The 72,089-nt window shown below is 37.8% G+C and overlaps 2 protein-coding genes across 3 annotated transcripts in view; both read right to left on the bottom strand.

The window, feature by feature from the left end:
* Positions 1-27,272, bottom strand: part of LOC131694989 (carbohydrate sulfotransferase 5-like) — a 113,907-nt gene extending 86,635 nt beyond the window's left edge. The window contains exon 1 of the mRNA XM_058983528.1: positions 26,411-27,272. Coding sequence (XP_058839511.1) covers positions 26,411-26,610 — 200 coding nt within the window. The 5' untranslated portion in view covers positions 26,611-27,272. The remainder of the gene's footprint in view (positions 1-26,410) is intronic.
* A 12,129-nt stretch (positions 27,273-39,401) lies between these two features.
* LOC131694981 (uncharacterized) lies at positions 39,402-71,781 on the bottom strand. Of its 2 annotated transcripts, none has more exons than XM_058983518.1 (8): positions 71,495-71,781; positions 70,518-70,697; positions 55,526-55,723; positions 55,367-55,462; positions 44,133-44,231; positions 43,942-44,073; positions 43,587-43,878; positions 39,402-43,513 (listed from the first exon to the last, which is right to left on the bottom strand). In XM_058983518.1, the coding sequence occupies exons 2-8, from the start codon at positions 70,638-70,640 to the stop codon at positions 43,323-43,325; spliced, it is 1,131 nt and encodes a 376-aa protein (XP_058839501.1). In that variant the 5' UTR covers positions 70,641-70,697; positions 71,495-71,781; the 3' UTR covers positions 39,402-43,322. The 2 variants fall into 2 exon arrangements, with proteins under 2 accessions (XP_058839501.1, XP_058839502.1); XM_058983519.1 differs by lacking the exon at positions 71,495-71,781 and adding an exon at positions 71,225-71,451.
* Positions 71,782-72,089: the final 308 nt, after the last annotated feature.

The raw sequence follows: 72,089 nt of genomic DNA, 5'->3' as shown, positions 1-72,089 counted from the left end.
CTTGTTAATGGTACAACACTGAATGAATAGGGAATCGCATCTCGCGGGTTTATATAATGGCTCGTTCACTGCTCTAGCCAATCAGCGCACGCCACTATGACGCGTTGCTCGATCGTGCTGGAAGCGTCCATCGCGTACAGAAGGCATGCACCTGGTCTGCTGATATCAAGGATAGAAACATCCGGAAGTGACCGATTCATGATCGTGCGAGTGTGGGAGTTTTTAGATTCACGATTGAGACCGCGTTTGAAAATTTATAGGAGCTGAGACATTCACTTTATCACCGAGATATTATCATGTTTACGAGATCACGGGTGTAGGTGCCGGGGATGGTCGCGAAGGGCTCAAGCATTTGTATATTAACGTGATTGTCACGTGTTTGTGACTTCGCGTGTATAATTTTGATTTTATAATGATGTAGCGTGTATTCTTGTTTGATCGCGCGCGGACCGTGAATCTGATGCTTAATTTTTAGTGTATGGTACAGATGGTAGTCCGTTTCCCTATGGGGAAACTTGAGTTCCAGGTCATGTCACCATGGAACGTGTTGTTTAGTGAATATGAGCGTCACTTTTTTGATTGGTTCAAATGAAGGCATTAGTCCAGACTGATAAACTGAGGTGTAGGTTAATGTTTGAGACCGCGTTTGGAAGTTTAAAGATGCCACGTTTACTTAACTACCGGCGTGTTTTCATGTAGGCGAAATCGCGGGCGCAAGTATATGTGGATTACTGCAACTGCATGGTCGCGCCCGTGGCCAGGCCTGTGTTATCGCGAAGGCCACGAGCGTTTGTACATATATGAGTATAGATAGCGTATAGTAGAGATATACTAATAAACGGAATCATAGCATGCTGAATAAAGAAAAAAAAGATGCAAAGAGCTTGACTAGAAGTGTATAAATTGAACAATACTATTTTGGTATACATAAATAATGGAAAAGCAAACTAATAGATGCACAAAAGAAACAGACCAATGAAATAGAATAGAAAAACACATGTAACAAGCAATCAAACTCGTCTAAATGCAGCAAATGGTGTATATTTATCATTACCAACAATTGCATGCTATTAGACTTTCATCATGCTATATGCTGGCCGGGAATGGATGACTCACGTGCGTCGGTAAATTTATTTTACCCTAATTTATCCAGCCCGACTTTCCCCAATGAATAGAACCAAATGCTCAGATTGATCACCAGAAGTATTAGCCACTATTCTATCATATACGTCAGTTCTGCATCCATTCCCTGACCCAACTGTCACAAACACTCAGACGAATACATACATAGATACACATACGACTAGCACATAATAGTTGTACACTAGTACGAAAAACTACGATTATCACAAAGCTACAACTAATAGGTTTCTACTTATTCTACTTTATTAAATTAATTTAATTATTAAATTAATTTAATTAGTATATACACGATGACGAAGTCGACCGATAAATGGACACACAATGACTCCCTCCGTGAGCCCCGTCCACGAATACCAGAACAATATTTGCAAACATGGCACAGCAAAAGTCAATCTTCGTCGATCCGCCAGTCGGCCACGTCACCGCCCATAGACCAGTGGTTTAGCGTTGGTATGCGCTGGTGCGGAGTATGAAAAGACATATAACATAAAAAAGGCGCATAAGCCCTCTCGGTCTCCTCGATGCACCACTATCGAGGCGTAATGCAATACCCATCTTAAAGCAATTGATGCTTGATGATGTTTGCAATACCGTCAAACCCCTAAACCTTGGGGAGGGAACATGATACTTTCACTATTCATGAATTTATTCCATTTGAAATCTGGTTTGACTCATAGGAGTATCTAACGCTTTTGTTATATTTTATTTTGTATAGGGTAAAGTGGGGCAAATCCGACCGTTGGGTAAACCCGACCCCCCTCTGTTACCGAAAATCAGAAGCACTACGCGAACTAATATCAATGCTGTCGTGTAGAGCATCGAAAATAATCATAATGGTGGTATGACAGCATTTCATCAGTCTACATTGAGATGCTCAAACGACAAAAGGTGTGTTTTTAGAACTTTTGATTTGACTTTTGTGCATCATTGACTACAGGATATTTCTGATTGTTAAAGTGATTGCATAATAAATTTAAGTGAATTTAAATTCTTTGATTAAAGTCCTACAAAGTGCATAGAAGGAATTAGTTCAACCTTTTTCATATTTTTTTTAATTGCATCGTAATGAAAAATGACGCGGTGGGGCAAATCCGACCACTAAATAGTGGGGTAAATCTGACCGCTTTTTTGCTAAGAAAAATTTGATTTTTCAGATTGGAATATATTTTTATTGTTATTATTTATTATTTTTATGCATAATGGTTCATAATTACAAACGAAAGACACAAAAACATGATGATTATAGTATTCGTCGAGCAATTGCTCCGATGCAAATAGGAATATCATTACGTGCTACTGCTCGTGATTTTAGCATTCCAAGATTGACATTGAACTGCATTTTCTTCATGTTACAATTCAACAACACAACATTCATTGATTTATCATTGAAAAACCACAAAATTTGGATAATAGTTGCACTAAATCAACCAAAGACATAGGGGGTCGGGTTTACCCCACCATTTTTGAAAACAGCAAAAATGATTATTTTTGTGAAACGCTTGTATCACAAGATATTCCCAAAATCCAAATAAAATGCTATATATAGAAAGTTGCCCAGGAGATTAACCTTTAATTTGATATATAAAACGACTTGATCCGATGTTAAATGAGCATTTTACAGCCAAAACCATTTACTAGGTCGGATTTGCCCCACCTTACCCTATGATTATGTTTTTGACATTAAAAATGTCTTACTCCACTATCTGGGGCTAGGTGTCATTCTAAAATCTAAACTATCTCCCATGTAACGAAACTATGTAAGGTTTGCACGCTTATAACTCCGATATTACTAGATGGATTTTAATCATTCATACACCAACCGATTCAGAAACACCTAACTTAAATATTGGTAATAATTTAATATCTCCCCAATAAAAGTAGACTTTTGGAAATTGGTAAAATTAAAAAGTTCACAAAAAACGGGAAAAATACCATTCGTGAGGCAGATTTCTCAGACACAGCCGTCAAAAGAGGGCAGCTTAGTTGCTCAATGAAACACGAAAAGTCATAAATAGAAGCAACGCATGTCCGTTTAAATCAGTTGTTGCTCTTATCCCACACGAGCAACGTCGTCTCCGGGCGATGCAATAAGCGCTATCGATTTTCGGTAACGTTGGCATTTGCACACACTCGCACCTAAGTGACTAAACCATATACGGTTAGTTTATAAATAGAGGTGACGCGTACCCGTTTGAATCAGTTTTTGTTCTTATGTCGAACGGGTAAGATTATGGCTGCAGCGTCTGGGCACTACACTAAGCGGTAGACGCTATGCATTTTCGGCAGCGGTGGCCGTGTGCGGATTTTTCGGGTACCAGCACGGTGTCACAGAATGATTTGCAAAGTGGGTGGGTGGGGTGGTTTGGATTTAATTCAATACGGTGTGTGCTGCTTAAGAGTGTTGCGTTTGAAAAAAATATATTTATTTTTATGCATGCGTGTGCGTTGTAACTTGTTAATCCATGTTTACGGCGCTTTGTAGCTGCGTAGGGTAAAGAGCCTATTGGTTTTCATGTTTCATATTTCGGTTATATGTTTTTTATCAGTAAGGCATCTGACAACGTGCTTCTGTAGTTATTGCACTGTTCAGCAGCGTAGTATTTTATATAGGAGAGTACACTCAGGTTTTTTACGCGGATTTTGAAATTTACGCGGTTTTCATTAACGCGTTTTTTTTTTTAATTCACGCGGTTTTCATTTACACGGCCTGTATCCCCTGCGTGAAAAATCTGAGTGTAATTGCATCGGAAACAATCACATTCCCAGCAGAACTTTTTGTTTTCTAATTTCAAACACTTTTGTTTCGTACTGCACACAACGGAAAATTTTAAAACAGAACTTACCGTCCCAGCAGCAGTTGAAGCGGGTGTTCTTTTTCGATTCAAATTCAAGCCATGTCTTAAGCGTTACTGGACTTAAAATTGTTTTCCCAGTTTATCCAGTCAGAATATCTGTCCTACCCTATGTATTTAAAACACAGTTCTAATTGCGTTTTAAAGTATACAACAAATAGAACCGTTGGGCATACTAATTTAAATTTTAAAATAAATCTGTTTTAAATTATGAAACAAACCGCTGTACTGAAGATATAATTATGTCAGTCCTATTACCACATAAAACACCTATATAACATAAAACGCTGCAGAATTGGTTTAATAATACAATGTTTACACTACAGAGTTATAACTCGTTTTAATAATTAGCAACAAGAAAAATGTCACCAAGATAGCATAAAAACCCGTTTTAACTGGTAATGCGAACGTTGCATAACAATGTAATTTATCAAATAATTTCATTTTTCCACCACTAATCGATCAAGAAATACTTACACTTAAGATTGTTTACTTAAGTTCATTAGTACATTATTGAAAATTTAAATGGAAAATGAAATTTCATATTTTATGGAGAATCTGTATATTTCCGTTGGCGGGCGTGGGTTTCCTCATCACAGCTCTCAATATGGAACTTTTCTTTTGAATATATTTTCTGGACAGACCAGCCTATTTTTACTAGATGGATCAGCCAAATAATGCCAATCACCTAGTGAGATACTTGATTAATTAATAGATTACCGTTAAAAGACCTTCAATAAATTATGTTTTAATGGGGAGGGTATATAGCAAATTGTAACATATGAAAACAGGCGAGTGAACAAGAACGTGTGTCGATATGTGTGATAGATAAAAAAGCTATATTTTTAATGTCACCGTGGTCGTGTCCTGTACACAACCCTTTAATTTTTTTAATTTATCTTACATTTCCAATTCAATATGTTGTATGTTGAGCCACAAGTAACGTATGTGGAATAAAATTTGGACAAAATTCAAAAGGCAATTTTTTGTAGAAAAATCTTTCTTGATTGTTCTCTCTATATGAAAACATTTGCTAATTTATTATATTAATGTACAAAAAAATTTGAGCCCATTCGAAAAGCTTTATGACAGTTTGCATGAAATTTTTGCAAAGCAGATGAAAAAGTTAGTGTTGACAATTTCTTAATTTTGATAATTAGATGTTTGATAGTTTTAGCACAGACTAACAGACATAACACTCAAAAACAAAACTTCGTCCGCTTTAACGGTCATTTCAAATGTATTTGTAGTTGGGACCGCTGACACATTTGAAATTATGGCGCCACTGACACATGAACAAGCATATGGGGGATAGACCACTAGTGAAAACTTGTTCCCAAACCTGAGGGGTAACCCACCAGTAAATGAGTGTTTGGGATCGTGAATAAAAGGTGGAGCTAGTGTTCTGGGAAAATTGTCGGATCGATGTTTTTTGAGGGAATTTCCTCATAGTGTTATGTCTGTTAGTCTGTGGTTTTAGGTCTAAAATTATTGGCATATACTCTCCGCTTCATAATAGCCCACGAATTCTCAATTGGACGCAGCTGTGGTACATTTTTTGGGTTATCAACTTTTTGTACAAAAGGTATGCCATAACCCTCGATTGCGTCCATTTTTTCGCATAATAGCTAGGTGCCAGATTGGGCGTTTGCTCCCATTTTGTTTATATGGTACCTCCTAGCGGGTCGATAACAACGCTGGATGTTTAAAATATGTGTGCCTAGATTATGACGTTTAGTATGGTGTCTGCGTTTTTTCAATGCTGGAAGGGTTGTCCAAATTTCATTCCGCTCACGTAAATGATTTTTCATCCGTATTGATTACTAAATTTGCTATTAAGATATAATAGGGGAACACGGGCTGTTAAGACTGACCCCCAGATTTTTCAGAAAATCGGATGGAGATACGTGTTTCATTTTTTGCCATTCACAAAACAAAAACCATAATCATGGCAAAATCGCGATTAAAGTAACAAATTAAAATGAAAAAATAACAGCTTAGATGTTTGGTTGAAAACACAGATATTTTTAAGACACTTTTGCGCGAAATGAGCGCCTATTCCATCAACCACCGTTCAGCAGCTTGCGTCTTCGCATGGAGAAAACCCACTAGTTCGTATTTTTGCTGCGTGGTGGCACTGTATACATTGTATTATCACTGTAAGTAAAAATAAGAAAAATAATTTTTTTGACCACAGCTTTGCCGAAGACAGCTAATAAATATAGTTCGTGGGAATAGAGTACTGATACACAACCATGCACTGAACAGTGGAAGAAATCCGACCAAAAATGCAATTAATTAAAAGCTGCTGAAAAAGTATGACAATATATATACCAACAGTTGCGGAATTTTTTAGGAAATTAAGCGCAATCAAATTTGTTCACCGCACGCACTTGTGTCCGGAGATATGGGGCGTTGAAGATCCGGAACATTACCGGTTTTCATCAAATCAGAGACCTAATTCAGAATCCGCTGAAAAAGTACAAAGAATTATACCCTTAAAGTTGCGAAAAACTTTAGCAATTAAGATGCAATCAAATTTGTTCACCGCACGCAGCTGTTGCCGAAGTTATAGGGGTTTAAATATCCGGAACAGAACCGGGTTTTCATCAAATCAGGCGCCCAATCAGAAGCCATAGCAAAAATACTAAAAATTATACATCGAAAGTTTTGAAAAACTCCAGCAATCAAAACGCATTCATGTTTATCTGCACGAAATGCCTCCAAAACAAAAAAACAGATACACTTCATTATGGATGTACACTCAATACTATATTCACCATGGCAACTGCTCAATGACGTGAATAATCATATTGAAATGCAAGTTGTGTAGTATACAAAATGATTACGAACAAAGTTTTGTCCGAAAAATTTATAAATTTCAACCAAAATGAAAGCAAGCTTGAAGAGTGGATTCGAGTCGAAAACGTATACATAAATATGAGAACCTATACAAAACAGTTTAAGACAAGGTGGGATTGACAGCAATCAACGTCAAGGTTTTACGAACGAAATCGTTGCTGGCTTGAATCTGAGGTGGTACTATAATATATTATAATCTATAATATATTATAATCTATATCAATTAAAGAATTTAAATTCATGCTCGTTTTCAAATTCATTATTGAACAGATTCAATGGTTAATTAGAAATAACAATATTTTAAATAGCTTGATTCCAGATGCAATTCAACCACAAAAAAGTTAGTGAAGATGAATCAACTCCAAATATAAAAAGGACGACTAAGGTGGGCCGAAAGCGAAAACCATTTTTCGCATTGAGGCATCGTGTAAAACGTCTGCATGCTCGTAAGCTTCTCGCAAACGAAGAAGGAAACTTGGAAAAACTTTTAATGGCGGCCGAAAAACAAGCGATATTGGAGAGTTCCGAAAACATATCCCACATTTTAAAGAAATTGAGAATGGGCGGAGAGCAATACGCGAAACAGCTACTCATAAACAAAATAGAACCGGCTTCAGTGGAGAGTAGTTTGATGCTGAAGAGCGAGCTGGCGTTAAGTAGAAGAAAATACAATACGATCGCAATGTTTTTCAAAAAAGAACTTGGGATGGTTATTTTAAGATCATAGGACTTGGTAAGTTTACTGCATGAGAATTAAGTTATTTCTTTTTTCATAGATTATTGAATTTCGGAACAAAATAATTCCCCGTTTAGAAAAACCGAACTGGGATTGGGGCTTTCGTTCAGTGGAGGTCCCATTCCGATATTTACTTGAGGCACACCTCAACCGGCTTTTCGAGTGCTACCCTAGCATAATTGAGTCGATAAAGGGACGCAATTCCGGTGAAGTAAGTTGTGTGTTGCGCATTGCTGGTGGATTCGACTCTGCCACAGCCTTCAGCCATTATAATCAAGAAGGAATAACGGGCCAAGACGGCTCGCTTGTGGTGGCCAATGCTATGTTGCTGTCAGTTGAAATTGAAGGTGGTCAAATGTTGTGGATAAATCCCGCCCCACAATCGAACGTAATGGTGCGACCTACCTTCATGGGATGGGCTAAAGAGTCGACCGAACTAACGTTGAAAATTTATCAAAAAAATTTCGACGATACAGACGATTTGAACAAACACGCAATTATAAAACACATCGAAGACATGCGAATAAAATTTAACATCGAAGCCGTTTATACATTAATCGACGGTAAAGTAGCGAACGCTATTATTGGTAATGGCAACACCCACAAGTGCCCCTTGTACTTATCGAAAAACTATTATGAAGGACAAAATTAAAACTATATCAGGAGAATTGGAGAGAGAGTTCTCTGCCAGAGTGAACAGAGCACAACCAGGAGGATCAGAAAACTCGAATACTGGTAATTTGTTTTTTATCCCTCTACTACTTTCCGTCGAGAAATCTTGCAACATGTTGAGTTTCCTTTCAGTTTCAATCCGATATCCAATTTTAGTGCAGTAGAGCATTAATTATATTTTAAAAATTTAACTTCATTGCTGTATCAGGTAATATGTCAGGACGATTATTAGCCGAACCATCTAAATTCGCAAAATGATTAAAAATTAAGGATGGCGAAAGAAATTATAAAGGGGATACGATTGCTTAGCTTCCTTAGTAGCTCGTCCCAGATTCTGGATGGCGAAAAAGTAGAAGTATTATACAATCATACCATAAAAATACCTTTAGCATATTATTCTGAAGAGGCGGGAGAATTGGCGCATCGTAGGCACAAGATGAACCGGCTATATGGATCACGAAAAGTTAGCTTACAATGTCAAGACAATTGCTTTATTGATCTAATAATATCTAATCGTGATAGGTATCTCTTGAAGCAAACATTCAGGATATGTTGGTGGCTGCACTTTCTTGGAGCGATCCATTTATAGCGGCGAATATAATTAAAAAATCTAAAAAACCAAAACGAGATTCCGAGTTCGAGGAGGTCATTTGGGGTTACATGAAATCCGCCAATATAATTCAATGTAGCACAAACGAGTAGTCAGACATGTCTGACGAAGAATTGGATGCTGAATCAGAGTTTGATTCAGAGTAAAATTTATTTTTATTTATTTATTTTTTTGATATTTTTACGACCATATTCCTTTGTTTTATGTCCAATTGATTAGAAATAAGTTCATATGAATTAATATTGTTATATAATTTTTGCGATTAGTTCCTTTATTTTAAACTCCTGTGAAACATTGTAAACTGATTTGAAAAAATTGCTCGCATATTTTCCAAAATCTCATTTTATTCTCATTTCAGAATCTTTCTCTTTTGATACTGGTTAGGTTCGTTTTTTACCATATACAAGAATTACTCGAACGTGCCGTAGTATTACCAGTTTAACAGACGCATTTTGTTTAGATACCAGTAGCACTTTCTTTCAAAACTATGCAATAAGAGTTTGCCATGCGTTAAAAACTGCGTTTTGATCGTTAAAATTTCCAAAGTGAATTAACAGCAAAATACACTTCAAACGCTTACAGTAAAATGTACTCCAGCTTCGAATGCTTATTGCACTTTGATTGCTGGAGTTTTTCGCAACCTTCCTTCGATATTTAGATTTAGGTCATTTTGCTGCGGCTTCTGATTGGGAGCCTGATTTGATGAAAACCCGGTTCTGTTCCGGATATTTAAACCCCTATAACTTCGGCCACAGCTGCGCGTGGTGAATAACTTTGATTGCATCTTAATTGCTAAGATTTTTCGCAACTTTAAAGGTATAATTCTTTGTACTTTTTCATCGGATTCCGAATTAGGCCTCTAATTTGATGAAAACCAGTAATGTTCCGTATCTTCTAAGCCCCATATCTCCGGTCACAAGTGCGTGCGGTGAACAAATTTGATTGCATCTTGATCGCTAAAGTTTTTCGCAACTTTAAGGGTATAATTCTTTGTACTTTTTCAGCGGATTTTGAATTAGCCCTCTGATTTGATGAAAACCGGTAATGTTCCGTGTGGTGTATAGAAATATATCAAGTAGGCTAAGAAACCGATTGTGAATAAACTGATCATTCAGAGCCGTTCTTTCAGTAGTAACTGACGTCTTTAGTCTGGGCTATTACATTGGCGACGAGTGGGATCTCGAAGAATACGCGAAGATCTCAAGAATTTTCTCACAGTCCAGTTTTCATTACAAGTTGTGAAGAAAAACACTTTGACAGGATGTCCCGTGTAAGTAGAGTGCATATCATGATAAAATATTAGAAATTCAGAGCAATTTATTCCATGTGTTAATCCGAATTTAGAACCATGTGTTCGTTCGTTTACCTTCTTAACGATGGGACTCAAGTCCATTGGTAATCAGAACGATCCGTTCGTTTGATTGAACTGACCAAGATGGGACTCAGGTCCATCGGTAATCAGAACGATCCGTTCGATTGATTAGATTTTTCACGCTTAAGAAAAAAAAAAGATTCGAAAAAAAAAATTCCTGACAACCGTTGCTAAGAAACATAAACACAATTATGTGATGGTTACTGGGATGCGTAACCTAATTAGAAGCTATAAAAGGAATAAATTGAAACTGAATTTTCTTCAAATAAAAAGAACAGTGGAAAACTAACTCAATTTATTTCACAATATTCAGCTGGATTTCAATATAGAAAATGGTGATGGTCAAACAAATTCTAGGTGGGAAGCATGGAAAGACCAATTTATGGCATATTTAGCCCTCAAGTCAGTTGAAAATCACGATGAAAAGTATAAAGCTCTCATGTGTTTCGGTGGACCAGATGTTAAGAAAATCGCACAAACCGCAAATTTTGAGGAATCTCATGTGTTAGATAATCCTTTTCATGCGGCAATGGAAGTTTTGGATGATTATTTCTCGCCGAAAATGTCTCTACGCTATGAGAGGTTTAGATTTCGCCAAATTAAATTTAACCCTCAGGTGAAATTGGACCATTTTGTTGTGCGTCTACGATCACAAGCTGTTAACTGTGATTTTGGTGATCAATTGGATCATATGATTATGGATCATATAGTGTTCGCTACAGAATCAGATGATAAACTTAGAGCCAAGTATTTCGAATGTGATAGACCTTTGGACGACATGATGAAGGTTGGTCGTACACATGAGTCCGTTAAAGCTCAGGTATATAAATGTAATACAAATAATAAGATGTTTGACGACTGGTTACGGAATATTCACTGATATTTACGGCTTTCTCAGTCTATTATACTTAAGCAAACGTTATATTTATAGATTGCCCGACGTTTCGGCCGTTTTTGATGGCCTTTTTCAAGGGAAAACTGGAAAATTTATTCATGTCATAGTGAGTAAAAGGAAAACAGAAAGGTACAAAAAGGGGGGACATTGACATTGTGAACTTACTCTAATTTACGCGTTTTTGTCGAATTCGCTGATTGCCAACGATGGGAGGTTTGGGAATTTTGCACGAATTTTTCTGGTCGGAAATATGGGGATTTTTCGCAATAAAAGTCATCTGGGTGCACTATTGGTCACGGAGCTCGATATGCAATTCGGACCAAACTTTATCCACTCAATGGTACGCAAAACCGATAGCATCAGGCAGGCTACTAAATTACCATTCATTCCACCCACTTTCCATGAAGATGAACGTAGCCAAAAACTTTATCGAAAGAGTAACTCGACTCACTACGGATAATACCACCAACATACAGCATACAATTTTCCAGCATCTCCGCCGTAATAATTACCCCGCCACACTCATAAACAGGCTCATACAACGGTCTAAAAACACCACGCACGAAGATGCCTCCAACATTGCACCATTAACCATAAGAAACCACAGTCAAAGCATATCAACATGCAATCACAGTCCAACAGACCCACCGAACGAACAGATATATAGATCCCTGCCGCACGTGCCAACACTCAGTACATCCATAGCGAAAATGCTCAAACCAGACTATCCCAATGTAAAAATAGCTACAAAGCCTATCAACACAGTATCAAAACTACTGCCAAACACAAAAGACTCGGTTGACCCATTGCTGCAGTCTAATATCATTTACAGCCTGTCATGCGATAATTGCACAATGAGTTATTTGGGCATGACACGCAACCAGCTTAGAACCAGGCTATATGGCCATAAAAGCAATATTAACCAGTACCACAAACTGATAGCTGATGGTACGACCAACAGCAACGAACAGCTGATCAGTCTCGGAGAGAAGACTGCGCTCATCGAACACATGATACAACACAACCATACCTTCGATCTTACCAAAGCCAAAATTATTGACAGAACCTATCGACCGACGGCTCTCCCGATACTAGAAATGTGCCACATCACGAACACACTCAACACCGTAAATCATCGCACCGATGTGGACGGGCTCAACACAACTTACGCAGGCATTCTACATACACTCAGAACTACCAATACTCGCCGCAATAAAGCTTCCGAACCAGACACAAGTAATAGAACACTTTTGGCCCATGATAGATAGTTACCGTTTCGGGTCACCATCTTTAAATCATACGTTGTAAACCGGTGGATGTGCATATCGAGCTCCGTGACCAATAGTGCACCCAGATGACTTTTATTGCGAAAAATCCCCATATTTCCGACCAGAAAAATTCGTGCAAAATTCCCAAACCTCCCATCGTTGGCAATCAGCGAATTCGACAAAAACGCGTAAATTAGAGTAAGTTCACAATGTCAATGTCCCCCCTTTTTGTACCTTTCTGTTTTCCTTTTACTCACTATGACATGAATAAATTTTCCAGTTTTCCCTTGAAAAAGGCCATCAAAAACGGCCGAAACGTCGGGCAATCTATAAATATAACGTTTGCTTAAGTATAATAGACTGAGAAAGCCGTAAATATCAGTGAGTAATACAAATATTATGGTTTATATTTATTAATTGATGATTGACACTGATGTAACAGGTTCAAGAGTTTCGAAACAAACCAGCATCTAATTCGGCAGATATATGTCAAATCAATGAAAAAAGGTCAAGTGTAGCAGATGCTCCGGAAACCATTTGGGGAATGATCCAAAATGTCCAGCACGTTCTGAGGTATGCCGGTTATATGGAAAGCTCGGACATTTCGCGAGATGCTGTAAGACCGATCGGAAAAGTTTCCATAAGATGGCTCGTAAGAATGTACCCGGAGTTAAACCGTACAGTAAACAGAATCAAAACCATCAACAAACCAGGAAACAGAAGTTTATTCCTTAAAACACCGGGACGACTTTGTTGCATATTTTTGGTTATATCTTTTGATCCAGTGAATCAATTTTCAATATAAAAAACGGTTATATTTAGGGGAATAGTTGAACTATCAAGTGAATATGAGGAGATAGGGATGCAGTTGGCCAATCCGGAAAGATTACCGGAAATGTACTGTACACCTCGAAATTTCAAAACGAATCCTTATCTGATTTTGATGTTTAGTAATGAAAACGTGTGAAATCTGAATTTATTTCTTTTGTGACCATACAGGAATGCTTTCTGTGCTACAAAAGTCATTGTCGATTACCTTGCTGGATGTCATGTGACCGAAAACACCGGTGTCCGGTTCTGGAGAACCAATTCGGATTTAGAGGTAATTACCATCATGCGACACATCAAATAACACTTTCTCGACGAAATAAGACTGTTGAAAGAGCCAAAATGACATTTTTGACGCATATGGCCATTTTCACTTCAGTCCCGGAACTCCGGTGTCCGGTTCCGGAGAACCAATTCGGATTCAGAGGTCATTACCATCATGCGACACATTGAATCACACTTTCTTGACGAAATAAGTCAAGTGGAAACAGCAAAGATGCCATTTTGGACACAGATGGTCATTGCAGTATCTGTTACCGAGATCTTGTGTTCGATTTCGGAGGAGTTGTCCACATTTAGAAGACATTTATGTCAAGTAATATTTTCTCTTCTTCTTCTTCTTCGCTTCTGTTTGGCTTGTTTGTGAAACAAAGCCCAAAATGGCACAGCGTATAAAGCTATATTGCCAGTTAATTTTCGTTTATAGTCCAATGGACTACTTTTTGTGACTAACCGACGATAAACTCGCAGCGCCACAAAATTGGTCCACCACAGCACGAGTAATTCGCCCAATCAAGGTGAAAAAAGCGAATTATCTAGCACTCGGTGAAAACCAACATGTCGACACGTTGAAATTTTCACCGGAAGTGTAATATTTTCTCGATAATCGGAAGGTCAAAGAGGACTAGTGTAGATTTAGGGGTAATTCCGACTAATCTTTTTTGTTTCTTTTAGCCATCAATACAATGGCCATTCTTGGCTGATATATTTTCACTAATTTGAATGCACAGACTGTCTAAACCTGTACTGAATTTTGATAAATTTTCATTTCCTTGTGCGGTACATGAAAACTTTTTCATTTCATTACAATAACAGTCGAAAAATTAATCGGAGGAAATAATAGAGACAGAGATGAAAAATGGGCAAACTCTGCATTTTACGAATTTGAAGTTCAACTAAACGGTTTGTGAAAACTAGCAGGCCATCTTTTTCTGCGTGTACCAAAAATTCACGTACCAAAGACTTTTACTAGAGAGACTTTCGGTACCTTGACATATATAAACCGAAAGCAAAACAAACATTCTGGGGGGGTGGAGATAGCGTAGTTGGTAAATCAATTGCCTTGTACGCAGATCACCTGGGTTCAAATCCCAACCCCGCACATAGGGTTAGAGATTTTTCTAAAGAGATTTCTCTAACCCGACAAAGAGGCGAATGACCCAAAGGTTAAAACCTCTATAATTTAAAAAAAAACAAACATTCTCCAAGGTGGAAACATTAGGAAGACCAGCGACAATCCTAACCTAGTGTTCTGTATCTACTGTTTCGAACATTTAGAACTGGATCTCCTGAACTCACTCGTCGTGACACGTGCTATTGAAAGGTTATTATTTTTGTGGCTTTATTTGCACAGGACAAATTCCTCTACTTTTATATGTTTTGTACATGACACTTTTGACATAAATCCTTTCTCCTTGTTGCTTCTTCTTCTACGTGCTGCTCAATGAAATGTGCTATGTCATTTGCTAAATCCATTGGTATATGTCCAAAGAAAAGCCGTACGCGCAAGTATGAAATTTCCAGTTGTTCTGAAAGTATACTCAAATATTCTGAACGATTTCCTCAACCGGTGAAATGTTCTGTATAAGTGATATAGCTATTCAGAGTTGCAATATCTATCATTTCCATCACGATTTCGGGAATTACACCCACATTGATGATGGTTCTGTTTATTTTCTAGTAACCGAAAGTCGTCTATTTGGATTTTAAAATGGTGTTTATCATACATTTCCGATGTGTTCTAATCACCGCCTTTCAAGTGACACCGCATAGGGAATAAAAAGGATGCACATCAGCTGATTTACATGATGCGAAGTATATTTCAATGCACCAACTCAGAATTGTAATGTTTACCTTTATTTATTTTGAATTCTGGGTAAAACTCCAATGTTGGGTTGATGCATTGTGCATACATTATGATTATTTTCGTTTTAGCATGTACATCAGCTGTTGCGCATCGTTTATATCGTTGGGAGTTATTTTATATTTCAAATTTGAATCGAAATATTTCGACAAGCTTTTCGTAAACAAAAAATGAGTGACAACGACACCAGTAGTGATGTGAGTTTTGATCTTTCGTCTGAAGATGACGACTGCACAAGTGACCATACGATTTCTGACATCGAATCTGATATCGATTTAGAATGCGGAGCAGGGTGAGCGCTGTAATATTCTTCAACTTCTCTGTATTAGTTATTCGATATGCGTTTCTAGACCTTCGACAGTGAAACCTTCGATAAAATCCTACTATGGAAAAGATGGTACTGTCTGGAATTCTGCAGATACATCAACTCGAATAGCATTTGGTAAATTTCAACAAAATTACGGGGTTTCAAAGCAGTGCCGAAATATAACAACACCTTGTGAAGCTTTTTCGTGTTTTTTTACCAATGAAATTTTCGAACTGATGGTTCAGTGCACGAACATCTACGGCTACACTTATTCGGAAAAAAGAATAAAAAATGGAAGCCTGTCACCGTATCCGAATTGCGGAGCTTCATAGCAGTTCTTATTGCTGCTGGAAGAAATAAGCAAAACCACTTGAACATCAATGAAATGTGGACATCTTATAAAATGGCGTGTTGACTTTTATCGGATTGCAATGTCCAGGAATAGATTTCACAACATATATGTATGCTGGCGATTTGACGACATCAGAACTCGTTCAGAGAGAATGTCTGTTTCAGGCGATAAACTGGAGCCTGTGCGATGTCTACTTGACATATTTTCAGAACGATGCCGGAAAAATTACATTCCTTCAGTTTCGCTAACTGTTGACGAACGATTTTGCCTTTTCAGAGGTATGATCCAAATTACTTTATATTGTTTTTATTGAATTTGATATTTACATATCCATGTCGATGTCCCTTTAAAATTTATTTCAAAGCTAAACCTGGCCGATATGGAATTAAAATATGGGTTTGCGCAACGCTCTCGGGATATGTTTCGAACTTTCAGGTCTATTCTGGAAAAATCAACAAAACACCCGAGAGAGGACAGGCTTATGCGTGTAGTTCTGGAGCTTGCGGGACCGTTTACAGGACAGTGGAGAGAAATTACAGCTGACAATCTTTTCACTAATATACAACTAGTAAAGCAACTGCTAGACCTACATACCAGATATGTAGGAACTGTAAGATCCAACAAGCCGTGGATCCCTCAAGATTTCCTGTCTGTCAAAGATCGTGAACCCGGCTCTTTTTTAGAGGAATGGAATGAGGGAAGTAGACTAGTTTCTTACCATCAGAAAAAAAGGTAAGACGCCAGTAGTACTACTGACCTCCAAACAATTTCCGGAACCAGCTGCTTCAACAGAAAAAACGCTTGTAGTGAAGCACTACAATAAAACAAAAACGGGAGTAGATTTAGGAGACCAGCTTACTCGAAAGTACACAGTACAAAGGAGAAGTAGAGTTTGGAGTAAAAAAATTGTAATGGAAATGGTAGATATTGCAACTCTGAACAGCTACCTCATGTTTACTGAACTTTTCACTGGTTGGGGGAATCGTTCAGAATACTTGAGGATACTTGCAGAACAACTCGCAATTCCATACATGCGTGAACGGCTTTCCTTTGGACATATACCAATGGATTTAGTAAATGACGTAGAACATTTCATTGAGCATCATGTAGAAGAAGAAGCAACAAGGAGAAAGGAATTATGCCGAACTACACAGAAGTGCTGCGCCTGTGGGGAGTTGACATGTAAAATTTTAACTTTGATCTCGTGTGAATTGATGTGTTGCTTGAAACGAATTACCCCTAAATTTTCGCTGGTCCTGGTTGACCTTCCTATTAGCGAGAAAATGTTACTTGACATAAATGTCTTCTAAATCTGGACATCTCCGGAATCAAACACAAGAGCTCGGGAACAGATGCTGCGATGAACATCTGTGTCCAAAATGGCATCTTTGCTGTTTCCACTTGACTTATTTCGTCGAGAAAGTCATTCAATGTATCGCATGACCTCAAAATCCGAATTGGTTCTTGGAACCGGACACCGGAGTTCCGGGACTGAAGTGAAAATGGCCATATGCGTCCAAAATGTCATCTTTGCTCTTTCATCAGTCTTATTTCGTCGAGAAAGTGTGATTTGATGTGTCGCATGATGGTAATGACCTCTAAATCCGAATTGGTTCTCCGGAACCGGACACCAGTGTTTTCGGTCACATGACATCCAGCAAGGTAATCGACAATGACTTTTGTAGCACAGAAAGTATTCCTGTATGGTCACAAAAGAAAAAAAAATCAGATTTCACACGTTTTCATTTCTAAACATCAAAATCAGATAAGGATTCGTTTTGAAATTACGAGGTGTATAGTACATTTCCGGTAATCTCTCCGGATTGGCCAACTGCATCCCTATCCCTTCATATTCATTTGATAGTGCAACTATTCCCCTAAATATAACCGTTTTTATATTGAAAATTGATTCACTGGATCAAAAGATATAACCAAAAATTTGCAACAAAGTCGTCCCGGTGTTTTAAGGGTTATTCGAGAAGTTGACGATGTTACCGAAAAGGTTTAAATTCTCGATCTGTTCCATCTAGAGGGAAAACGATCAATTGAGGTTGATGTAGGTGGAGTTTCGGTAAAGTTTATCGTGGATACAGGCGCAGATGAAGATGTATTGAGTTTGGCTGATTGGAAGTAGACCTGTGCGCCGCCGCGCCACGCCGCCGCCGCCGGTAATTTTTAACGTACGCCGACGCCGAACGGTAGATCGGCGGCGCGCCGCCGATGCATTTTTCCCGCGCTGACAATTCGTGAACTCTAAAATTGTTGAGTCATAATTTTATCCACAAATCTATGAACCGAATATACGACGTTAACTAATTCATGATTTATCACATATTGATCATTATTTGGTATTAGTGGTCGTCAATTGGATTACAAAATTAAATTAATCTTGATATTTTCTCGAAAACCACGACACTTGTTATATAATTCAAAGATCCATTCTTGCTTCGTCAACTGGTTATGATTGTGAGCATATAATATATTGTGAATGGTCCACAAATAAAAAAAAAACTTCCACTTTGAAGATATATGTGCCTGAAATTTACGATTATGTGCCTGATTCTAATCTTTGCACGTAATCAATTTCACTGGAACGCAGTGTATTATTCATTGATTTTTTAACCGATTCTTAATTCCTAATATGCTACACACGATTCACCAGTCGAGCTCGTGAAACTGTTCATTATGTAATTCATGAAGTAATTAATTTTCCACATAATCTTATTATACTTACGTAAACAATTACAAGGAACTCAGACTATTATTCATGGATTATTCGCTCTGCTTTTTGGCTTTGAAATTTCTATGTGAGCTATTGTGTACAACTACTAGCAACCAGTCTCATAGGCACGAGCATTAGATACAAAGACAGTACTAGGACCTGTAACCCTGTTATTCCTTTGTTAAAATTCAGAGAAATGTTCGGAATTAAATGAAACTGCGCTGAGCAAAATACATTACCTAGCCGTCCGTGAAATAATTTAGAAAACTATAAGACACGTGACTCTGTGTAAAAAATCCAACGGTAAGCTCAAGACTAAAATATCACGATAACACGAAGAGAATTTACGAAAATCGTTGCACGTCGTTCAATTTTTGACTGTTTTAGTCAATAAAGTTAATACAAATCAATGTTTCATCGAGTTATGAATTAGAATCATAAAAAGATTAAACATATTCAGACACAACCACCTACTAAACATTTGAATATAATGTCATCTTTTTTTGCGTGAACTAGTTTTGTGAAAACACCAAAATTATTTTCAATACGAGGTTTATTTATATTTGATTGAATCGTGACCTATTTTAAAAAAATTTTCTCGAAGAATAGTTGAGCAAAGTGATCTTGACTTTTCGCGACGCTGGTGCACAGATGTGGCGATGCAGAGGGTAAGATTTCTAGTCTCATAAATTATCATCTTGTGATCTAGCCCGACTCAAGAAAGATTTTCAGTGTCAGTTGCACCAGCCCGGTATCACAGACAAATAAGACGTAACACGAGATGAATTTTCATCATTCGTAGAAAAAACGGTCGATTTCAATTAGAAATCGGTGGCGTTAGTGAAGAGATTTTGACACAGAGCTAAATGCGTTACTTATGTGGTTTTTGTTTGAGGCAAAACTGAGTCAGTTCCTAACCCCAACTGCTGTCAAATTGTAAGAACTGACAGCAGTTGGGGTTAGAACCTGACTCAGTTTCAGGTTCAAGCGAAATCGCCATTAGTTTCCGCACCCACCCGAAAACGTTACGGTCTTTTTAATCTCATGCAAACCAAAACAAACAATATGGGCCGGAAATGTGAAATTTCTTCTTGTCGAAGTGCCCAAGGTGGAAGTTGTTCACAACCATTTCTTAAGTTACAACACGATGGCGATCGGTGAGTAAGCACATAACAGGATGTTAGTAATTTAATTGATTCGGTGTATCGAATGTATGAAATGGATTAGAATTCGTTGGTACCCGGAACTGCAGGAGAAATTGGCGGGGTGAAGAGGCTACGAAAACGCTCAAACCATTTTCAATCAGACTTGTTTAGTGATCAGTTTCAACCTAACAGGAGCTAACACGTTAAGTCGTGGAATGATTATGATTGATAGTAACTGTATATTTAGTTTTCGTCAGGGTGAAGATCTGTATGATTCCAGCACATCGAGCATACTTCGCACTCAAGATAGAAGCAGATCGTACGTTGTAAGAAAATGTAGTGCCAGGGAATCGTATTCCTTATCATCGTGGCGATTTTGTAGATAGAAAGAAGTAAAAGTTAACACCAGCCTGGAAAATGAAGTAATGGGTCTACCTTGAAAGGTGTCCTATCACGATCATTAAAAGTGACATTAAATCATTGATGCTTTTCATCTCGAGAAATGTAAATGAAAAACATTTTGGCCAATGAAAATACATCACCACCAAGCTTAACAATTCGTTTTGAATAGAATTTGTGTTTTTATCAGAATTCTAGCAGCAAAAAGAAATGGTAGAAATGCTTAAATTGATTATTTTCCACAGATATGGAAAATAATAAATGGGATGCTCCTTTTTCAAATTTTGCTCCATTCGAGCCGCCATGACATCACCAAATCACCCCAAAATTTGCTCATGAATTCAATATATGGGAGCTGTCAATTGTCCCCGGGCTTACGGTAAAGATGACTAAATAGAAACAAAAAAAAATGAAACGACAACAACAATTAATTTCCTCAAACAAAACAAAAACTGTTTTACCGTTGCTTAATTTCCCAAATATAGAACAATAAATAATTATTATTGGTCATTGAAATACAGTCGTTACTCTGCATTCTTCAAATTTGTCCATTGCAATCATTATTTCATGCGAAGTCGTAGTATGCGACATCGACAATTTTTCTATTTCGTTCTTCAAATTTTACAACTGTAAAAATAGTTTCATTTATTATCTTGCATTTGGCAAGCAGGGTGGGCACTATTCGAGCTTCAGTTGAAAAAAAAATTTGATATGGTTGCGAGAATTACATTTTGTGCAATGTGTTCAACAGATGTCGCTAGTACATCGTGGGCGATGATTTTTTTAGATTTACTTTAATCTGTAACGTTTATTTGTATGTGCTGTGAAGTCTGTTACAATAGAAACCGAAAATTTGGGAAAGGAATTGTACTGTCAAGAATTTTTTTAGTTACATAGGCGTCAATATTCGTCACGCCGACAAACGCCGGCGCGCCGCCGCCGATGGGGTCCAACGGCGTGACGCCGCCAACGCCGCCGCCGCCGGCCAAAAATTTCGCTTACGCCGCCGCCGATTAAAAATGCATCGGCGCACACCTCTAATTGGAAGATGATAAAACGCGTTGGATTTACAGGGTTTGATGTTAGGAAGGGCAGTAACAAGATTTTTCGGGCTTATGGAAGTAACAAACCGTCGATAGTGCTTGGAGAAATAGATGCAGAGATCAAGCTTGGAAACAAAAGTTGTGATACAACATTGTTCATTATTCAAGATGGAAAGTGTTCACTACTATCTGGTAAAACATCTGAAGCTCTAGGCATCGTGAAGTTTCTACATGTAGTTTCTCAAACACCATTCCCTGCTACTAAAAGTAAAGGGTAGTAATTTAATTTTATCTATTTTACATAATGAATAATAGTTAATATTAGATATGTACGCATCGAATGAAATAAACAAATCATTCCCACCTGTAAGACAATCTATTCGGCGAATACCTATACCATTAGAAGAACTCACTCTACTCAAATTAAAGGAATTAGAAAGCCAGGATATAATTGAACGAGTGAATGAAGCGTCCGAGTGGGTTTCACCTATGTTAGTAAAACGGAAAACTGTGGATGAGGTTATAACTATTTTATAATTCTTTAAATAATTAATAATTTGAAATATTAAATTCAAGGTAAGAATAATAATCGATAAAATAAGGGAAAAAAAAGTAAAAATGTCGAGAGATCTAAAGAGAAAGGCTAAAAATTCAAATATTGATGTAGGTGATCAAGTAGTTATTAAAAATACGATCAAAAGAAACAAATTAACAACCAATTTCAATCCACAACCTCATATGGTATTGAAAAGAGCTGGAACAAGATTGACTGTCAAAAACATGGCAACAGGAGCTGAGATGGACAGGCATGTAAATCATGCAAAGAAACTAGTATCTGCAAATCCTTTTGAGAAGCCAGAGATGCAAGAAGATGACAGAGCTAAAACAGGACCAGTACGATTTCGTGAAACTAAAAGACAAATCAAAAAGCCTAGTTATTTGAAGGATTATTCAATATATAGATGTAATTAAAATAATAGAAGTTCAAAACACTAAGAAAACAAGGAAGAGATGAAGTGTATAGAAATATATCAAGTAGGCTAAGAAACCGATTGTGAATAAACTGATCATTCAGAGCCATTCTTTCAGTAGTAACTGACGTCTTTAGTCTGGGCTATTACATTCCGGATCTTCAAAGCCTCCTATCTCCGGTCATTAGTGTGTGCGGTGAACAAATTTGATTGCGTTTAATTTTTTAAATTACGCAACTGTTGGTGTATATATTGTCATACTTTTTCAGTGGCTTCTAATTAATTGCCTTTTTGGTCGGATTTCTTCGACTGTGCACTGCTAGGACCCATACAAAACTGACTCAGACATCACTTCGCTGAAAGTTTAATAACTTCTTTTATCAAAGCCGGATTGAATAGCAGTCTTCGACAAAGTTGTAGACAATTAAATTATTATTCTTATTACAGTGATAATACAATGTATACAGTGCCACCTAGCAGCGAAAATGCGAACTAGTGGGTTTTCTCCATGTAAATTGTCGAAAAATCCCATACAAACTTTAGGAGCGTTGGTCCGGTAGCTAGACTTGTCCGATTTGCTTTAAATTTAGTGCAAATACTCCTGGCGCAACAAGGAATCGTTTCAATGGTGGGCCGATTGGATTTTCAAAAAATCATTATTTTTCTGGGCAGTCTAATCCACAGGCTGAAGCAATTTAATATAATCGTTATCTTGTTTGAGATATGGCACCTTGCATGAAAAGCATTTTTTAGTTTGGTGGGAAGTTGAGAACCATAGCAAATGGAATTTCTTTTTGGTTTATTTTCATTAGGGCTATAGAAAACATTTTAAAATATGTTTAAACTAATGGTGAGATGGAAAAGTGATCTGTTTCGCTGTGAGCAGGTGACAACATGATTTGCACCAAGCCACCTGAATTCGCAGTTGCGGCACGGGACGATTACGAACATGAGTTAATGCAACATTCGCCAATGAGCAAGTGACCTCATGACAGTACAAACATTTAACGGTAGTTACCACATTTTTATAATTTATAACTTAGCGGGTATCGACGGTGTTCACAACTCACCATGGTTCATAACTCCCACCGTCCTCTACTATTAGTAATAATTTATAATGTTTCTGTTTGCGAGACTGTGTAACTCGTTTGTGCTGATCCAGGGAGGATGCTTCAAGATCATTTTCAGACTTTTGTTCTGAATCATTTGAAGCGATTTCTTTCAGGTAGCATGGCAACTTACCCCCAACTTGGCACTGCATATAGCATTGCCGCCCTAAATAAGGAATTGTCGTCTAGGTTAGGATACTGTATAGGTTGAAACAGCAGTACGAATGCCTGTACTGAACCGTGCAATGGATATCACTTTCATAATCACGGCCCACTGCAATTGGCAATAAGCAGTGTTTTAGTGGCCGACATTGCCTGTCTCGTATGCAATTGTAGTAAGTGATTCTGGCGGGGAGCCCTTCCGAGAACCTAGCTCTACAGCTCCAGTAGGAAAACTCAAAAAAAGTGCGCTTGATACTTCTGTTTTTTTTGTTTGTTGTCATCATAAGATAGTACAACTCGTTCAATCGAGAGATTGGCGCTTGTCACCAACGTGTTGCGGCGGTTTTGTCAGTCTCTGATTTTGTCTGCACCCGCTTTTTGTCAACTTCCGAGTTTGTCAGCTTTTGGACCCAATTTTGTCAGCCTCTTATAAAAACCGTTTGATGAGCTGTAGTAGACGAACCAAGCTAAATTCTAATAAATCCTACTTTAGCATTTTTTCTTAAAAAACCAAAAAAAATGTAAAAAAGAAAGAAAATATTTTTTTAATAACCTTAATAATATTAAGAAGAAATTAATACTAAATCATCAAAAAGTTTTGAGACTATGTCTAGAGAATAAAGAAGAATATTTTAACAGCTTCGATTTATTAAACAAAATCGGAAAAATATGTATCGATTTTGTTAATGTCCCCGTTTTTGTCAACCTAAAATTCTCCATAAAAACGGCTCTCCACCGAATCTCAGTAGCCAAGCACTAAGAGAAGATACTACAATCGTGAGCTACTTTGATCCAGTTCTAACCTCATTATTCAACCAGCTCCTGATTGGTCATTTTGCGAATCAAGAGTGTTCATAATATTTACAAAATGATTTTAACAGTGCTGCTGAATAGGGGAGAGTAGGGATACACCAACCACTGGGTTAGGTGAACCACTAAGGATATTACCTCATAGCCTGATGATTTTTACACCCACATTTTTTTTCTTGTTAGCTCTTTCGATAACCTAACCTCACACGCATTTGCGATAGCGTCAAACGGTTGATGACACTTTAAGCCGAATTTTAAGGTTCCGAAAAGCCGATTTGTAGTTATTTGAAAATCCAGTAACATAGGGTAGACGTGCCCTTATAATTCTCATGAGTCAGGATGTCACATTATTTCGCCGATAACTTGGCTTATAGTGATCGGATTGTGCTTATATAGACGTCAACAGCTTTGCTTCATTGCTAAGAAGCAGTACCATACAAAATCTGGCTTGGAAAATAAAAAAATGCTCGCGCTTAAGCGAAGCGAAAAGTCGAGTACAACGCTCCCTTATTCATCCTGCCATTTGAGATAGCAGACACTGCTCTAACTAATGTGCTCAAATGGGTGAGATGAATAGAGGTGCTAAGTGACCATCCACAAATGACGTAGCATTTTTGAGTGATTTTTAACACCCTTTTCCCCCATTGTAGCATTTCGTCACAAACCTAAATACCCCCTGGTAATTACGGAGCTTGACCCCGTAAAAAAATTTAAAAAAATAAAGAACGATGTTAGTTAGATGGAACGGGTATATAGTTTTGAGAGGTCATAGTGGTCATTCCTAGTCCCAACACTTTCATATGTTTGTATGGCAGGTATTTTCTAGTACTAGTACTTACGCTTAGAATTTGTAGGTTCAATTTTTTCGTCCTCAAAGTATGTAGGATATAATCATCTCTAAACTCAAAGTAATGTATCAGATGAATGAAAACAAATGGTGATGTCGGATCGCGATGAGTCAAGCGAAGCGGTTTCCAAACCTGCGAGTATTTTTTTGCAACAGACGCAAACTGGCAGAATTCACATGTACTCCTCGGATTGATTAAATCATTTGTTTGTGCACTAAATAGCCATGAAAATTGAACCATTGAGAAAAAAGCTTACCGCTGGTTCAGCAGTCCCGCGCTCTCCACTAATTAAAACCGTGATCCCTAGCTGTTTTAAAATCTCTTTAAATCAACTAGCACTTACTGGTTGATAACAAGAAACATCAGCCATCATGCTACTCATATTCAACGCATCAGAAATTAAAAAAAAAGATTAAAGGATTATTCTGATATTCGAGTGTCGCTTGAAGGATTGTTCATCATTTTGTTAACTTTAACCCTCAAAAAGGGAAGCTAAAATTGTAACTTCAAGAAGCATCGCTCCTAAGACCTTATGAAATCAAAAGCCTTTTTTGTCGTTTTATCAGTGATAAAATCGATCATTTGCATTTTAAATTACAAGTTCTTTGAAACTCGTGAACCGTAACTATCCGGGACTCTGAAACCCCTTGCCTTTTTGAGGTTTAACATTATGATTCCTGAGGTTGGAGCTTTATTTTATTATACTGCCTATAGTAGTAAGTCAGTCCCATGTAGATAGAGACAGCATAGTTGCAGCAGTCCCAGGTCCGTATTCATCATAAACCTGATTGGGCATTTTTCGTTGGACTCTATTACAAAAGACCAACTTGCTGAAAACAGCTTTCAAAAACCTTGAATTTAAATCAACATTCTAAACTACACCTTATAACTTTTGCAACATATCAACAGTCTTAGCAAAAAAGTTAGCCGGGCACATAATCAGCCCAAGTGGTTTAATCAAACCTAACAATTTGCAATGCAATTACCATTCTTGCGACAAAATACGGCATGTATAGCCATTCACTTTCAATCATGACCCAGTTTAGATTTTCGTCTAGTTTCACTGGACTTTCATTTCTGTACTCTCTCGTGGTATCGGGTTTTCCTAATTATTGCTCACGACATATACCTACTTCATTTCGGTGTTCATCTGCAACTTACCCATAAAATTTATGTGCATTCAGTAGCCACAGATTGGCGTTTCGTTCCCGCGGTTTGAAGTACTCGGTTGCATAGCTGTTCGAAGTGAACCGGTGGCTTGCGAACAGCAGCAAAATACACAGACCGCTGACGGCACACACTCCGATTAGGTTAATGCGGCGTGACATTTTTCCCCGTAGTCGTTCCACCACTTTCTCCATGTACTGCAGGAAAAGGAAAATCAAGTACACCTTTACTTCACCGCCTTACGTTTGTGAGGTTTATTGCTTTTCTTCCAATGCTATTATTAACATCAACACCTGCTAGGTACCAGCTGGGAAACATCGGTTTCCCATACTATTGCCACAACTATTACCGTGCCACTCTAAACGTAACACGCCCTTGATAACACAAATAAACACAATATTATATTCCAGCTACTATTGTAACACACGTAACTAAACATAATCACAATCAAATTAGGCAAAACTAGAAGCTGCCACCGGAGTGACGAAATCTCACACAATCACTCTCCACGGTGCCATTTGCATACATATCCTTTATATCGCAAGCATAGAAACAATCGCTCGAGTCTCTGTGGGATCTCAACGCGAAAACAATCTAAACTTAGACCGACGGAATTTCATCTCCTCGAGCCATCACCCATCACTACTCTTTTCCACTGTGATCCCATTCGGGAAGCCACGGTACCAGCACTAGAGAAAGGAAAATCAATGGCCACGAATGAAAACGACACCGAGTACATAAACGTTTCACAATGATGTTGAAAGCACGGCGGATGGAAGCAAATTGATCGCTGTTTTCAGTTCCGATGTTTTCATTTTTTGCGAAATTCGCGACTTTCTGCTTCGCAGTGCAGTGCAGACAGAGCAACAGTTTGACAGCGAGAACTGTCACTGTCATGTTTATCGTTCAATGGGCGGGGAAATAGAAGCCCGCCTCTCGTAATATTGAAAGCCCGAGTAAATGTCATTTTTAAATGGAACAGCGCTCATTTTATAAAATAAGGGGAAGGGGTCTAATTCAAACCGCTGGTAAATTCGGATCCCCGCAGCTGTTTCTCAGCTATTTATTTATTTATTTCTTTATTATGTCCATCGGACTTTAGGGTCTACATGGGCAGTCAGGATGGGAAAAGGCCCATTTGAGTTGGACACCTTTATAAAACCTTTATAAAATTCAGAATTTATTTTCTAATGTGTTTTGGCAGATGAAAATAAAACAAGAGGGTGAATGTTTTTACGTTTCTTTGAAAAATGAGTGAAGCCAACATAAGCGGCTGGATGTTGTTGGCTCGAATCAAAACTTGTCGAAAGTAAACAAAGTTCATTTCATATCGTCAACCTGGCGCCCAGGTGGTGAAATCAACTGGGTGCTGGAGCGTTGCCAAAAAAATTTTATTTCCAGATTAATTTTTACTAAACTTCCCAGTTTAACTCAACCGGAATGCTGGCTGGTTCTAATTCGTATTCCGGCTCCGGTGACACAACCGATTCAAGTTAGAATGTTTAAGGGGTACCATTTCGATGCGGCTTAGCCGCATAACCGAGGCCTAGGAACTGAAGCGGCCCAAAGCCGCTGAGGATCCGCCGGGCGAGGTGGCCACCGACCAGCCGTCGGAAGCAAGCGAACCTGTGATCCACTCGTTTGCCCGGCTTACTCAAACATAGGGGCTATGCCTAGGTTAAGTCCGACTGAGCGGTAGCGAAGTCGGACAGCACGCGCAAAAGCGATGTGGCGTAGCCACATTGGGTGGTGGACACAAAATAAAATTGGCAACGCTAGCAAAATGTAAACACAAATGAACACTCCGGATGAACCTATCGTCAATTGACATTTCGACGAGTTTTGATTCGAGCCAATAATATGGGCCCACATAAGCTGGCTTTCTGGCTCGGCTAGTTGTCAAATATGACAGCGAACGCGCTTTAAGCAACGTTCACATTGCTACGAGCCAATGTTGTTAACTCGACCTGAAACTTTCCGAATGCAAACAAACTTCATTTTGATGTGCTTAATTGGTTCTCAGGTTATAAAAGCGTTCAGATTTTGTGGAGAAGAAGCGATGCAAGAGAAAGCGTGAATTCTCATATATTGTTATTAATTACTTGTTTTGATTCCAACTTTTAAACAGTGTTATACAGTTCATGTGAACAGACCTTGAACATTTGAAACGTAGCTACTGGCATTTGGTGGCAGCTTCAGACAACAAACAGTTTTCACGGGGCTGAAATAAAAACATCATCATTGCACTCCCGTGCCCTCTGGCGGTCGACATCCAGCGTTAGATCACGAATTGTTGCAGTTATATTTGAAGAACGAAATAATGAAAAATGTCGCACGTACTTCAATTATCCATGGGAAAACAGAAACACACAGAAAAAAATGTTGTTACCTAATAATAATAATAATAAGAGTTTTTCACTCTTACCAAGAAAACAACCAATGCATACTATTAGTTTGAAAATAAAACTTTTATTTTGATGCTATTCTTCATTAGCTTACAAGGAAAACTTTTATTTTGATTATAATTCTTGATTAATTTAAAAGTTTCACTTTCAACCTAATATTGTTTGATTGTTTTTTGCTAAGAGTGGAACCCTCATACTTTTACCAATATGTTTTCTGTATGTGGTGACAAATTTAAAGAATGCAGAGCTACGATTACATTTTTTAAACCCAACACAACCATTTCTTGTTACGGGAAATTAAGCAACTCCAAAATTGTTTTTCTATTCGTGTGAACAAATCAATTCTTGTCGTTCATGGGTCGTATCATTATCGTCGCTCTTTTAGAATAACGGAGACATCAAGTACTCTTTATTTTATTTTACAGGCTGGCTTTTTTCTATTGCTTATAAGTACTTATAAGTAAGGCGATATCACCGACGAACCGACGTGCCACATGGAACAAAAAATGCGTCAGATATTGTCCTAATTGTTTAAATTCAAATACGTTGATAGGTAGTCATCGTCGATAACACAACAGTACGCAAAAACCAAGGTATATCGACGTTGTACCAGGTATGCTAGAACGAACAATCTTACTTTTATCATGTTGAAGATCGTTTTTCCAGCTTTTTATTATCCAATGTATGTACTATTTAACAAAACTATCCGGTACAAGCAAAAAAGTAACAGAATGCATGCATTTTCAATTAGTTCTTAATACTATTTTGATGCATATTACCACTACATACGCAGCTGAGGGAATTGCACACCTTCTGTAATATTAAACACTTATCGTGAAGCCTGCCCAGATTCAAACATGGCGGAGCGATCTGTCGTAGTTTGACAGTAGTGATCGCTTCATTTCAAAACAATCGTTATTTTGTATGGGACACTCTTCGAATGCCTCTGTCATGTCGGTTCGTCGGTGGCTATATAGCCTATTTTTAAAGAGTCAGTTGTGTTATTGAGGTCATTTAATCAAGCTCTCAGAGACACAACCCTTAAAATTTCCTTGCCAATATCAGAATGAGACACATTCGCATCAATGTTTTCATGTTTTGAACGTAGGTGAAAACTCATTATGTAAGCTATGGGAGAATTCAATTTTATAAAATTCCATGGCTCTACTTTCCCTTTCAATAAAAGCTTTCTTGAACAATTCCTGCGTTGGACACTTCGACAGGAATACATTTCACGTTTCCGGATCATTTTGTTTGTTTTGGTTTGCATAAGATGAAAATGGCGGTAACGTTTTCGGGCAAGACGGTACAGGTGGCCACCTTTTTCTATGTATAAGTACAGTTGTCATTTTCTTCGAAGAAACCGATAAAAGAAACGGATTTGAGGAAGAAAACATAAATAAATGAGGTTGTGGGCTTTTATGTGGCCAGAGGTTTTGTTCGGTTCGGTCATAATTATTTTTTATTGGTAGTTTAGAGATAAAAAAAATGTCTCTAAATTTTCAAATCCGAGATCCGCCGCGAAGCTCGGTCTTTTCTCTCTTCCTCGTGCGACAAAGAATCAGGATGCTCGTTTGGATCTTTATGTTTATTTCCATGGTCGTGGACGCCATGTTTAGTTCTACATGTATAAAACTAATAAATACACTCAAAAGTTACGAATGTTCCAATCTTTCCTTCCATCCATCTTGTTTTTGGGGTGCCTGCGGAAACGATGCGACGCATTTTAGCTATATGTCAAAATCGCTTTCATTAGCGCCACGCTTGGTGAGATGGCGCATTCTTAATAACTTAAACCACAGAGAACAGACATATAAGCTAGAACAAAGTTTCTCGAAAAATCTGTGTAAACATTGAAAAGCAAATACGTTGATAATCACCATCGCATACAGGTTTGCATGCGTGAGTCACCATTGTATCCAAGTTTGCAAACAAGTGCCGTATAGCGATGGCTGGCCGATCGCAGCGCCAGCCAGTGGCAAGTTGCTACTTGCTGTTGTCATTTCAAAGCGCCAGTTTTATTCCTTACTCAAGTTTAAAACTTTACTTGTATGTCAGTTCTCAGTGCTTAAATCGACCTTTTTTTCTGTGGGCGATGAAAATTCATTTCGTGTTACGTCTGTTTGTCTGCGCTATTACCTTGGACTCTGGACGAGTTCGAATGTTTATCTGTATCTCATTTGACTTGTGTTCACTGGGCCAATTGAAAGCAGTATCTTTTCATTTGACAGGACCAAACGAAACCGCAACTCATTTGAATGCGATGGCGAATGAAGAGTCATGAACTGAACATCAATAATTATTCAATAATGTGTTAAATGAATATGAATGTTGCCATAGCCGACTTTCGTTCATTCAATTTCGATTGAATTAACTGTAAGTTTACTGCACTGCTTGGACAGTTCTTTATGCAATTTTAGTGTACAGTGAGTATTCAATTCATATTTCACGGATTTTGTTCTCTAATTTCTATTTAGTTTTCAAGAATTATGAAAGAAAAACAACATTTATTTTGGGAATGTTGAATTGTCTATTTTTACAATGATTTTGTTCCGTTTGCTTGTTTTTTTTTTTAAGTTAAAATATTTCTGCTATACGTTCTGTGTTTAATACCTCTGTTTTGCATACTAACGTGAACTTTGTTCTGTTCAAAATTTTGTGACTTCGGTTCCGGTTATCCAACTTGTTGACGAAAGCCAAATAGTGTGTCCGTATTCCTATGTGAGTGACTTCTAATGGAGCGCGTGAGAAAGTTAGTCATTTGGGGTGTGATGATTTATATGGTTTTGAAGTAGGGTAAATATACTATATTATATATAAATTATCAAATAATGGAAATATTACCTAGAAAGCGTGTGCCTGTAGAGTGACTGCTATAGGCGTATTTGGAGATCTTTCGTATTTGAATATTGTGCAAATTGGAAAGTAGATGAATCAATTGAACGGCTTTGGAACGACAATATTGTCCAAATTAGGCACTTTACACTATTATTAATTGCTTCGAAACTATCAGATGGGACCTATGAACGATGAGAGAAAGGAACTGTTCGAATTTGATAGCACGTGATCTTTCTAGGGAATATCGACAGTTCGGAATGGAGTGAACAAGGACAAAGAAAGCTTATTTTTATTATAATGCTGAAACAATTGCTTTGTATCGATGCTAACCTTGCTCCGGCTGAAATCGCATGCATCTGTTTGTTACCGTCACAAGCTTGCGTGGAATGCCCTTCGTTTATACAATTAGTTTTTTTTTGATTTTTCAACAAACACTCAACGTTCGTAAATGTCATCGCTCTTCTTTATATTCCAGTGCGATGCTGTAATGATTTCATATATAACAATACTATCTACACCGTTGTTATGTCAAAACCTTATTATGTTTAAATATTGAACTGGTTTCCTGTTTTCAAATTGTCGCTTTACTATTCGTCCTTTGCTATACAGTTCGAATCAATAATGCGTGTGTTTTTCTACCAACCGTAAATATGATCGATTTCTAATGATTTCGGGTTGTATTTGCTTACAGTAGTATAAAGGTTCAAATCACATTTGAAACGAATTTTTTTCAGGACCCTGTAAAATCATGGTATTATAAAATAGGTTTTAGGTTATGTCCAAAATGTTCATTGAGTGTTTTTCGAAAGAAAAGATAATTTAATGCTTGTCTCACCGTTTCTTTTTGATACACGTACAAGATTTGTTTTTTTATACAGGAACGTTCAGACAGTAGATGAAAAAAGAATCGTAATCGTAATTCGGTTTTTATATAAGTAATTGATTCCGTTTAGTTTAATTAAATAACGTTTTTCCTTGGTTGTTGCTTACAATTTTCATTGCTATCACTAAAGAGGACTATCGTTTCAGGATAATTCTTTGGCAGTAGTTCTTTCTATTTATTGGTATGTTATTCTTCTTTTGTAGTTATATAAATCTTACTACAACCGTCTTCTGATCTATCTAAACTCTATATTTACATTCATACAGTTTGTATCCGTCAAAACAAACTCGCTATTCTTTGAATTTCGTCGACAAAATGAAGGACATCCTACGTGTTATAATGTACCATTATACTTCTAATTTACTAATCATTCATCACTTTCGTGTTAAAGCCTTCAATTTTCTATATTACTGGTAGTGACAAAGGGAAAATGTTCTAACCTCAAAACTGATAAAAACATTTTTCCTATAGAGGAAAATGATATTTATGAGTATTTGGATTTGCAAAGTTTACTAACTATAGCGATGGATTGTTAAACCACTGCAACAGTATCGTTCTAGGGTAGTTTTAATCAATTTACAGATTGTAAATTGAGTCATTGTGCGCTTGAAGGCAGCTCCCGCCAATATAAATTCAAAACTCTCTCATGTCTATTAGACATAATTTTAGTGCACTTGATTGCAAAATCTCATACACGGTGTCTTTTTCAACAACTTTATGCAAAAAAATTCAGCATCTCTGAAACTTCAGGATATGAAAGAATGGGCTTTCCCCTTTCATTAGAAACCAAAATCAAAATAATCCGTCGGGGGGTCTAGAGCAACTTTTTTTTTGAAGTTTTTTTTTCGTGAAAACATAGATTTTGCAATGGAACTAGTTCATATTTCTGCCCCTAGATGGTGCTTTAGACGTTCGAACAACACTAAAAGTGAGAATCTGATAGATTATTTAATTGTCTACAACTTTTTTACCAACTAAAAAACGATTTGAAATTATCCGGAAAAGTTGTTTAATATTTTAACGAATTCTAAGTCTAAATTAGTTTCACAGAAGTCCTAGTGGTTTGTCAATTCACAAGCACTTTTTTTTATTTTCCAAAGAGTTGTGTTTGGTTCAACAGTGAATACAGCGGAATTTGAGAGCTTGGAAAGTCTCATCTTTTAGCTGAAAATTATAATTCCCTGATACAGGGCACCATTAATATTTTTGGGAAGAGAAGTCTTAGATAAGTGTTGACCAAACTACTATGATATTATTATTCTTTTTCATGGTGGTGATTCCTCCCGTAGAAACAGCTTTTTTCAATGAGGTATGCCTTCTTTTTCAGTTTTTCGATTATTCTCAGGGATGACTGATAACTACTTTTACATGAATCTCCTACTCTGTTAGCATCTTCGTATAAAATTCACTTGTCCTGAGCTTCAACCTTTATATTTGCACAAACTCAATGAAACTTTTAACGCACCATTGCAATATTTCGCGGATTTCATTGCAACGCTTGGTTAAAAACGCTGATTATCCGTTTTCAAAATCAACTCAATGTGACAAACAGCGAACAAAAAACTTTGAGTTTTTGAATCAAGATGTTTTTTGGGATATATTCGAGGACTTCTATGAATATAAGGTTTTTGTTGTACTCAAATCATACTTTGTTTTCAAAAGTAATACATTTCGCATAATCTAGGATCAATTTAGTAACGATATCTCGCATAATTGATTGGAAATGGCAGTAAAATCCAACTGCCACAATATGCTTTGCGGAGAAAATTTGAATAAATCTTTCACGCTAACCACTAATTTGGACAGTTGCTGCTGTGGTTTACGTTAAATTAGAAATGGTGTGTCCCAACATTTCGTCTTGAACGGAATTATAATAGCTGACTTAAGCGATCATAACCTAAATTATACGACATATGGTCCTTTCTAAAACATAAATGTAAGCAAACCCTTGTAACCAAGCAATACCTTCCGATGAATGGTAGTTCCTTCGAACCTATCGGGAAAGATTACAAACCAAAAGCACAAATAGTTTTCTGACTCTGTCAAACATCCTAATTTTCAGAAGGTCAATTAGAATTGTCAACGTAATGAATCCCGTCTAATATTTTCATGCCACTAAACCCAATTGTTTTTGGTAATGTAATAAGTGCGAGAAAACATATTTCCAAACCACTAGGCCTCGTGTGAAACTATCTTAGATATAACTTTGTTAAAATCTTAAACAACTTTTCCGGATGATTTCAGATAAATTTTTATTGGTGTACAAACTTGTAGACAATTAAATTTTCTATCAAATTCTCACTTTTAGTGTTGTTCGAATGTATAAAGCACCATCTAGGGACAGAAATATGAACTAGCTCCAGTGGTAAAACCTATATTGTTACGAAAAAAAACTTCAAAAACCTGGACCCCCCGACGGATTATTTTGATCTTAGTTTCAAATGAAAGGGGAAAGCCCATGCTTTCATATTCCGAAGTTTCAGAGATGCTGAATTTTTTTGCATAAAATTGTTCTAATAAATACACCGTGCATATTTTTGTGATCGAACTATTCCTAAAGATGCCAGGCGAAAATCATGCGGAATCCATCATGGTAGTTAGTAAACTCGACACGCGCACTGTTGTATAGCCAGTCATGTTATGTGTTAGAAGTTATGTTATGTGTCTTTAGCGGAGTTCAATATAATAAGGAAAAAATGTGACTTGTAAAAGTAATACTCTCCGTTTGAAATGGTAGAAACACTTGTTCGGGATCGTCATAATACCATTTGGTTGTTTATGCAATGGAATAACATAAATGTGATCTATCTAGGTAAATGGTCGATATCGAGTATATGTGTGCTCGTACATGCTTTTGAACCAAATCGTAGCACAGTGGGCTTGTTAAGCATGGTAGCATTCTCCATTTTCCTCGATCTATTTATTGTCATTGAAGTAGACACTGTCAAAATTAATATAGTTCTTCGCAAATCTGCAATAGTGAGAAAAAAACGGGACCTATTTATTGTCCAACTAATCGATGTGCTTCATTTTCCAATGAACTCTTGCAACTGTAAGTAAGCAGTGGGCCGCTCCGGCGGTCCATCTGCTTCTCCAAACAGTAGGTAAATAATTCAATATTTCGATGGTTATCAGTTTTGTTTGTGTTTAACGATTTCAATATGGACGGCAGATAAAATACTCCAAAACTGACTCGATACTTTGCTTTGTCCTAGCAGATAGCTATTTTTTTCAAATGTAGACGAAAATATCAACTAAACTAGAAACAATTCTATAAAATTGTTTTACTGGGACGGATGAGGCGTATGTTACATTGATTGGAAAAGTATTTCCTTTCTCAGCTAATCTACAAGTTGCACTACTGGAATCGTATAAGTAGAAATATATTGCACTGAATTGATTTGCTTTACAAAAATTTCCAACATTTTACAAAAGCAGCGCCGCTCAACTTTTTTAGGGAAGCTGCTGGATTTCAAAAAAAATCAGGAACATATTTTTTATTTGCATGTGGTCAGTACAGAGAATATAGTATAAAGAGAAATAAACGTCCGTTGTTCGAGACGTTGAACTTACGACACAGACTAAAATACATAACGCTTAAAATTAACTGGTAAAACTGGCAAAGAATTAATTTCGAACGTTATGTCTGTTTGTCTATGTTAGATGTGCTGTAATCAATCAAGATTATAAAATTGGAGGTGAGAACATACACCGGTTTTGAGTGTGTTATTTTCTCGGTAGCGAAATTATTCATGGCTTCCGGGTCTCTGGAGAATAACATCAACAAAACCAACCAATCGGAACTAAGCTTGTAAGCACGTGGTGAAAATAAGTATTGTGACCAGGCCCGCAAACAGTAAACATTTACATCACTAACAAATCCGAACAAATAAAGGAAGCACGTGCTTTTCTTCTTCACCTTCTTCCTTTTCGTTCGACAAAATATGACAACCACATTCACACATAGAAGAACGTGCCACCCTTGGTAATCAATAGTCTACATTCTAAATTGTATATTAACTTTCCAGCATATACCTTAGTCATAGAAATTCAGTGTACGGATAAAATGTCAAAGCACTAATTTGCAAATGTCTAAAACGTAAGGTTCCTCTACCAACACACACACACACACACACACACATATATATATATATATATATATATATATATATATATATATATATATATATATATATATATATATATATATATATATATATATATATATATATATATATATATATATATATATATATATATATATATATATATATATATATATATATATATATATATATATATATATATATATATATATATATATATATATATATATATATATATATATATATATATATATATATATATATATATATATATATATATATATATATATATAAATTACTCCACATTAACCGTTATGCAAAGTTGAAGAAGAAAACCTATTTTTTATTTTTTAATGTAGTAGGATCCCCTTAAAGAAAATTAAAGTATAAATTGTTTTTAGGATTACGAACCCGTCGGTAGTTTATATCTTAAAATGGCATCAGAACTAGTTTGCATGCTCATGAAAGTTAGACAATTCGTTGGTGCCTGACACTTTCTAGGTTACACCTAAGTGATAAACATTGATTGTATAGAGAAAACGTTAGAAACCGATTTTAAGGTGATTTTAGCAATATATGAATGTACAGGACACAGTCAGTAAATATTATCTTCGACAAAAACCCTCTAAATCAGCTGTTCTACAAGATTACAGAAGAAAATATTGTTTTATTGTCGAATGAAAAAATAAAATAAAATACTATTCAGATACTTTATCAGTTTTTATGAAACTGCTGAAGACACCTATGCACTAAAACATGATCGAAAGCCAGTAAGTACTTTTAACCGTTTATTTTAGATTTGGCAGCACTGTGCGTCGTCCTATCATTAATGACCTTTGAAAACCCTAAATCTGATGCATAGTTCGCGTCTTTTATCTTCTTCCACCCGAACTGTGGTTCTCTCAATAAAGGCACTTTGAAAAATGACGAAGAAGCCACATCTTGTTTTAAGACATATTTTTACGGTTTTCTTAACACAGATTGACTCAGATTTTTTAATTTAGCCGCGCACAGATTTTTCAAAATATCCCTGGTCAAAATGTACAGCCAAACGAGCATGACGATTTTGAGAGGGGAAGTACAAGAGGAAGCCCATGCAAAGCTAAGTCGTCGAAAAAAAAATATGACATGACTTCTCCAAATTTTTCATAATGTGTCTAGCGACCTTTTTTTTTGGTTGGCTAACTAAGATTTACTAAGTAATCGATTATTGACTTTAATCGATTATCTTGGTCGATTAATCGAATGAATTAATCAAGCTCTCAAAAATTATTCGATTAACGGATAATCGATTATTTGCAAAAATCGGGCATCACTACGTGTATATAAACCCGGTCAAAAAAATTGCGGACGAACATGCCCAATCAAAAAGGGCAAGTTGCTGGCTAACGGGGGGCTATTTGCTAACTCGGATGCGCTAATTGCCCTACAATTTGCCAGCAAATTGCTGGCAATTTGGGGGCTATTTCAAATGCAACATTTGGGCGATTTGACGCCGTCATTTTTTTGCCGCTCTACCCGCCCTAAAATCGCCTCCAAATCGCTCAGGGAAGGCGCCATTTAATCGCCCTTAATTGCCTAATATGAAAATTACAAATAATACTTATTTTCGGATTTATTATCTACTCACATAAATTTATCAGTACACTAGGTAATCACCACCAAACTATAGGAAGAATTGATTGTTAAATTGGTATTGCACACCAAAACTTACCACAATATGACTTTCATTAGGACTTTAGGTCAGAGATCTTGTTCCACTATATTTACACACGATTCCACAATTTCCCACATTCGTTGGCTAAATTAAGTGCACTAGACAAACAAAATACAAGCGATAACACGCCAATCGCTTAAAAAAAAAACTATTTTAAGCTTAAGCCAAACATGAACCGCCATGTTTGAAAAACGCAAAAACAACCAAGTCCTTTTCAGCCGCCAGAAAATTTGTCTAAGTGTTGAAATTGCCTTTAAATCGCATTCGCAAATTGCATTTGTTCCTATGGGCAATTAGCACAGGCGAGTTGAGTTAAACGTCAAACTGTTTAAATCGCCTGACCATGTTCGTCCGCATTTTTTGACCGGGATGGTGAACAAATTAGCGGCCTGCATCGGAGTCCGTGGCGGAAACGGTACATTTCGGTAATGCTCCGAAAACAATGGCTGTTTAGACTACTGAGGATGTTGCAAATATGCACCAGTTCGGCATTTTTAGAGAAGCCAAAAGATCCAGCCATCAAAAATATATCCAGTTGTCGTATACTTTTATAAGGAAACAATAATGTGAAATGAATGTTATTTTATGTTTATTTGTTTAATTCAGAAATAATTCTATTGACAGTATTTTTCATTCTGGCGCGAATTTCATGAATGGGTATTTTTTACGCATTTTGTTGTAACAGTTCAGCGAAAAATAATGGGTGAAACACACCCATTATTTTTCGCAGTACAAACCCTTTACCCATTTAATGGGTTATTCCACTTTTATTGAAAATGAGTAGTTTTCTACGCATTAATGGGTACTTGATTTTATCAGTGAACTTTGTTTACTTTCGACAAGTTTTGATTCGAGCCAACAACATCCAGCCTATAAAGTAAGTCTGTTCCAGAGCCTGGGCTGCAGAAGATAACGAATCGAATGATGATACGTCTTGCATACCCAGTAAAGCTCAGCCGGAAATGAACTGGAATTCTGATTGGTTCCAGTTCGTATTCCGGCTCCAGTGACACAACCGATTCTAACTAGAATCGGTTGTGTCACTAGAGCCGGAATACGAACTGGAACCAGCCAGAATTCCGGTTCATTTCCGGCTGAGTTTAACTGGGTACTATATACAAAGGCTGGATGTTGTTGGCTCGAATCAAAACTTGTCGAAAGTAAACAAAGTTCATTTCATATCGTCAAACTGGCGCCCAGGTGGTGAAATCATTAGAATTCAACGAGGTGCTGGAGCGTTGCCAGAAAATTTGTATTTCCCAGATTAATTTTTAGGAAACTTCCCAGCTAAGCTCAGCCCGAATGCTGGCTGGTTCTAATTCGTATTCCGGCTCCAGTGACACAACCGATTAAAGTTAGAATCGGTTGTGTTACTGGTGCCAGAAAACGAATTAGAATCAGCTAGAATTCCGGCTCATTTACGGTTGAACTTTACTGGGTGCCGGTAACCATCCGATACCCTTCAGGAACCTCTGTTTAAGGAGTAGGTATAGTTTCGATGCGGCTTAGCCGCATAACCGAGGCCTAGGAACCGAAGAGGCGCAAAGCCGCTGAGGATCCGACGGGCGAGGTGGTCACCGACCCGCCGTCGGAAGCAAGCGAACCTGTGATTCACTCGTTTGCCCGGCTTACTCAAACATAGGGGCCATCTCTAGTTTAGTACAGCACGCGCAAAAGCGATGTGGCGTAGCCACATTGGGTGGTGGAAATAAAATAAAATTGGCAACGCTTGCAAAATGTAACACAAATGAACTCCGGATGAACCTATCGTCAATTGACATTTCGACGAGTTTTGATTCGAGCCAATAATATGGGCCCATCATGTGTTTTGCCTCTTTCATGCGCATAAGCAAAAATTACGATGCCGATCCAAGCGCATTTTCTAGTTACTTTGTTATAGTGCTTTGTTATATCAAATAACAGATACTATTATTCGGCAGAGTTGGAACTTATACAATTTACACAAGTTTCTCGCTTACTATGTATCGATATTTTGCTTTTAAAAAAAGATACAATATTTTTTTTGAATTATGTACACATGACAAAACACTAACACAAACGGTTTTGTGGGGTACACTTGTACCCCAAAACAAACTTTAAGCGAGCACTGTTAAGCTGGTCAAATGAAACAAATAGGTTGTACCTGCTTTAACGGAAGTTTAATAATCAAATTGGTTTAGGATAAAGATTGCTTGCAATTAAAATAAACTGTAACGGAAAAATAAAGATTCGAATTCACGAATTTGGTGGTACTTTGGTGTCAATATGGCGGCTCAAAAAAGGGTACATTTTTTTAAAAAAGGGTACATTATTTTTTTATAGTTAGGCCAAATTTTTTATAGTTAGGCCAAATTTATTTTCTAGAGACTGTCTTTGTTCCATCAGACCTAAACATAGCTTCACTTCCGCCAGGTTTCGTTGTTCATGTCACTCAAATGGTGATGGTATAATAGCACCACTATCAAATCAGTGGCACGTATATGAAACAAGCACTTTCTGTCAGCTTGTTCCCGGGCTGAGCTGTTGCATGATCCAGATTCCTTCATGAAAATACATGAATTTCCACGAACTTAAGGAATTGATCGCAGAAATTTGGTGTGTTCTGTTGAAGCCATTAACGGATTTTTAAAAGTTTGGAGTCGTTCCGAAAGCTTCATTGGAGATGTCGAAGCATTTCTATTGGCGCGCTTACCGCATAATCTGTAGCATAAAATAACTTAGATACGCCATCATAGATCGTCCTAACGCTAATGATGGGAAATCAAGAACACGTCAGAAAATCTTGATTGATTCGATACAGGTTTGACCGTACCAACCAGTAACGTGGGTAACATCATGTAAACTGTCGAATACGAATTGCCAATTACCATAGCTTAATTTAATACATGTAATAAATTATACGAAACTGCCTTGCAGGAATGGTTTCTGATAAAAAAAACTGTGACCATTAAGCTTTCTGTTTCCCCATGAGTTAGCCGCCGATTTAACTAATTTTCCGGTTAAGATATCGACGATTTATAAGTTTCTCAGAACATTACAAATTCGACGTTCAATAATAGTAACTATGAATGCGGATTCTACTGTTGTGATTTGTTTTTCCATATGAAGATATAACTCAATGCGTATGGTGCTACTTCAGATTCGAGTTATTCTACTACTCTTAGATGAGCCTAGAGTCCAGCTCGGATGCCTAGAATTAAAAATCTTCGAGATCTTTGGTTGATTCTCCGTATTAGCAAGTTGGATTTGGATCGGCCTTCTCAAATTTTAAATTTTCGGGTTAGGGTCGGGTTCGAGTTTTCAAATTTTAAAATTCTCTAGTCGGGTCAGGTTCGGGTTTTACAAAATGTTCATTCTCGGGTACGGGTCGGGATCGGGTTTCTAAGTTTTAAAATTTTTGGGTTCGGGTCGGATTCGAGTTTTTCAAATTTTATAATTTCGGGCTCGGGTCGGGTTCGGGTTTTAAAATATTCATGCTCGCGGGTTCGGGTCGGGTTTGGGTTCGAAAAAATTGAAACCCGACCATCTCTACCAGGTACGGGTCGGGTTGGAGCTTTGCATTTTTTAAAAATACGGGTGCGGGTCGCGTTCGGGTAAACTTACAAAAATAATGTTTGCGTTCAGGTTGGATCCGGGTACAAATAACCCATACCCACCCATCTCTAATCAATGAATGTTGAATGTCGAACTAATGGGCATAACATATAATACGAGAGCCAGATAGATGCTCTAATCAGCACACCCTCAAGAAACTATAATCTTTTCTATTGTAACATATCATACTGCAAATTTCGGTTGTTTCCGGTTCCCGGAAGATGCATGCAAGATTGATAAATTTTTGCGAATTCTCAGAAGAGTCGCGTTCAAGATATCTGCGATAGCAGTACAACAAGTTACCTTTCGGTGCTCTCAAGGAATGGTTATTTCTTTGTACGCTATATTCTCTTTTATGAGTACTTGGGACATCATAAGGAATGACAGCTTATTAACCCACTGTGCGAGTAAAGAGTAAAAGCATATCTATTCACCGTTAACTTTAACTATAAAAAAGCATTACTGAAAGTAGTCAATAATAGTGGAGAATTGGCTAAATTACTCAAATTGATTTTGCTTCCGATTATAAGGTATAGAAAAATCACGGTATGTTTAGCTTTTGACATGTCTATGTCTTTTTGTCTTTTTGTTAATTCACAATTTACACAAGCTAATGCCGTTTTATTGTAGTTGCTGCATAGCCATTGATTTCTGCAGGCAAAAATCGTTCGTATTCGTAATATCTACAATTGAATTCGCTTTAAAACCTGCGACTAGTCTGTTTGCGCAATACAAAATGCCATACGAAATTATACTGTTTCTATGTGTTTCTTCACATTTTAATTTGCTCGAAATAACTGGTTATCCAAAACTTGTTACACTGTTGCTTACCCTTATTACTTTTGCTTGATCAATTTATTACTTTACGAAATCTTTTGGTTGCTAAATTAATATAATTTATACTTTTTATTGTTTCTTTCTCCTACCTCAACCACGATACCGATTTCGGTTTGTTCTCGGCGAACTGCTTCTAGTGGAAATTTTTCGTATATACAAAAGGGACTTGATTGGTTTAATATATATTTTCTCGCTCGCTATTTACACACTACGGTTTGCTGCCGTTCAGTTTTCCGAACATTTCTGGGTTGTACTCCCTAACGGAAATTAATGTGAAAATTGAACTAAATTAAACCTACGCGAGGACATACGCGGTATGGTGTTTCGTGTCGTTTGTCGTTCTTTAGAAGACTTCAACAAATGTGACCCGTTTCAACAAAATGTATCAAGTTTTGTAAAATTTTTGAACTTCCCTGCTACACTATGCACAAATCGCATACAGCTAGGTTAGTTTTGATGAATGTTTTGTTCTATTTTTCGGTACGAGAAAAATCAAAAACATAACTGTGAACCAGCACCGCCATTATCACGCACTTGAGTAGTCGAGTGACCGGTTCGAGGGTCCCGGGATGGCCTCGTCGTCCAGGACGAATGTGGGACTTTGCCGCGAAGTTGAGGCGATTGGTTGGTAGTGATAACCCTGGCGGTTACGGTGATTCGATTTCTGCATATTACCTAAGGTAGGACGTTGATTATATGATTGGTCGGGACGTTTCACTGAAAATAAGAATATCTACGTCAGTATCTATAGGTAATGTGCGGTGGTGCGGGAACGAACAGTCAAACTCACCTGGTATATAAGGTTTCTGATTACACGTTGGTACCGTACTATCACCTGCTTCGATTTTGTTGTTGTAATTTCGGTGATTTGATAGCTCGATCGCGCTAGCATTAGTTGCGTTATTGATGTCGGTCGTAACGTTGTTTACGTTATTAGTTAGCTCGTGACTACAAATTGGGCTCAGTTCGCGCTCTTCCAAGCACATGTCGCTGTAGTCATCGATCACATGTCGGTACTGGGAGGGACATCTTGTTAGTGCCGCTATGATCGCTGCTTCGATGGAGCAAACATAACCAAGTATCTGAAATGGTTTAATTTATCCATTACAACTTTCAACCACAATAGGTACTAAACACTTGCTTACCGCTGATATGAACAGTGTGTCTTTGGTGTGCTTTGGCACCCACATGAATTCTTCAGCAAAAAACACCATGTGGATTAGTAGCGACGAGCCAACAAGAAATAATAAACCGATTGTCAGGTACATCCATGCATTCTGTCGAGAAAAAAATGTGGTTATTGTCGCAAGCTTCAAAACCTTCCACGAGCACTTACCAATTTTCCCCAGTTGAAGGGAAACATTAATGCAATATGTGATATATCCAGAAATAACATCAAACAAGTGATCAACAGTGAGAACAGAGCACAGAAAACCTGAAAAATATAATTAATTATCAATAAATAATCACATCAATAGCCCAAATGTTAAGCGCTCAAGCAAACGTCAGGATATCATTAGGATTAAAACATTATTTTTAATTAATTTGTTTGCATACTTCGCGAGGTTTACTGGGTCGAGTGTTAGTAATACCTACATATATTTAAAAAAGGAAGAAAATGAAAATCCGTTTTATCATCGGTCCGAAGTTTTCCCGTGCCCCAAAGGTGATATCGAGTTTTAAGTAATAGCCATCTGTATATATATACCTATACCTATAGGCTGAATCGGTGCGTCGTTGGAAACCAGTAGAATAGCTAAGTGCTATTTTTTCCATTATTTGCTCCCTACATTCGATAAATACAGGTATTCGCTTAATTCTTGTCTGGCGGATTCCACTCCAGCTGGCCAAATGAAGGTCGAGACAGCATCGGCTTCTAAGTAGTAGTCAGGCTGACAGTGTTGGTAACCCAAATTAAAACCTGACCTTTCTAATGGTATTTTTTCGGTTCAAAGTTGTAACTGAAATTGCAAAGGTCCGCTCGGCACAAACTCGGGATCGTGAGTGCAATTTCAAATCAGGTAAGCGATATTGCTTGCAATGAATCTACATATCCGCTCACGAGGTTGAGTTCAAAGATGTGGTCAGCGGTGAGAGTTTTACGTGCAAGAATAAGGTAGGGAGTTGGTTGTTTTAAGGTTCAAGTTACCTTTTTTAAGCATGTGTTAGAATTGAACGCTTGGTAGTGTGGGTAGGAAAATTTGTGTTCAGCTTTGCCACCGGATTATCCATTTAAACCTTTTTAAAACTCTAAAAGAAGAATATCAGTCGATTTATTAGATCATCACGATTCAATTCATGCAAAATACCTGCTGGAAAAACCATCGGCTTAGCTAAACGGTGCTTTTGAAAAAGTGGCTGTGGTTTTTTCATTGCGCAGTTGTGGTGCGTACCCCAGCTCGGTGTGGTAGTGTGATAAAAAATCACAGCCACTTTTTCAAAAGCACCATCCAGCTAAGCTGATGGTTTTTCCAGCAGGTATTTTGCATGAATTGAATCGTGATGATCTAATAAATCGACTGATATTCTTCTTTTAGAGTTTTGAAAAGGTTTAAATGGATAATCTGGTGGCAAAGCTGAACACAATTTTTCTTACGCATACTACCAAGCCTTGAGGTAACTTGAGCCTTAAATATCTCTTACTGAAAGCCTACTGGATTGTATTCAGAATTAATCGCGGCAATGGTGAGTAAAAAGTGGTGTCAAACTCCCTTGGAATATTTTATTTAAATTTGAAAAATTGAATATGTTCAAACATATGCCTAATATTTTAAATAGAATTCTCTAAGTGCCTTTTGCAAAAGATATCTTCGGAGAATATTTCCTCATAGTGGAAATTGACGACAGACTTCGGCATCTACCGATTGGTTTACTATGGAGGCTAGGTCTACAGCCGAGGAATACGTCAAGTAGATCGCGACGAAGTGGAGAGCTAAAAGGCTCTCTTGTATCGTGACAAAGCTGGAAGCTAAGTGGCTCACGAAACACAAACATCGGTGCCGAGAGTATTAACACCAGTATACGGTTTTATGATGATTGTGAAATCTTTTACGGTCCTTAAGGTCGGACTGGGGCTTAATCTTGCTTTTATTAAACATTATAGGGGAAAGTGGTCGGTTGCCGGCACTGGTCGGTTGTCGGCAGCCCTACGTAAGTTTTGACAGAAAGTAGACATGGACATTTTGATAAATATCATTTATGTGTTATAGCGCGATCTTTTTGTGCTGTTTTTGTGGAAGTGTTTTCGTTGGACTTTATTGTTTTATCGGCTCTCAGAGCTGTTTAGACGTTTTTGCCTTTTGTCTTTATGTTTAGCAATAACTAACCGTTTTGACCAATTTTCTCTATCATTATTTCAGAGAGCGAGTAAAGTCGCTATAACCTTGGCTCATCAGCCAGGACAGGGCTAATAACCTCTGCCCCATCCCAGGAACTCAGGACCAAAGGAGTGACATTAACCCTCTCAGCAATGTCACTCCCAACGATTTATCAAACCCCCATCAAATTGAAACGGTTGTGTACGGTTGTCCACGTTTCTTCCTTATTCAAGGTTCAAAATAATCCGTTGATTAAATTATTCATTAAATGAATAATTTGATTGCCGTAAAATTTTGAATCATCTTTATTTCGTACGCTGCACAGTTGCCCTGGCCGCATTAATGCTTGTGTCATATTGAATATGTGCCACAAACATTAATAATGACAGGCAAAATTGTGGGCGAACGTCTGCAATTTTCCAGGATCCCTACATGTATTGGCTGTGTATGTGTAGACTAGACTAGACTAGATATGGCGCTTTGAACCTAGGTGTTCTGAGTTTGATGGGGAAGTTTCCTTCATTAACCAACGACGTTGTTTTCGACTGATGTATAATGTGAGCATAATATTCCACTGATCCGTCCAGGGCAAAACGATTATAGATGCAAAAGACGATTTCAGGACGCACATATTGAACTTTGCCAATGCCTAAGGACTGTTTGTTTTCCTTGTGTAAAGTGTAAAGTGGGGCTATTTTTAGATTTTGGAATACAGTGCGCTTCGTAGCTTCTCTTGTACGTTAATGTGTAATCCACGATTTCTAGAAATAATGCCGATGCGATATGGTAACATTGAGGGGATATTTCATGTGCATTATTTTATGTAGAATACGACAAATTTTATTTACGATTCCGAACAGATTCAAAGAAACAAATACCAAAGTTTTGAGGTTTGCAAATTTCAAGCCGTTTTTGAGGTTTTGTTATTGGCAATTTTGATATGGGGAAGACTAACCAAACCAGTAGAATTATCTCACACCTAATAAACTCACAGGAATACAAATCTTTCATAATAATTCAATCTATCAACTGCGAATATTTTAACAGATAATCAGAAAATACTGGAAATTGTTGAGGATTCTTCGATGTGACGAATTCTAAAAAAATTCATGTTTTTCTAAAACAACAAATTTGATTTAATGCTAAGGAGGAAGTTAACAATATTTTTGCATTTAAGTTTTTAGATATTTCAAGGATTATCTAAAACATATATTTAAATTTTAACAGCAAACAATAATGCCAGCTGGGACATGTATTCATTTAGTGATTATTATTTGCTTATGAATTTTCTTTCCCAAGTTTCGGAGGCTTGGGCTATTTTGGTATATTGATAACTTAATGCATACGCACAAATATTAATCTTTCAACAATTTGAACAGGTCGCTACATTACGTTTTTAAACTTTCATCGTTATATGCGTACATTAATATCATATTAATAATCCCATGATATCATCAGAAGACATAATCTTGATATACGTTTGCTTGCCTTGCTGATTGGGATATCATAAAGATAACACAGTGAGTATTAAATATCAACATGAGATATAAATTTGATAGCTTTCTGTTATGACGTTCTGATCGGGTAAGGTGCCGAACTATTATATTAATTACGTCGCCTGCAATCGACGAAATGCGCATAAATTTGCATCAGTATCCTTGCTTCGTTCCCAAGAACCAATATTCTAACAAAAATGACCTGAGAATGATGAAATACTTCTGTTTGAGCGTAACGAAAACTCGAATCGCACGCTCCAATTATCGCACTACCATTTGAGCCAATGCGTTGAACAAAGATGGCAGACGCTGTTGTAACCAATGGCTTCAAAGGAGTAGGGCGATAATAGTAACAGGGCGAAAATAGGGTCCACACTCTACTATGTTTGTAAAAATGTATCTCTATATGAATATGTGCACACGCGTCCCTTCTCGTCTCCCTTTTCCATTAATCATTTGTTTATGCAACTGGGAAATCAAATGTATTCACACAGATCACCACGAAATTACTAGTATTCGAAACGATATAGAAAATCTAGCTCAGCACTGGTAGGTTGGATAGCCATTTTTTCCATAAATTAATTATTGTCTATTTTTAGTTCATATCAAGGCATAATAACAGCAATAGCAGCAGTAAATAATTTTGGCCAGGATTCGACCCCACGAACTCTTCCATGAGACGTGCCAAAACGTCCCAATCTGGCACGGTGATCCATCTCGGTATCGAAGGGAGTCTATTAGTTGGGACCTTGCAACACGGTAGGGGAGACTGAGGAGACTTGATCCCCTTTTTTATTTTTCAGTCCAACTCCGTGGAATGATAAAAAACTATGTATTTTTTTTGTAGTTTTATATTGTTTCTAGGGATGACCAATAATCATAAAAAAATTGCATGGAAATATTATACTGGACATGAGCTATGAGCATTTTTTGAAAACAACAAAAAAATGGAAAATTCTTAGATTGGTGGAGACTCGATCCCTAATTTGGGGACACTTGATTCCTTTATGAAAACGTGTTTAAAAGAGCATCTAGGGTAATAAGCCTATTTTTGCCCTGTTTCTACTATCATCCTACCCATCTGAAGCCTTTGGTTAGAGCAGCGTCTGCCATCTTTGCTCAACGCATTGACTCAAATGGTATTGCGATAATGGGGGTACTCGATTAGAGATTTTGCTGCGCTCAAACAGAAGATTTTCACCATTCTCAAGACAATTTTGTTATTATATTGGCTCTTAATAAGAGGCGAATGACCTTAACGTTAAAACCTCTATAAACGAAAAAATGGACCTTAATAACAAATCAAAGAAGCTGAAATAATAAAATTATTATTGTAATAATGTGGTACCCTTCTTAATAGGGCAAAAACGGGTACATTACCCCATTCAATTTTATAAATGGATTGTAGTATTGATTAAATTGTTATGATTAGATATTGTTATTTTTGTTACTACATATTACGCATCTCCCACCTGATTTTTTTTACGAATTCCCCAAATCTCCGTGCAATTATTTGAAAGCTGTCTTTATTATGGTTGAGGAACGTCAAATGTGGGATGAATGGTTGCTACGTATACTGTAGTAAACAATTACAGTTATGTTTCTTTACGATGAAGCGTTCATTTTTGACATTTTTTATGACAACAATAACTTCAATTGTTCTGGTGTGAATTTGGTTATTTTCAGTGGTGTGTATGAAGTATGGCGAAGGGGATCAAATCTCCACGAATTTGAAGGGATCAAGTGAACCCATAGCATCTATTTCAGCAAACTTTAGTAAAAATATAGTTGAACAAATGAATCAGCTCAATCATAACGTATTCATATAATTGACATTCTCCTGTAATTCTGTATGCAAAAGTAGAGTATGTAGTGGGTGATTTTATCAATTTTATAAAAGTTTGAAAATTTAGAAAATAAATCTTCAGTTCTACTGAGATTTTTTTTAAATCGGTAAAAATTCGGTTACACAAAAGTCCAATTTCTTTTTTCTGTGTTAATGTAATTTATGTTTAGATAAAACTACGCAACTTTATAGTATATTCGATTAATGTATCCAGATCCGCCTTTGAGTTACAATGATGGGATCAAGTCTCCCCGGGGATCAAGTCTCCTCAGTCACCCCTACTCTGTACACAGCCAAACAACATGCTCTATGACGTGACAGCAATTCTCGCTAACGTAATGATTACTTTCAGCAAGTTGTTGAATCCGAATCAGGACTCAAATGACACGTTCCCCGTATGTAGTCGAGGATTTGTGCCTTGCCGTGTCTTCTCATCAGTTTCCTGAGAGGAAGGAAGTGAGGAGGATAAGGGAGGGAGTAGAATTGAGAGGATAAGAAAAATGACAGTCTAAAGCACTCTATCCCACTGAATTAAAAATATTAGTATGTTACTACGTTTCAGTCGCCCAAACACAGCTTCGTCTAGGTAAGGACAGCCGAAAACTCAAAATCGCAATTACGGTACTGCTGGGTAGTTGCAAATCAAATGGTATGAGATTTCATAATCGAATTCACAATGATCACATGAAAATGACTCGTCGCGCTGAATAATAGCCATGTAATAATTGACTTTACAGTGGCCAGTTAAAGCCCCGATCAGCAAACCACAGGATTGTTTCGAAAAGTGTAAAGGGTTTTTCGAAATCACTCGGCATGGTTTTTCCAAAAAAGCTATTGCTTGACAACAAGTTTCTAGATTGCGCCAATAGTTGCAGTGCTCGGTTGAAGCCCAAGACCGGATCTTTTCGTTTATCCAACTTGTTGAAATTGGCAAAGCAGGCTCAGAACAAACTATCAGGAATCAGGAATCAGAAAGTATTGGCTTAATGGCACGTTCCCCATGTTGTTCGGAGATTTGTACCTTGCCTCATAATACTTATGGTTTCATCATATTCCTGTGGGAAAGGATGGGGAAGGATAAGGGAAATCAGTGAATAAGGTCGAGGAATGGGAATATGACGCCACGCACATGTAAAAACAGAAAAGATGTCAGTTTTCCAAACAGAGAAAGAAATCTTTCTGAAATAGACTGCTACCGTGATACGCATACCAGTCCGCAACATAGGAAAACCATAGTTAGGCGCACCACGACAGACATGCTCTACCACAATTGGGTTGAAATCAGATTTAGAGTACATTCATTTACGATGATGACGAAGACTGATTATCAGTCAAATCAGTCCCATAAAGATAAGAAATCCCACCGAAAATGGGACAAATATGCAAATATGGGCAGTATAGGTGGATTCACACATACATACACACACATCTCATACGATTTGGAGCAGATAAACTGAAGCTGGAAGATCTATATTAAGAGAAAAATTATTTTCAAATCTAAACAATGTAGTCATTCAAAATATTTATTTCAATCATATGTTCGTTCAAAGAAATATTACAGTGGTAATCTGCCGTGATACGTATAACAGTCCCACCTGCATAGGAAACCCATAGCAAATGGGACTGTTATGCGGATCACGGCAGTAATGTGCAGTGAAACGTAGTTTCTTTCGAAAATTTTCACGAAAATTTGCGACAAAGCATAGAATATGCGATTATTTTGATCAGATATCTGGGAAATTGAAGTTTCATCCAGTCCTATGATGATTTGCTGTTTGCCGTTTTCTGGAGGCAAACCTTTAATACCTTCCAATACTTGACGTTCAAATTTTTGTTCAACCTTGCGATCAAGCCAAGAACGCTTGCTTGTGGATTCTTCCCTAATCGAGGTACGACTGAAAGCGATATCAAGGCGCGACGAAGTGGAGGCACAGGTTTAAACGACATAACCTCAAAAAGAGGTAAAGTACCCTCGTTTAATAGATTTGTTAACGACTTATTTAGCCAATTGTAGCTATGTTCATTCTTTGCAGCGAACCACGCAAGTCCTTGTGAGAACCCGGAACTGGTAAAGAGCGGTTGTTGCTCATCAAGCGGCACTACTTGCTGCAGAGTTGCAAGCTTTTGAGGAAGCTTGTTGAAGAAATCAGCATCAACATCACAATTGGGTCTCTTTATCGATATCTTCAATGCGTTTAGCATTTGAAAGCGCGCTTTTTTGTCTTCATTGAAGATAGGAGAGGCATGTGCCCGCTTCGATGATCCTTGTTCTAAAGATGAAGGAGTCTGCGTCCCTTTTTCTTCTTGAACAATGGCCAGAAGCTCATCTTCATTGTCCATAATCTGAAATCGAGAAACATGCATCGCCGTGATCAGTTAATTAATCGAAATGAATTATACATACCACAGGTGGGACAGGATAACCTCTAAATATCGAAAAATCACTCGTGTTTTCAACAGACTAACCACGAATAAAATTAACGTTTCCAATACTTGCTATCTTCACCATTCCTCTGTATAATGCTGATGTGATACAACACAACGATGACAACGTCTCACTACAAGCACAGAAATCTGCACCTATCCTTAGACACATACAGAAACGACGCACCAGATCTAAAGCATCACGCACCCAAGCGCCAAGATCAAGCGATACCGATTACATGGATGTCGCACTCAAAACATCTCTCGGCCAGAGTGGTTACTGACTGACAGAGATAGAGAGAGCACTCACTCCACGACACAATACAAATACCGAAAGATTTGCATGCATACTAGAGTAGTTTCTAAATAAATAGGTTGATTAATTAAGCCGTTCAAGAGTAATGCTACCTATGAGCTCCAGACAGGGAGAAAGTGTTATAGTTTGTATCCATATAACTTGCACGATCAAACGTTGCCGATGTGCACCCTTCTTTAACTATGACCGCAGATGAGGCAACAGGACACACGCCACAGAGAAACATTCACTATGGATTTTGTTCCTGCTATTCACACGCTGTTGCCGTGGCCGCGTTAGAATAGCTAGACGAAAATCCACAGCGAACCCTCCCTGTGGCATGTGTCCTGTTGCATCCTCTGCAGACAGTTTAGACCTCCAACGCACAGTGCACCCTAAAAACAACACGATGGAAGGAAACCTCAGAATGAACGGTGTAAGAACGATCATCCATATACTTCTCGCAAGGCCTCTTTAAAAATGAGAGACAGGGCAGCACGTTTAAATTACGATCAAGTAGCTGCCGCCAGGGATATCACAAACCAGGGATCACAATACAGAAGAACAACATGGCTGATTGTATTTGAGGGTTATACACTAATGTAGATCATTATTGTATGAGTGTACTTATCTGAATAATTCACTGGACCATGGCGATCTCCGAAATGCAGAACGATATCGATGGTTTATAACTTGTTTAATTCCGATCAATGTGACAATTAACACTGCACTGATGAAAAGTCGCTAGACCTCACGATATGAGAAAAGTTAGAGAAAAAAGAATCACTAATTCACTAGGGAAAACTGAAAATAACCGGAGCACATTATTCGTGCTTGATATACACTAATACCAATTCTCATCAGTTTCCTGAGAGGAAGGAAGTGAGAAGGATGAGGGAGGGAGTAGAATTGAGAGGATAAGAAAAATGACAGCCTAAAGCACTCTATCCCACTGAATTAAAAATATTAGTATGTTACTACGTTTCAGTCGCCCAAACACAGCTTCGTCTAGGTAAGGACAGCCAAAAACTCAAAATCGCAATTACCGTACTGCTGGGTAGTTGCAAATCAAATGGTATGAGATTTCATAATCGAATTCACAATGATCACATGAAAATGACTCGTGGCGCTGAATAATAGCCATGTAATAATTGACTTTACAGTGGCCAGTAAAAGCCCCGATCAGCAAACCACAGGATTGTTTCGAAAAGTGTAAAGGGTTTTTCGAAATCACTCGGCACGGTTTTTCCAAAAAAGCTATTGCTTGACAACAAGTTTCTAGATTGCGCCAATAGTTGCAGTGCTCGGTTGAAGCCCAAGACCGGATCTTTTTGTTTATCCAACTTGTTGAAATTGGTAAAGCAGGCTCAGAACAAACTAAGTCAATCTCTGCACCTGCTTTGGCCAATTCACCGACCCAGTCATTACTAGTAATACCGGATTGTCCGGGTACCCAAACGAGGTTGATAGTATCGTCAATGCCAAGCTTTTCTATTTGAGTACGGCATGCAACCATTAGATTGGACCGAGATTTGTCCGAGCTGAGGATCTTGATTGCAGCCTGACTATCGGAATAGAACTTTTCCGGACATACTCTGTTGGAGGGCCGATTGTATACCGCACATAATCTCGAAGATTTCTGCTTGGGATATGGTACAGAATCTACCTAGCGAGTGAGACTGTTCCAATTTTATTTCACGACAGTATACAGCCGCACATGCACGTCCCTCCGTCATGAAGTCCTCAGTGTAACAGGCTACTTGTGTTTGTTATTGTCTCTCCATGTAGCCATATAACCACTTCTCTCGAGAGAAAATCTTCTCGTGGAATGTTCTGTAAGTGTTATATCATCCCATGTAGACGCAAAAGTTGGTCGGTTTCCTACATTCAGAATATGTAGATTTGTGCTTGTGATTTGTGCAGATTGATATATGAGCTACCCTAAATGATATGATACCAAGTTTTTGAAATCATCAAAAGGTGATGACTCATGTGGCAGATATGCCGAACAACCTGTCTGTGTTACCAACAGTCAAAGTATCAATGGCTGCACAGATATCGCGAGTTGTGAGCTCCGATATGAGATACGTGTCAATAGCCTTCTTTGCAATAATGCACGAACGAGGAATTTCACATGGATTAGACATGCCTGTCTTATTGTAAGCAATGAAGGCTGTGTTAAGTGGCTTTCCAATATAGAAGTTTCTTTTAAGTTACTTTGTTTTAATTGCCGCAAGGTTCCACTATATCGATATTGTCGGCAATATTCGTTAAATTTAAGACTAAGAGAAACAATGAAATTGAAAGACGAATAAGAATTCTAGAACGAATCAGTTATAAACTTAGAACGGAAAACTAGAACTAGGCAGGCTCCTATAGACATGATCGAAAGGAAAGGTGAAGAATACTTTGACTTCTGCTGGTAAGAGTTGGACGATCCACCCAAGCCTACCGCATGGCCGTTCATAGAACATAACTCATCATCATGTTTACCAACGCCGTCATAAAATTATTCACGAGTCCCTGCCTAGATTCGATCACGTGATCATTCTTCCTCTACTGCTAGCATCAAGCCGCGCGCATTCAATTCCTACCTAACAAACAATGCAAGCTGAACAAACCTTTGATACGATAGAATAAGCTGAGCAAGACCTGCACAAGCAATAATTCAGCTAAATTGATTGTTGGGAGTTCCGTTCTAAGTTCATAGCCTATTCGATCTAGAGAACCTATCCGCCTTTCATTTCATAAATTCCATTTTTCTTATTCCCAATTTTTCCGAGAATAACCCACAAAAGCGATACAGTGGAACTTTGCGCAAAATATGGAAACCTTTACTAGATCACTTGAAAAGTGTATTATTTTTTATGCTGTGTTATCATACTCAGAAGCGGATCCAAAAAAATTCTGATGGATCCGAAATTTCGTTTTTTAATTGTTCATTGTACAATTTGTAATACGTAATGACCTCATTTAAAAAAATGGTGGTCGAATCTGGTCTGGTATGATTTTGAGTTTAAAACGAATTAAAATGGAAACTATTTTAAAATTTCTCCACAAGTTTAAAAATTAAAATTTTCAAGACCCTCCTCATGTATCCGCCACTGATCATACTAGTCGAAAATCGTTTGTCTTTGAGTTGAGATTTTATAAAAAATTACAGGTGCTACAAACGTCATTCATGCTACTTACCATCAACCTTAGTCGTCCAATCAGTGGCAGTAAAAACAATCCCACTTGCACGGTACCAGCCGAGCATTCACAAGCGAGGCATGCTGCCGATGATATCTAAAACCATATTTTTTTTAATTAGATCAGCAATCTAACTTGGGAAACGGTATCTCTACTTACCACCAGTAGTATCCTCACGATCCCAGTGGGACTAGTTAGGTGTGAGGCGTCGCAGTGCAGTGCAACGCCCCACGGTAACGGTGTGTTCCCTATCCTTTGACGGTAATGTGCGTGCGAGTCCCAGGATGTACAGGTGCCCAACGGCGATTCGAGTGAGATTGATAGCTCCCCCGCTCTGCTGCCAGCTATCTCAAAGTCCTGTCGGATAGTTTCAAAGAAATGCCGTTCAGTTGATTTAGTAAATTCCTCACCAATTATACCATGGTAGGTAGTGATGACCTAATTGTTTCTCGGCCACTAGTGTGCATTAATCACATGTGCTAGAATGCGGCTTTACATATTTATTTAGGTACCTTCAAGAATAGTTGTAGCTGCGCTACATGCCTCTGTTGTTTATTAACAATGACAATTTTAAACAACTATAAATTTTAGTTTAGACAAGGAAAACAAAAACATGAAAGACTAGAAAGTGAGACTACCTTTCATTTGAGCTAGGACAAAAATTCATGTAAAAAATTTAAATTGTAATTTTTTTTTGTATTTTGTCAACAAAAATCTAAAGAGAAAAGAAACATTTTAAATGTTATTGGATGATGAAGAACTTATTAGTAAAAACCTGTTTTAATCCACCTAGAGGTGCAATTGTGCCTTTCTCATTTCTCAAAACTATGATTTAATAGCTGGTTCGTACAATATAACATTATAAAAATGTCTTTCATTCTTATTACACTTGGTAAGTATATATAAGAGCACGTATTTGTATTCATCGCGGTATCGGTTTGAATCGGAGTTTTCTATGTGATCGCACTCCACAACCCGTAACTCCGGAGCCGGAAGTCGGATGGAGATGGAATTTAATATCAGTTTCCGGAGACGCAACACCTTTCGTTTGAGACTAAGTTGATCAAATCGGTCTAGCCATTTTCGAGAAACCAATATAACCGTTATTCTGAATTTGGATGCTTCCGTATCCGTCGATGGTGGCCAGTGTGGCCAAAGAGACTTTGAATGACTATTCGGGACCTAGATCTACAAATTCAACAGTTGTATTTACATTTTGGAAAAAATTCACCTTTTTACATTCATCGCAAAATTCGTTAGAATCGGGATTTGCTGCGTGATCGTACGTATCACCCTGTAATTCAGGAACCAGAACTCAGATCCACACAAAATTCAACAGCAGCTGATGGACCTTTCATTTAAAATCAAGTTTGTCAAAATCGGATCAGAAAATTCCGAGAAACCGATGTGGACAAATCAACAAATTTTGTTTTGTAACCATACTCTTCAACTCGTAATCCGGAACAAGATGTCGGTTGAAAATGAAATTCAATAGCAACCTATGGGAATATTACACCATTCATTTGAATCTTAGTATGTAAAAATCGGTTCAGCCATCTCCGAGAAACCGATGTGGACATTTTGTTAACAAATCCGCACATACACACACATACATACATACATACATACATACATACATACATACATACATACATACACACATACATACACACAGATATTTTGCGATCTCGGCGAACTGAGTCGAATGTTATATGAGACTCGGCCCTCCGGGCCTCGGTTAGAAAGTCGGTTTTTGGAGCAATTGCATAACCTTTCCATATGAAAAAGGCAAAAGAATAATATTTAATTAGCTTAATAAGCTTGAGTTCAACGTTATCTTCATGTGATTATAATTTGGAAAGGTTGGTGGAATGGGTTTGAACGTGTAGGGAATGGGGGGTTAGTAAATTGGGAATGGAGGATGCGTCAGAAATCCTTCATCTTATTTCGGTATACGGGGTGGATGAAGGAAATGCGGGCGTGAGGGTGGTCCAAGGGGAGGGGAGTGATGAAGGAGGGAGGTGTAATGGCAAGGCGGGGGGGGGGGGGAGGGGCGGCGACGCAACACTCAACTGCATATTTTGCCTTCCATTTGAGACTTGGTTTGAGAAAATCGGTTCAGTCATCACCGATGAACCGATGTGACTTTAATTGTGGAATATGCCCGGAATTCCGGACTTCCGGAATCGTCGATCGTGGACAATATATTCAAAGAATGTTTGATTGGCAATCAGTGATCTAGATCTGCGATTAGAAGTAATTTGGTGACCATTTTAGCCTCTGAGGTATTACGATTGTACCAATTTATATGGGAAATTCTAGTGCATCCTTACTAACACCCCTGTAACTCCGGAAGCAAGACTCAGAACCGAATGAAATTCAGCAGCAGTCAATGGCATTACTGTATCTTTCATTTGAAATCAAGTTCGTAAAAATCGGTAGAGAATTCGTTGTGGAATGGGTGTGATATTAGCTTATGAACTTGGCGGGTTCCCCGGGGGCGTCATGAATCGTCATAGGTGGCCAATGTGGTCAAAGCTGCTTTGATTGATCATTAGTGATCCAGACCCGCAAACTAGAGTTATGTTACATCACTTTTAATATGTTTTACATCATTTGAACATCATGGTGGTACCAGTTTATATGGGAATTTGCTGTGTGACCGCACTCTTCAACCCGTAACTCCGGAACCGGAAGTCGGATCAACTAAAAATTCAATAGCAGCTTATGGGAGCGTTATACCTTTCAGATGAAACTAAGTTTGCGAAAATCGGTTCAGCCATCTCTGAGAAAATTGTGTGAGTTTAAATGACACACACACACATACACACACACATACACACACATACATACACACACACAGACATTTGCCGATCTCGACGAACTGAATCGAATGGTGTATGACACTCGGCTCTCCGGGCCTCGGTTAAAAAGTCGATTTTTACAGTGATTGCATAGCCTTTCTTTATATGAGAAAGGCAAAAAGGTTTTCTAACAATAACATATTTTTGAATTTCATACTAATTGACAGACAAACTATAATTTTAATACAGAATATGATTTTATGTGTCATTTAAAATCAAAATGCATTTAACAATCTTCCAAAAGTTTCATCATCCTTTGGTTGAATCATATTTTGGTTGTTTTCATGTAGCTTCCAAATTATACGAAATTTTAAAAACATTTTTAAAAACCTTTTGTTTTGGATGGATAAACGCGAATAACTTATGAAAATGTCGTTAACAAAGAAAATAATTGTTTTTGTTAAAACAAAATTGTAAATATCTCGAAAACTATTGGCGATTCTACGTTGAAACCGCTTACAGATAGCGCTGGAATCAAAGTGTTGCTGATTTGATTCTGTTCTGTCAGTGCATATATTTTTTGTAAACGTTGGTAAAAAAAATAACTTTTAAACACCAAATCACTGATCAATTTGTTGATAATTGTTTATGAAAATGAAGGAAAACCATTATTTTATAAGATGATGAGTAAACTTCTTGCGAAAAGGGCGTAAAACATAGTGGTTTCTAATATTATTCGCATAGCTATACGTGTGCTGTTCCGAAATGTAATTTGTTGAGCATCGTAGCCGCCGTAACATCATTTCCCGTTCCTCCTAAGTTAAGCTAAAACTTCATGAGATGGTGTAAATTCATGAAACTCTCCAGATCACACGAGGACAGAAAATATCCGGCTAATAGGAAAGTGTCAGCTTTGTATCATACATAGCTGATGTTTCGCTATGTGCTACAATTGAAATGTTGCATTCCACTAAGTCGCTCAAAATGGTGTAAAAAAGTTATTTTACTGCAATTTTACCAAATCATTTCACTCTTAGCGGTGCTTATCACCAGCTGCACTAAGGTCTGGCAGATTTGTTCTAATCCAACTGACTAGGTCAACATTAAACGAGTTCTTGCGGTGTTGTTGCTACTCCAGCAGCGATCCTTAACTGGGCTAGGGAGGTGAGTTTTTCCCCTTTGTTGCGAAATTAAAATTTGTTGATGACGAGTAACCGATACCACATAGTGTGATGTCGCAGCTCTGCCTCCTTTGCTCTCCTTCTCCTGTTAGTTGTGGAGGAGAGCAATGCTCGTTCGACCTCCACAGTGAGATTAGCTGGTGCTTTTGTATTCTTGGCACTTAATCGGGGAAGTGAAATACTACACCACTTTAAACCGATAAAACCGTTCTCAAGCGTGAAAAATTTACAGTTTTACTTTAACGTGGTAATAAAAAGCGATTAATGTGCTTTAAAATGCCTAGCAATCGCTTTGATTCCAATTTCTGTCTCGTTCCACTCAAAATCAGTGAAAATCTCCGGGTCAAAGCCTCTCCAGAGGTGGCAACCCTAGTCTTCACTGAATCTCCTACGTAGTCCAAAATATGAAGGAGTTTGACATTGGTACTGATTGGGTCTTGGTTTCGAGTTGGAACTTCATTTATGGAACGATTTTTTATAACCACAATAATACCACGATAACATTTTGAAGAAATGTATGAGCCAAATAGTTGCAAATGGCTGAAATTTCAGAATAATTGTAAATAAAACCAAATTTCTTACTCGTTTCATTCATATTTTGGCAGTGGTAAGCTTTTTCCGCGAAGGAAATGAAGTTTTTGTTGTAAGCTACGACTCACTTGCGGGTGAAAAAAAGCAAATTGTATCACTTTGCCAGTTCATGAGCTGAATCATAGGTGTCGCATGACTAATTTTGGTTTTGCCGCAAATCGCCAATTGCATTTTCGATTTTTTTATCGAAGCATATTCAATAAGAAATATGAAGAATATGAATTATAAAAATATGTTAAATTTTTTTGTTAAGAAAACGTTTGGATTAAATGTTTCTCTATGGCCCGAATACACTAAATAGGTTTTTTTTATGTCTTTGACGCAGTAAACTTGATTATTTGTGATGGAGAAACGCGAATAACTTACAAAAAAAGACACAATTTCACGAATTAATTGGTTTTGTTGGCACACAATTCCAAATATCTCGACTAATTTCGCTTTTGGGAAATATGATGCAACAGTTTTTCAGTGCATATTTTTTGTGCGGAAGTATTCATTCCCTGTAATTCTTTCTTAGATAGTTTTGCTGTAAATGCAGTAATTGAACTAATTTGTTTTGAGAGCAATGCATACAGAAACGTCAACGCCCTTTTGAAAAATTGTTCAAAATGTTGTAATTGCCAGAGAAAATCATGGAGATTCATATTTTGTGGTCGACCGGTTTATCGTGGAATCTCTGTATTACAGACGAATATTTTGTTATAATCCGGCTGCAGCTTACATGAAATGAGCTGGAGCCAACCAGCTATTGCACATACAAAGCTAATCGAAAGCTGTTCTGTAACTGTTTTTTGAGATTTTCGACAGTGAAATCAGTTGTTTTCCGAGAGTTCATCTATTAAATTGAAAGGTACGACTGTATTTTATATTTTTGGAGAATTGTCAGTAATTTAGCCAAACATTTGCTGATTATTTTTCTATGTACTTATCAAACCTTTTAGGTTCCTCCTTAGTATACAGTTACCCAATAAAAGGTTAACCAGTATAACCAAATAGTGCGAGAGCAAACTAAAGACGCGTTTAATCACCATGTTAGAAAATTGTGTAATGAATTAAATTTTTTCTTGATTTTAAATTTTTTTAAAAGTTTATGTGGTTTTTGCATTTTTTTTTAAGAAAACTGACCATATTCGTATTAACAAGTGAAACAAATATGGAAGAAAACCAATTTTCTTTAATCTTCTTTAGGTGTTTGGGTCAATATGACCCCAAATGAACTTTCAAAATGCGAAAACTTTTCAAGTTTTGCAGCTAGAAGTTAAGAGTTTCTTGCTTTTCTTATTTCATGGAGAGCAACGATTTTCAATAGATTTCAAAATTTCCGCTCATTCCTGAAGGGTTGTACAAAAAAGTTACGAATAAGGTGTTAGCGGGTCATATTGACCCCGATTTCGAACTCAGTTTTAAGGCATATTTTTTGTGAACTGGTACTTAAATTGCTTGTTAGAGTTTAAATTTTCAGTTTCTGGTAAATTTTACCGTCTTTGACCTGGTTGTTCAGTGGGAATCGGTGCCGAATGGGGTCATGTTTGGCATCCATAGATGTCATCATAAATCACAGGTTTATTGACAGAATAGTTATAATAAACACAACCAAAGAAAAAATGAGAATGTATATATTAGGCATGTGCCCTCATGCACAAAGAAATTGGTCTTGTCCAAAATTTTTCCCACTTGGGAGTTTTGCATAATTCCAGGCGTTTGGTACTTATACCAAAAGACAGTTTCGGTTCATATTCCTCGTCGGCAAACAGAACCTCTGTGCTTACTATCGAGACATCACTCGGTATAAGCCAGTGGTTTAGTGTTCACGCAAGACGTGTGACTTTTTGGAATTTAGTGTCTAACTAGTGCTAATTTGGGTACTAGTTCTGATACATAGTCTAACTGGACACCCAGATGGTGCTAGTTACTGACGAGGAGAATCCGAAACACTAAAACAAAAAAATCATACTTCATGTAAGGCATGTGCCCTCATGCACAAAGAAATTGGTCTTGTCCAAAATTTTTCCCACTTGGGAGTTTTGCATAGGGTGATGAGCCTATTTGCGCCATGTTTCTATTATCACCCTACCCATTTGAAGCCGTTGGTTAGAGCAGTGTCTGCCATCTTTGTTCAACGCATTGAGTCAAATGGTAGCGCAACAATGGGGCCACTCGATTCGAGTTTTCATTGTGCTCAAACACGAGAATTTTACTGTTTTCAACGCATTTGTGTTATTATATTGGTTCTTAACAACGAAGCAAAGTGGTTGATGTCAATTTTTACGCATTCCATTGATTGTAAGGAAAGAAATTACCGAATTAGGGAGGCACCTTGCTTAGTATGATGAAAATAGGCTCATCACCCTATATATTAAATTTGTACATGATGCAACCGATTTTCGATGTCCCGGATTACGATTCCGGGGGTACAATAGTATTTCTTATAATATTGATGAAGCAACAATGTGGTCAATCGATGGAACTGATCCCTAGAATTTGTAATATGCTTGAAAGTTTATATAAAATCCCATCTAAAATGATATTGATACTCCGATTCAAATACTGACCCGGGAGTCTACGTGAAAATCGTCCGGAAAATCCGGAACATCCGTAAAACTAATTCATGAATCTAGTTCTAGAATTCTGAAGTTTTTTCGAAAACATTTGTTCACGTTGCATTGGCATAAATTCGTAGTTCCGAGTGTAAAATTGACTCTATCGGACCATCCGAAAAATCCGAACATTCGCTGAACTGATCAATTCATAAAGTTGGTCTTAGAATCAGGTGTTTTGTATTGTTTCTTGAATTCTCACTTGAATGAGTGCGTACTTATGACCTACACATATTTTTTGCTGCATAATTTAGTGAACCGTCCAGCCGCTTTGCCGACAAATTAGACGATCTGCTGTGTTTTAATATTATTTTGTAATGTAAAGATTTGTGTGTACTAGGACTTAAGATGAATTGTAGCTATTATTTAGGGTGACCATACGTCCTGGTTTCCCAGGACATGGACATAACTGCAATATCGATGAAACAAGGGTTACCAGCGGCTTAAATCGCCTTTCAATCCGGGACCCGAAGAATTCCCTTTGGTACCTCTGGAAAGAGACATCGGTGTTTTGGTGCTTCTGCTTCTACTTGAGTTCTCTTGCTAGTGACTTTTTTTCGTCTTACTGGAAATCCATTCCATAAAAAGAAAAATATCGACTATCGTGGTATAATTTCATTGAGTGCTCTCTCGAGCTGGGGATCATGGAATTACTACAGGGTCGATACCAGTACCTAATCAGTCGCTCTGCTTGCTAACAGTGCAGTGAATCAAACGAACGTTTCTACCTAAAGTCTGCTGTCTATATGTACCGTGCTAGTATTATAAACAAGCAAAGCAATCGAATGAAAAAAAATCGTCCCAAGACAATAAAGTACCGTTACTTTCATCGGTGGGATATCGATCATTTATTTCAAGATGTTTGAAACTCAACAGCAAATTTGCAAATACAGTTCAGACTAACGGAAGTCGTTGTTATACAAGCCCACCGCACTCGTTACTGATAACATTTAAAACTTTGGCCATAACGGAAAGCTACGCTATGAAAGACAACATGCAATGCGTCGTTGAGCATGATAATGTTAGGACTAAGATACCCGTTTATATTGACTATTCCTTCATATCTGAACTTTCAATTCAAAGCAAAATGCGTGACCAAATCTCAAATCACGTTGTGCGCATATGACCTCTATGACCTCTGCGTGCTCTACGTTGTTACACAAGAAGAAACCATGTACACAAACCTCTAACGAAGCAATATCAACTGTAAGCATACCCATCACACAGCCCTTCATCAACATCAACTAAATCACAAACCACCGGAGTTGCAGCTCATACACCAACGAATACTGAAACAACAGAACCTACGCACAACGTGAACGATCATTGTGATGCGCTTATTACTTCCCAATCAACTGCCAGCACCACCGATAATAAAGTAAATAACAAAGAACACAGATAAGCGATCACAAACAACTCAAACCAGGTAATCGTGACAGCCCATACAACATTAACAGCGAGGATAGCATGAACGAAAACGATAAACCGAGAGAAAGCGGACTAAGTGATCCACAAGCAACAAGAGGCAATGAAGTAAATAGATCTTCAAAAAGAAATAAGATATTTACGCAAAGTAACAAGTCGCGTACACACGATCCGATGGATATACAATAAAATTCTATTTATTTATTTTTATTTACACATTTATAATATTAAAAGTTCCACGGCCAAATAAATGAAATAGCTAATGGACGATTAACATGCCTTCACGCCTGGACGCTGAACAGCGCCTAACCGTCGAGTCTAGCATCCTACATAACAGGGAGTATGGAATGTCGCGCTCAAACCAGTGCTGCGAAATTTCAAAATCAGTTACTTATTTCTGCTTGTATTTACCGAATTCAGATTCAGCGCCTCCCTCATTGGTTAACTTCCCATCTGACTGAAACTTCATGCAGAATGGAATGCTTAAGTGCAGAGGAAATATAAATTCCTTCACCAACTAAAGCATTCATTTGTTTTTATGTGGATAGTTTGAAGGCAGAAGCTGGCATCTTCTACATTTTCGAGCATAAGTGAACTGCATAATCTATATCTGGTGCACTTTTGCTCAATAATCCCTCTGATAGGGAGAATGGAAACAAAATTCATTTTGCTTCTGAAACCGAACATGTCCAAAACTGAATGCGCTGTATCGGGAGAACGAATGACGAGGGAAACGAACCAAACATTTCATTCATCACGACGGGCATGAATTGAATTTTGTTTTCTTTCGAGTTCACGCAGGGATATCCATTTTTTCATGCTCTGGCTCAAACTCATATTATTTACACCAAGCTATCCGCCAGCTTTCATATAACAATCGATTAAACGGAGAAATTTTTGGTAGGGGAATGTGTTCGGTTGTCGGCACACTTTTGTTTTTGGCTCACAACATTACTTCAATTGAACAATATATGGGAATAAGCATACCAATGGAAAGCTAGAGGCCTTAGCTAATAACTTATGAAAGAATTTAATTTATTCTGTCAGCTTGAAAAAATTTATTACAAATTTAGTAAAATGCTAATATTTTACCATTTTGAAAAATGTGGTCGGTTGTCGGCACCCTAAGAAAATTGACTAAAAATGGAAAAATATGAGTGATCATCATCAAGATTCAAAGGGAAAAGGAAATTGATTCATGTCAACAACCATCAAAGGCATTATGAACATAATTCTTCATCAGAACCACAATATGTGTATGTGAAAAACTAGGGCGAATATTATGCATTTCTAAGGCACTGGCGGATCGCATTCACTGAAATTGAGTTAGATTCGGGCAGTCCATTTTTTGCCAAAGCTTCAGACAGATCAGATAGAGGTCAGCCAAGGGGTAGGGGCGCTACAAGGTTAAATCCTCCCCCCCCCCCCCAAACCAAATTGTCTGGTCGTGACAATCTGGTATATACAGTGCTACCTAGCGGTGAAAACACGACCAGGTGAGCTTTCTTGATGTAAATGTAAAACGCTAAACCGGAAGTCACCTTCCTGGTTCTCAAAATACCCATATTGTTAGGTTATTGAGAGCATTTGCCACAAAAATGGGGTACCGACCATGTTTGGGTGCCGACAACCGAATTTAATAACCTTTTTGAAAACTGATCAAAAAAAATTGTTGCGAACATTTCGGTGCCATTCAATGTTAAATCACAAAATATAATAAATTCACATCGTAAATATTTAATGCGCATACTTTTTTGATCGATTTTCTTCTTTCTATAACACTAAACAAATCATAAAAAAAGAACTTTCAAGTAGAGTTTCACTTGTTCAAAAAATATTTTGGGTGTAAAACAGAATCTTCGAGTATATTTGCTTCAGCAATCGCCACAAAAAGATCGTGCTAATATAACACACAAATTATATTTATTAGAATGTCCATGTCTGGTTTCTGTCAAAAGCTACATAGGGGTGCCAACAACCGACCAGTGCCGGCAACCGAACACTTTCCCCTAACAATGGTAGGTTTTGCAGCTCTCAAATCGAGAGATAATGGCTGTATTTGGAGATTGCCAGGCATAGCGCAGGGAAGTTACTTGGGATCGCTGATGTTTCTGATTTACGTCAACGTTTTTAGTACTGAAAACTCCTCGCCGGTCCTGCACAGACCATCTCAGCATGAAACGTTTGTTGATGGTGGTGTAGCAAGAAATGCCTTTGTGTAAATCCGAAAAAGTTCTTGGTGATCTAATTCCGATGAAAGACTTTCTGGCAGAACTCTTCCTCCCAGACTCCCAGAACTTGTTTTACTGTCGAAGCTCTGCCGGCCAGACCCTAAAACTTTTTAACTGCCGAAAACATGCGGAAAAGGCAATGTCGGTTGAGAGGTAACGGGGGAAGCAGTACCCCTTCAACTGTCCTGGTTTTTTACTCGTTTGATATGGTCACCCTACTATTATTATTGTCTGTGTTTGTGCTTTTAAAAGATGGTGGTTTTTGCGCCCGTCTGGGAATGAAATGTAAGGTGTCTAACTCAAATGGGCTTTTCCCATCCTGACTGTCTATGTAGACTCTAAAGTCCGATGGACATAATAATGAAATAAATAAATAATGACCTTCCAGAAGATCTGGAACATCCGTGGAACTGCCCAATTCATGTACCTTGTCCTAGAGCTCTGAGATAAATTCGTACTTGTGACTGGGATTGGAACCCTTTTGGCTCTTCTTTTTTCAGCTTTTTTTATTGAAAAGAAAACGTATTTGTGACCGTCTACCTGGAAGTGCTATAAGTTTTCTTGAGTTGATAGTCGAATCTTTGTTTACTATAATAGAAAAATCCTTTCGATAAATTACCCTTCATCACACGCGGGTGCCACGTGACCTGTGCTGTTCATGTCCCAAGCAAAAACATGAATTAATTTCACTAACACTGAAAAAATACTTTGTGAACTGGCCAATTCTACGCCGGCTCATCCGAAAGGTTCATGGGTCCCTGTCCCAGTCACAGGTACGCATTTATGCGCATAATATAACCTTATATGTTTTCGGAAATATCTTAGAGCTCAAGGTTCGTGAATTAACCAGCTGCACGGATGTTCCAGATTTTCCGGAAAGTCATTATGTGGTCAAGAGCGCCCACTTTCCAGTCATAACTACGAATTTATGCCAATGCAACAAATATTTTCGAAGATTTCTAGGATTAGATTCATGAATTGACCAGTTATACGGATGTTCCTGATCTTCCGGATGAATCACGCATTCACGCAGAATCCAGGGTTAGTATGAGAGTATCAAAATCATTTTAGATAGGATTTTATAAAAAATTTCAAGCATATTACAAATTCTTGGCATCAGTTTCATTGATTGACCATATTGTCGCTTGATCAATATTATGAGAAATACTATTATACCGCCGGAATTAGCACCGGAATCGTAATCCGGAACATCGAAGATCAGTCGTATCATGTACAAATTTAATATATGCATTCTCATTTTTGCTTTGCTTGTGTTTATTATAAGTATTCTATCAATGAACCTGTGATTTATGATGAAAATTCAGTATACATCTATGGATGCCAAACACGACCCCATTCAGCACCGATTCCCACTAACCAACCAGGTCAAAAACGGTCATATTTACCAGAAACTGAAAATTTACACTCCAACAAACAATTTAAGTATCAATTCATATAGATTTGGTTGAAAATGTGTCTTAAAACTGAGTTTGAAATCGGGGTCAATGCGACCCGTTAACACCTTATTCGTTACAAAAAGTTAACACCTAAGGGCATGTTCAGGAGCGTTTTATTTTATATAGGAGTTTCAAAGTAGAACTGGAACTGAAACATTCACATCCCAGCAGAGCGTTTTGTTTAATAATTTCGAACAGTTTTGTTTCAAAATTTAAAACTGTTATACGACGCCGTTCTATTTGTTGCTGATTTTAAAACACGTTTAGAACTGTGTTTTAAATACATGCAAAGTTTTCAGCACAGACAATTAGAACCGATAGACTGGGGAAAAATAAAATGCCTTTAATTATTTTGTGGCTAAACCATAAGGTTTTGAGTTTTGGTGACTTAGGACAAGTTTTTGTAGTTATTAAGACAGATTTTCAGAAGTAGACGACCATGTTCTAAAATCAAATGTACTTTCAAGATAACATTATTTCATTTGCATATTTTTGCAACTTTTTTAGAAAACTTGTTAAGAAATGACATTTTTAATCAAAGAAACAGCTCTAACTCTTTCTATAAACATCGGATCGTCTTAAAATATTCAACAATGTTGTGGGTTTTTACAATATCTAAAACATTGTGAACAACATTGTTGTAGAGGAATGAATACGACAAGTTATTTTAAATAAACTGATTTTTATGGGGTTCATTTGAAAACTTCTCATAACAACGAAACGGCTGTATATAGAGAGTTAGTATCTTCAGTTAAATTACTTAAAATAATATTCTCCACAACTTTGCTGAAGCCTCAAACCGCCTATCTCCTTTCAGTAAAAAGTTATATTTCAGAAGTGCCTTTACACTTCATTTTGGAACATGACCGTCTACTTCAAAAATCCGCATTGATAACTCCAAAAACTTGTCTGAAATCACCAAAACTCAAAACCCTATAGTTTAGCCAAAAAATAATTAAAGGCGTGAATTTGCTCATTTTGACCACTGTGCGGCGTCGTATAACACCTTTAAATTTTAAAACAAAACTGTTCGAAATTATAAAACAAAAGCTCTGCTGGGGATGCGAATGTTGCAGTTCCAGTTCTACTTTGAAACTTCTATACAAAATAAAACGCTCCTGTACCGAAGGACTACCCTTCCTATGATCATTCTCAGGGATAGACCGTTCCAACATCAAATTATGGTTTTCTCAATTTTGGTCTTGTCAAACTGCAAATGACGTGAAAACCCAAGATGATACGAGATATACGGCATACGTAAAGCGAAAATGGTTTTACGATTGGCAAGATCGACATTGCATAAATATTATTTCACTTCCCAAAAAAGATTATTAATTATTTCAAACATAAAGCACAGAGAACAGACATCCATGATCGAACAAAAATATTTAAAAAACGTGTGTAAACATTTGAATTAATATACGATAAACACTAGCGCCGCCACACCAGCCTATCCCAACTATTCGTCAAATCCATTCCGGAACCGGTTCGAAATCCTGAATGGATTCAGTATGGAAACTTGCTCAATGAAAAAACCGATTCCGACTCTATCGGTTGATGCATTTGAGCTAGAATTCATGCTGGAAGTCCGAACCGGTGCCGGACTAGTTTGACTGGGTAGAGGAATAACCGCTGTCAATTCTGTCGAACTCAGCCACAAAAAACATGACGACAGTAGCGCTCCTGGTTTGGATATCCCAACTACCTTCGAAACCGTTAGAGATTTTACACAAGTTGAATGCTGAAGATGGACGTCTGTTCTCTGTGCATAAAGTTTTGAATATAGAAACTAGTGCTTTCAGCCTTTTTGGGGTTCTCATGGCGTTTGCCACCAATAAAATTATTATACACACATGCATACACCTTTTTGCAGATTATCTTGAATCTTTTTTACGTGTGTCAAATTTGCGACTTTTGTATTCTTATGCAGGTACGCTCTTCTTCCCTTTGAGGCAGACCCTCGTCCTGAACATGCCCTAAAGAAGGTTAAATTCATATTCTGGACCACTATGCATTTGTTGAATATTTGCATTCGCACTAGCGCCGCCTGGTGGGACAATTCTGAGTTATTATTTCGCACATACAGATGCTCTTGACTGCCTGTACAAATTTTCTTGAGACCAGCACCTTTCAAAATATCAAAATCTCAATATAGTTCATGCTAAACCCAATGGCTCTAAATTGTAGGTCTAAATAAGCAAATCAGCTTTGCCAAAGAAAGTATGGCGCTAAATGTTGACACCGTCGAAATAATCGGCCGCATCCCCAATCAGCCGAAACCCCATGAGCTCTACAGGATCTCTCTCTATCCTTTTTCATGACCCCCCTCCCTCCCAGTTAATCGCGTAGTACGAGACCAGACTGTAACATTTTATCCTGTTTGTAATGTTAGCTGTGTATTTAAACCATTCGATCTCAATGAATCACCTCTACCTTCTTGTACCTTCTGTATGTTGTACTCGAAATACGGCACCCAAGTCGGTCTGAATGAACGAACCCACCATACTCCATACTCTGCATATACGCTTCGCTACATACTTACGTACGTGCCCGTGTCAAACTATATGTATTTACAGTTCCAATTTCCGCTCCACATCAAAGATACATGTGATGCTATGCGTTAGCCACACGTTTTTGCACTCATCTTCACACAATGTGGTACCGGTCGCCTGCATGCCTATGCATTCTATGCATGAGATCAACGGATCGATTTTATATATGAAATATGACAAACACACATGATTTCACACGTAAAATATCGCCGGCCGAAAAACAATTACGATGCACCATTATCCTAGATAAACTTATTCGATATCGAATTTTTTTTCACTCATGCTACCGCTGCGTCCTGCTTCCAATACGTACTTGAATGTCCTCTAGCTGACAGCAGGCCGGCTCGAGATCCCGTATTTCGTCCAGTAGGAATTCTATTTCGTCTGTACCGTATAAATCAGAAACTGACGGTATGTAGCGTTGGGGTGGTTGCATCTCCCGTCAGGGGGCACACCCCCATCACCGTGTATGGAACTGGTCCGGTTTCCAAAACTATTTTGGAGGGGAGGAGGATAACAGAATGCAATAGTTAGATTAAACCGGATCGGGCTCGAACTCTGGCATTTCGATAGGAAGAGGCATAGTTCATACATAAAGGACATTTCTTTCTTGCCTTAGGACAACAAAAGGAAGGGTTGGGTCGGAGGCTACATTTCGTCGAATATTGCTACGCTGTTAATGATCCGAAGTGCAGAGAGCTTTCAAACTTCAATAACAAACGTACCCGTCCGGCCAATGTCAATAAAAATGGATACACCGGATGATGAGATAGTATAGCGTAAGCATGTGGCAGTGAAAGGGAATTCGGGAGCGAGCGCAAAAGAGAGCGGATGTTAGGAGGAAAACATCGGAATGGCACACACGCTGAAATGAGGTTATGGGAAGACAGTTCAGTTCAAGGGGTGGTTTTACATAACAAAAAAAAGCTCCACACTGGCGCGAGTGTACGCTTGTGTGAGTCTGTAGCACTGCGAAAACGACACTTTTCCACCGAGCAAACTCGCTTTTCAGATTTTCACCTGTTTTCGATCCAAGTGATCAGTTGTAGATCGAATGAATGAAACTTTCACTAATCACATGTCGCTAGCGAGTAATAATGCACGGTAAAGCACACGCTACGATTATTAAGAGTGAAATAATCGATATCGTAAGGAAGAAACACAGTCGGATCCGTGTGTAATATCCTTACTCGGGGTGGATAGAGCGACAAGGAGCTACACCGACCGAGAGCCTCCAAAGCAGAATGCGAGAAAAGGATAAACTATACAAAACGTGATAATGTGAGTGACCTATAACTTTTCCACCACTTGAGGTTTTCATCAATTTTCCATCGAGAGGACTGCTTTTGGGGAAATTGTTCTCCACTGCTGAATTATTTAATCCCAGTTTCTAATGAACACACGCGGCACGGCGAATCACGCACGCTTCCAATAGGCGATATGCAAAACACGCGTTCATCCGTCGGTTACTTCTGCAGGAATTTACTGCACTCGCACGCACGCACGCACAAAATTTCTCAGCAGAACATGATCGAAAACTAAAGATACTTTCGTTCGTGTCGCGTTCGCTTATCACATTGACAATGATGACTGCTGCTACTTTTCGCGTACCGCTCCTCTGTTACAAAATTGATGCAAGCTCACTTGGGAAGAACGAGAGAGAACATCGCCCGTTCCGGAATGTAACAGTCAGGATAAAAGCACCCCAATCAAGAAATGTTGTGAATGACACATGTGGTTGGTCTGCGCAGTTGATGGATAAATCACGTCAGCTGTCGAGGGGTTCTGACCCAGTGTTTCCACAAACCGCGTAGCGATGGGGAAGTTGGGGCTTTTTCTAGTAGATTCAAAACGTCCAGAGCTCCCCACAAGGGTGCCTATGAAA

This window comes from Topomyia yanbarensis, unplaced genomic scaffold (genome assembly GCF_030247195.1).
Source record: "Topomyia yanbarensis strain Yona2022 unplaced genomic scaffold, ASM3024719v1 HiC_scaffold_22, whole genome shotgun sequence".
NCBI classification, from domain to species: Eukaryota; Metazoa; Arthropoda; class Insecta; order Diptera; family Culicidae; genus Topomyia; species Topomyia yanbarensis.
The sequence above is the reverse complement of the archived record's forward strand: the minus strand, read 5'-3'. Positions and strand labels throughout refer to the sequence as shown.

What these genes read in the sequence shown, in the direction of transcription:
- LOC131694981 (XM_058983518.1), bottom strand. Translation starts at nt 70,640, where the DNA reads ATGCAACCACCCCAACGCTACATACCGTCAGTTTCTGATTTATACGGT. An exon ending in CCTTCAACTGGGGAAAATTG is followed by an intron (nt 44,074 to 44,132) that starts GTAAGTGCTCGT and finishes TTTTCTCGACAG; the next exon opens with AATGCATGGATGTACCTGAC. An exon ending in TCAGAAACCTTATATACCAG is followed by an intron (nt 43,514 to 43,586) that starts GTGAGTTTGACT and finishes TCTTATTTTCAG; the next exon opens with TGAAACGTCCCGACCAATCA.